We start from the raw sequence: 72,089 nt of genomic DNA on the forward strand, positions 1-72,089 counted from the left end.
TTGCGACCCTTCGGGCTAACTGGGCCGCTTTGGCCTTAGAAGTTAATGGAAAACTACGTGGTTCGTAGGCCGTGTCGCTCGAAGCCAGCTCCATCAATGCTGTGACCAAGAAGCAGAGGTCGATGAGAGCAAGCCACCAAGCCACCCTAGCCGTGGCCACGGAGCGACTGTCAATCATGGAGAAGCAATGGAGTGACATCCAGGGTTCCCTCCCGTGAGACTATTTTGAGTAGGCTTGTGTGCCCTCTTCTTTTGTAATGGCCTGGGAGAATGTTCCCCGCTGCCTTACTTTTTTGACCTGTTTGGTCGTGTACTCTCTTTCTTTTGGGAATGTACTTCGTTTTCTAGACTAGATCCTCCAAATTTGACCTCACTCAGGTCGCTCCATTTACCACCCTGGCGTTCTGCTGAGTCACCCTAGATCCCAGGTCGTAGGGTGGAAGGTTTTGAGGAACCTCCCGTTTATGGGTCTTAGCTGAATGTCCCCATCCAGGTCTCTTAGTCTGTACGCCCCGCCTCGGAGTACCTGCCAGACCGTGAGTGGGCCTTCCCATGTTGGGGACCACTTACCAAACCTAGGGTCTCTCGAGCCAATTGGCAATACGGCCTTCAAAACGAGGTCCCCTTCTTGGAACTACTTAGGGCTAACCCTCCTGTTGTAGAGCATCGCAACCTTTCTCTTCTGCACTTGCATATTATCAAACGCCGCCAGACGTTCCTTATCTAGGTCATCCAACTCGGCCAACATCGCTTCATTATAGGCTACTGGTGTGGGCCCTTACTGGTATGCAACTCGTGCTGACCTTACACTAATCTCCATTGGGAGCACAACGTCGTGCCCATATGTTAGAGCAAAAGGTGTGGTGGTTGTACTGGTCCGTTGTGACGTCTGGAAGGCCCACAAAACCTTGGATAACATGTCTACCCATCTCCTTGGGTTGTCATCCACCACCTTAGCCAGGCAGTTCTTCAATATTTTGTTACTCACCTCGGTCTGCCCATTACCTTAGGCGTAATACGGAGTGGAATGAGTGACCGTTATCCCCAATTCGACTGTGAATGCCACGACCACATCGCCTGTGAAAATGGTCCCATTGTCACAAGTAATGGTCTCTGTGAGTCCAAATCTGTGAATGATGTGACTCTTGAGAAACCGGATGATCTTCATTTGATTAACCGCTTTCATTGGTACCGCCTCGACCCATTTTGTAAAGTAATCGGTTGCCACAATGATGAAGCAGTGCCCTCGCGCGGCTGGGGGGCTGATTTTTTCTATCAAGGCCATGGCCCATCCCCTGAATGACCATGGTTTGACTACTGGATTAAACTCCACCGTTGGCAAGCGCTGCACCGGACCATGGACTTGACATGCCCGACACCCTCTGGTGTACCTGATGCAGTCCGTTATCACCGTCGGCCAGTAATACTCATGGCGTCAAATCAACCATCTCATCTTATGCCCAGCCTGGTGCGCTTTACATATGCCCTCGTGAACTTCGGCCATAATCAATGTGGCCTCATTCAGGCTAACACATTTGAGTAAAAGGTCATCTTTCCCCTTCTTGTAGAGGTCACCTCCAATTAATACGTACCCTATGGCCCTGTCCTTGATCCTTCTATCGAACTCAGGCCTAGGGTTACTCAAGTACTAGACAATTGGAGTCTGCCAATCGAGCTATGTATCTTCTACCTAGTTGACTTCTACTTGGTTAGGTTCGAGGACGGAGGAGCATACCCGCTTTTTTATGACAATGGTCCTTTTCGAGCTGCCTTTTGGGAGTCCGATGCTGGAAGCAGCCTGGGTCAGGCCGTTCGTGGCCTGAATCTTTGATCGTGGAACGTGTCGAACCACCACGTCTTGAAAGCAGTCAATCAGCTTCCTAGCCAACGCATGGTATCTGACCAAGTGTTCGCTCTCACACTGGTATTCGCCGGCCGGCCGTTTGATTACCAATTGTGAGTCTCTGATGATTTCGACAGTGGTTATCTTCATGTCAAGCAGCGAGTTGATCCCAAGTATGAGGACCTCGTATTCGGCCTGGTTGTTGGAACAATGATGAGCACATTTATGTGTGAAATCTTAGGGTATAAATCATACATTTTACCACATTGGACAGAGTTACTTTGGTGCTTTCTTGTGCTTTTCAGGTTTTGGGCTATTTTGGGCTATTCTAGACTATCGGGAGCTGCATGTCTAAGTTACACGTAAAGTTGCCATTTTTCTTTCCATGGCTGTAAAGAGGACTAAATTTGGAGCAAGATGGACATGACGGAATGCAAGTACGCATTCGTTTAGGCCATCATGCAATCGATTATTCTTTTCAGGCCAAGAAAGGATAATGGGTTAGAAAGGAGCTGTAGTGTAAGCCCATAGTCATTTTGCCACTGCCCAAGGACATTTTTGACATTAAAGAAGGTATTTCTAAGTAATGGTGGAGATCTAGTGCAAGTACAGGATTGTTTCGGCCATTTTTCATTCTTGAAGAGAGAGAAGGATTGCTACCCACATGGGGGTGACCCACAGTACCACAGGGTTCCATGATTTTTGAAGGCCTATAGCTGTCCATGATTTTTAGAGGGTACACACACACTCCACGATTTTTCTAGAGAACTTAATGGGCATTTTACTAGTTGGTTGAGTGGAAATCCTAGTCATCACCCTTGCTCTCTCTCTCCTCCAACTTTTCAAGGGCACTTCTGAAAATCTACTTGGGATAGATTTCTTTTGAAAGATATTCTCTCATCTATGGAAGGTTAAAAAGTCAAAGATGCCTTGATCTCATTGCTTGGAGAAGACACCTACAATGAAAAGGAAGTACAAGTTAGAACTAGAAAGTTACTTTTGTAAAAATAGAAGGTTTATGTAGCTAGGATTCTCTTCTCTCCCTCTTTCTATTTTTTCTCTTTTTTCTTGGGAGTCAAGCATTGTAAAGGAAGAAGGAGAAGGGAATATTCCCTATTTTTGGGTTTCCTTCTCCAACTCTCTCTCTCCTCTCCACGATTTTTAGAGGGAGAGAAGCCCCAAATTCGTTGGAAGCCTCCGTCCCTCTCTTCTCTTATCTCTTCTCCTCTCCTTCCCCCTATAAATACCCCCTAGCATTCTCTTGTAAAGTTGTTCAATTTTAGTTCAATTTAATTAGTGAAATTTCTTCTTCTCTTCTTCTAGTTTTTGGCTTTCTAAGTTCTAGTTTGATTTCATGCTTTCAGTTCTATGGTTGTAATGCTTTTGATTCATGCTTTAATTTTATATCTTTAATATGATTGTAATAATTCTAGTTTAGTTTCAAGCTTTCTAGTCTAAGTTCCTAAGTTGATGACAATACTTGGAGATTTAGAAGAGGAAGCCATGCAAGGTTTGTTCAAGTATTCAAGCTCTTCAACTACATTCATGCAAGCAATTTCAGTCCATGTCAAGCACATCCAGGTTTTTACTCTCTAACCTCTTAATCTCATTCTCCCTCTCTTCTATCTCATTCTCTCTTCTTCTTCTTTTTTTTTATGTGGTTATGGTGTGTGGCTGCAATTTATCCCTTCCAATCCGCGTTAGTTTGATAGGTTAGATGGATATGTGTTAGGACGCCAATTTAATTCATGCCAATTTAATTCGTTAGATGCTTGTGAGTTAGGACGCGTTAATTTTTGTTCGTTTAATTAGTTTAATTTAACACTTTGATTTGGTTCACTTTGCATTACTTTAAAGTGAGTAAAATAGGGTGGCGTATATCTCCTTGAGTTTGACCCGTAGCTACGATTGATCCATACGCTTGCGGTTATTATTTTGTGCAAACGAGTTTTTTGCGCCGTTGCCGGGGAGATTATTTTCACTTTATTTTTCTGATTTTTAAGTAGTTCGAAGTGCTTTAGTCTCTTTGCTTTCTCCTCTTCTTTTTCTGAAAAAAAAAATCAGTTTTTGAAAACCTCATCTTGTTTCTCTTCTGTTTCAAAGACTGTGCGCCCAATCTAAAGTCCTTATGCTCAAACCCAACCTCTTTTGGTGTCCCTCAACGGATTAAGTTACCTATGACGCTACATCTTGACTTGGTTGGGTGGAATGGCATATGACTTATCTTTGGAGGTGACCAACTTTGATAACAGGAAAGCGACATAGTGAGTGCCTTGGAAACAGAAACGTATAGTAGTCCTCCATTCTACACTAGAATCCAATTGGAATCGCCCATAGGTGGCTCGTGAAGACTATACGGGTTCCCTTGCTGTCAACCTATATGGCAACCTTACAGCTTTAGAACCACTGTTTCGATTCTTGAGGGACAGATGCACTATCTACCTTGGACTCCCTCTTACTTTTAGTACTTTTTTCTTAAGTCTTTTATTTTTCTTTAATTTTTCTAAAGAAGACCTCATATTTGTTTAGGTGGCTACAGTGTGGACTGGTGATTCATCTAATTGTCTTATTAGAAGACCACCTTCTCCACATCCTTTGACCCCACCTTTGACCATGGGTGACCAACAATCTAAGACTCTTAAGGATAGGTTTTACCCTACTAGGGCTGCACAGCCTTCTTGCATCAACTTACCACCTATTACAGGAAACAATTATGAACTCAAGACCAACTTCATTAGCATGCTACCCCACTTCCATGGGATGGCCAATGAAAATGCATATCTCTTTCTTAGGGAATTTGAGGAGGTCTGTGTTCTAATTAAGGTCCAGAATTTAACTGATGATGCAGCTAGGCTTAGGTTTATACCCTTTGCCCTAAAAGACCAGGCCAAGAAGTGGCTCTATGGACTGCCTACGAATTCCATTACCACATGGGATCAGTTTACCATTGTCTTCTTGAGAAAAATTTTTCCTCTTTACAAGACCAATAAACTTAAGAGTGACGTACTCCAGTTTAGGCAGAAACCACATGAGTCCTTTTCTAAATTCATGGAAAGATTCAAGGACCTCCTCTTAGAATGCCTTCACCATGGTTTTGACTTGTGGCAGCTATGCCAAATTATTTATGAGGGTATTGACTTTCAGACCAAGCAACTTGTAGAGTCCATATGTCTTGCAGGCTTTACTTCTTTATCTGAGGAGAATGATGCATGGACATTCTTAACCAACTTGGCTGATAAGACTAGGGAGTGGGAATCTTTCCAAGAGGCAGAAAGAACCACTAAGGCGTATCTCATTGAGGGTATGCCAGTCAAGGAGGCCAAACTTGACAGTCTCATAAAAAGGTTGGAATCCATAGTTCTTAAAGAGTCTATACCAGGTCAACCATGTGTCTATATGCAGTTGGTGTCATACCCCTGGACATCTTATGGAGGAATGCCCCAACAACTTTTTGGGTAATTCCAACACCGAGAATGTTAGTGCCCTTTACCAAAACAATCCATATAGCAACACTTACAAATCCAAGATGGAGAAATCACCCCAATTTCTCCTGGAATCAAGGGAACCAAGCAGGCCCATCCAACTTTAACCATCAAGGCCAGCTTGGTGTCCGAAGGCCCAACTTTGCATCACAAAACCAAGATATGTCTCCTAACCCCTTTCCCCCTCGTCCTCATCTAGGATCTTCTATGAATTCTGCTAGGCCTCCTATTCTTGCACCTTATCAGCAACCCCCAGGGTTTACCAATACAGGAGAAGCACCAAGAATAGGTGAGATTGAGAAAAGGATGGCCCTTATGGAGATGCAACTCACCCAGCTTGTCACAATCTTGCATGAGAGGGAAACAAGGAAGTTACCTAGCCAACCTGAGCCAAATCCTAGGCATCAGGTTCATATTCAGCAAGGTACCCAAGCTCCTCCACTCAATGTTGTATAAGGCCAACAACTTCAAGGGCCCTCCAGCCAGGTTAATGTTGTATATGCTTTAAGGAGTGGCCGTGAGTATCAACAGGTTGGTACACCTCAGTCTTTACCATCTCATATTCCTGTTAACTCTCCCCCTTCTGAAGAGGCCGTTGTATTACCTTCTATTCCAGGTTTGTCTGATGAACCTGAAGAAATTTCAGATGATTTGGTTGAGGAAACCATAGATGATTCTGTTGAGGAAGTGAAAAAGACCACCCCTGAAAGAATTTATACCCCACCTACCCCTTTCCCAAATAGGTTGGTTAGCAAGAAGTCTCCCTCTGTGGAGAAGATATTGGATGTTTTTAAATAGGTTCAGGTGAATATCCCCTTGCTGGATGCTATTGCCCAGATCCCCGCTTATGCTAAAGTCCTCAAAGACTTATGCACCCAAAAGTGGACCACCAATGTGCCCAAAAAGGCATTCTTGGCTGCTAACATTAGTTCTCTCATCTAACAGCCAGTAGCAGCCAAGCATAAGGATCCTAGAAGTCCCACCATCTCTTGCATTATAGGCAACACTACTATTAATCATGCTCTATTGGACCTTGGTGTAAGTATGAACCTGTTACCCTTTCATGTCTACCAACAACTAGGATTGGGAGAGCTGAGACCCACCAAAATCACTCTTCAGCTTGTAGATCGGTCGGTTAAAATTCCCAAGGGGATGATTGAGGTGTCCTGTTGAAGGTTGGGGAATTTATCTTTCATGTGGACTTTATTATTTTAGATACCCAACCTACTGTCAACTTCAAGGACCAAATCCCCATTATCTCGGGGAGGCCATTCCTAGCTACCAGTAATGCTTTAATTAATTACAGGAATGGCCTCATAAAAATATCTTTTGACAGTACTTCTATTGATTTCAATGTGTTTAGGTTGGGCAAGCAGCCTAATATGGATGAAGTGCATATGCTTCAAGGATTTTTTGATGATGTTGATACTTTCTTTGAGATTGATTTTGATTCGGGATTTCAGGAATGTATGCAGGAATTGGAAGGTGTTGATGTTACCCCCTTATCTGAGGTCTGGAGCATCCAACCACCATTGGAGCCCCTTGGATCCCTATCCACCTCCATTCCCAAGCCCTCTATTATTGAGCCCCCCACATTAGAGTTGAAAGCATTGCCCCCCAACCTCAAGTATGCTTTCCTAGGGCATGATCATACTCTCCCTGTTATTATTTCTTCTGATTTGATTTTCATTCAGGAAGAAGAGTTGATTAAGCTTCTAAAGGACCATAAGGAAGCCATAGGTTGGACCATGTCTGACATCAAAGGTATTAATCCCTCCATTGTTCAACATTGTATCCATCTGATGGAGAGTTCCAATCCTTCTAGGGAACCCCAAAGAAGGGCTAATCCTGTGATGAAAGAGGCAATCAAGAAGAGATCCTAAAGTGCTTGGATCATGGCATTATTGATCATATTTCTGATAGCCAATGGGTAAGTCTTGTGCAGGTTGTGACTAAGAAAGGAGGAGTCACTATAGTTGAGAATGCCAATAATGAATTGATTCCAACCCGTATCCAAACGGGATGGAGAGTGTGCATTGACTACAGAAAATTGAATACGAAAACTTAGAAGGACCACTTCCCCTTGCCTTTTATTGATCAGATGTTAGAGAGACTAGTTGGCCATGAATATTATTGTTTTCTTGATGGATATGCAGGCTATAATCAGATCCCTATTGCTTTGGAGGACCAACATAAGACCACATTCACATGCCCTTATGGAACCTTTGCTTACCGGCGTATGTCTTTTGGGCTTTGCAATGTCCCTGCTACATTCCAAAGGTGCATGATGAGTATCTTTTCTGATATGGTAGAGTATTTCTTAGAGGTGTTTATGGATGATTTTTCTATTCACGGCTCTACCTTTTCTAATTGCTTGCATCACCTTTCTTTGGTTCTCAAAAGATACATAGAAAAGAACTTGGTCTTGAATTGGAAGAAGTGCCACTTCATGGTGAAGCAAGGCATAGTTCTTGATCACATTGTGCCCAAAGAGGGGATTAAGGTTGATAGATCTAAGGTGGACCTTATTGTCAATTTACCACCACCCAAGAGTGTGAAGGACATTAGATCTTTTCTTGGTCATGCAGGTTTTTATAGAAGATTCATTAAGGATTTCAGCCAGATAGCTAGACCTCTCACTTCCCTTTTGGCAAAGGATTGCCCATAAGAGTTTTGAGCAATTAAAAAGAGCATTGACTTCAGCCCCCATTATTCAAGCTCTAAATTGGACAGTTCCATTTGAGCTTATGTGTGATGCCTCTGATTTTGCTATAGGGGCTGTTCTTGGGCAAAGAATCAACAAATTACCCCATGTGATTTATTATGTTAATAGGACTCTAGATGATGTACAGCTTAATTATACCACTACTGAGAAAGAATTTTTAGCTGTTGTATTTTCTTTAGAGAAGTTTAGGCCCTATTTGATTGGATCACATGTGATTGTTTATACTGACCATGCAGCTATCAAATATCTTGTGCAAAAAAAAGATGCTAAGGCTCGCCTCATTAGGTGGGTCCTTTTTTTGTAGGAATTTGATCTTGAAATTAGGGATAAGAAATGGTGTAAAAATTTGGTTGCAGATCATCTATCCCGGCTGCCTAATTCTTTGACTGTTGATTCTATAGTCAATGAGAACTTTCCTGATGAGTATCTGATGGCAGTGTCTAGTGAACCTTGGTTTGCTGGCATTGTCAATTATCTGGTTACAGATGTGACACCTGCACATTGGTCCACCCAAGATAAGAATCGTTTCTTTTCACAGGTGAAATATTTCTTTTGAGATGATCCTTATCTTTTTAAGACTTGTCCGAATCAAGTAATCCAGAGATGTGTTCCTGATCATGAGCAACAATCCATCTTATCTTTTTGCCATGATCAGGCTTATGGAGGCCACTTTGGGCCCAATAAGACAGCGGTCAAGGTTTTACAGTGTGGATTTTATTGGCCTACTCTTTTTAGAGACGCTTTTATTTATTGCAAGGCGTGTCCTTCATGCCAATCTTTAGGGCATCTCACCAGGAGGAATATGATGCCCCTCAACCCAATTCTGGTGGTTGAGGTGTTTGATGTATGGGGTATAGATTTCATGGGGCCTTTCCCTAATTCTTTTGGTAACCTGTACATATTACATGATGTGGACTATGTGTTCAAATGGATTGAGGCAGTTGCTTATAAGACCAATGACCACAAGGTGATTGTGAAATTTCTGAAAGAGAACATCTTCTCTCGTTTTGGTACTCCCCGTGCTATCATTAGCGATCGGGGCAATCATTTTTGTAAACGACTCTTTGAGGCCCTCATGAGAAAATATGGTGTCATTCACAAGTTGGCCACACCATACTATCCCCAAACTAGTGGCCAGGTTGAGGTCTCAAATAGGCAGATAAAGTAAATTCTTGAGAAAACCATCAACCCGAACCGCAAGGATTGGTTTAATAGGTTCGTAGATACGTTGTGGGCCCATCGGACAGCCTTCAAGAATGATCTTGGTCAATCTCTGTACCGTCTGATGTATGAAAAGGCATATCACTTACCTGTTGAGCTTGAGCACAAGGCCTTTAGGGCTATTAAGAAGCTTAACTTTGACCTACCCACTGCAGGTGTCCATAGAAAACTCCAACTATCTGAGTTAGAAGAGCTTAGGAATGAGGCATATGAGAATGCCCGGATTTACAAGGCAAAAAGCAAGGCTTTCCATGATAGGCACATTTTGAGACAATCTTTTGAGGTAGGCCAGAAAGTTTTATTGTACAATTCTCGTTTGCACATATTTCCAGGTAAGTTGCGCTCAAGATAGGATGACCCCTATATTATTCAGACTGTTTATCCTCATGGGGCTGTTGAAGTCCTCAATCCAAGTATAGGTGCTACATTTAAGGTAAATGGCCAACTTTTGAAGCCATACATTGAGAGACCTACTCCAGTTAAGGAAGAGGTCATGGATCTCCATGAGCCTCTTTACCTTGATGACTAACTTCCTAATATGTATCCCCTCCCTTGTCATTATTCCTTCTTTTCTGCATGCATTGAAGACATTGCATGAATTAAGTGTGGGGGGGTGTGTCGGACTTAATTGGTGAAATTTGTGAATTTTGATTGTGGCGGTAGTGTTGGTTGTGTGCATACGTTTCTTTGATTGCAAAGCGAGAGAAAGAGGGAATTAGGTGCCCTAGCATGCGAAATAATAAAAAAAAATCCCTTTTCAAGGACGGTAGTTGGTATGCATCCGATGAGAGGGATTGAATTGGAAAATATGAGCATTATTTCATTTGATGGCTAGATTTCTCTATGTGTTTTATGGACCCCTTGATCTTTTGGCTAGTAGTTGAGGCCAATTTGTTTGTGGCAAGGCAAGGCATGAAAGTGAAAGTGAAAAAAAGAAAAGAAAAAAAAAAAAAAAAGAGAAGAATGTGGAATTCCTTGGGACTAGACAGGGCACTGTGCCTCATGAAGTAGGGTGACTTGATCCAAATTCCTTGGGAGGAAACTCAAAAGAACTCTTGCATCAATGTCTTAATGTCTTATGGATATACGCAAAAAGCGAAGCTACCAAGTATTTGGGTGTCTGATGTATGCTCCACCATGCCATTCAGAGAACAGTAGTGGAGTAGAAATAGAGTTTACTGTTCTGAAAGAAAAGTGTTTTCTGCCTTAATGTCTGAAAAAAAAATATGGTCAAAAAATACTCAAAGCCTAAGTCTTTGGTTCCATCGATGCTATGAGTGGTTTACTTGAAGGTGAGTAGTGTTCAGAAAATATGAGGAGATCCCTTGAACTTGATGCATGCTTGTTACTTGAATTGATGTGGGGTGATAAAATTCAAGTGTGGGGGAACCTTTGGATCCTTGATCTTTAATTGAGCACTTTTTGGGATAATGTGCACTTTCCTACTTATGCCATGATTGAAATTTGTAACATTCTTTCTTATTGAATTTTGGGTGTACATTCACTGCAAACACCCACGAAACAAAACTTGTCAACTAGGGGTAACCTAGGGGTTCATAGTCTTGTTGCACATGCTAAGTGCAACCGTGATTCCTACGAAAGTGAGTTAGGACTTTTTGCATTCTAGGTTAGTTTTTCTTTTTGCTTACTTGAGGACAAGTAACGTTCAAGTGTGGGGGAATCTGATGAGCACATTTATGTGTGAAATCTTAAGGCATAAAGCATACATTTTACCACATTGGACAGAGTTACTTTGGTGCTTTCTTGTGCTTTTCAGGTTTTGGGCTATTTTGGGCTATTCTGGACTATCAGGAGCTGTATGTCCCAAGTTACACGTAAAGTTATCATTTTTCTTTCCATGGCTATAAAGAGAACTAAATTTGGAGCAAGATGGATGTGACGGAACGCAAGTACGCATTCGTTTAGGTCACCATGCAATCGATTATTCTTTTTAGGCCAGGAAAGGATAATGGGTCAGAAAGGAGCTGTAGTGCAAGCCCATAGTCATTTTTCCACTGGCCAAGGATATTTTTGACATTAAAGAAGGTATTTGTAAGCAATGGTGGAGATCTACTACAAGTATAGGATTGTTTCGGTAATTTTTCATTCTTGAAGAGAGAGAAGGATTGCTACCCACATGGGGGGGACCCACACTACCACAGGGTTCCACGATTTTTGAAGGCCCATAGCTGTCCACGATTTTTAGAGGGTGCACTCACACCGTCCATGATTTTTCTAGAGGACTTAATGGGCATTTTACTAGTTGGTTGAGTGGAAATCCTAGTCATCACCCTTGCTCTCTCTCTCCTCCAACTTTTCAAGGGCACTTTTGGAATTCTACTTGGGATAGATTTCTTTTGAAAGATATTCTCTCATCTATGGAAGGTTGAAAAGTCAAAGATGCCTTGATCTCATTGCTTGGAGAAAACACCTACAAAGAAAAGGAAGCACAAGTTAGAACTAGAAAGTTACTTTTGTAAAAATAAAAGGTTTATGTAGCTAGGATTATCTTCTCTCCCTCTTTCTAATTTTTCTCTTTTTTCTTGGGAGAAATGAGGAAGGAGAAAAGAATATTCCCTATTTTTGGGTTTCCTTCTCCAACTCTCTCTCTCTCCTCTCCACGATTTTTAGAGGGAGAGAAGCCCCAAATTCGTTGGAAGCCTCCCTCCCTCTATTCTCTTATCTCTTCTCCTCTCCTACCCCTTAGCATTCTCTTGTAAAGTTGTTCAATTTTAGTTCAATTTAATTAGTGAAATTTCTTCTTCTCTTCTTCTAGTTTTTTGTTTTCTAAGTTCTAGTTTGATTTCATGCTTTCAATTCCATGGTTGTAATGCTTTTGATTCATGCTTTAATTTTATGTCTTCAATATGGTTGTAATAATTCTAGTTTAGTTTCAAGCTTTCTAGTCTAAGTTCCTAAGTTGATGATAAGACTTGGAGATTTAAAAGAGGAAGCCATGCAAGGTTTGTTCAAGTATTCAAGCTCTTCAACTACATTCATGCAAGCAATTTCAGTCCTTGTCAAGCACATCCAGGTTTTTACTCTCTAACCTCTAAATCTCATTCTCCCTCTCTTCTTCTTCTTTTTTTTTTATGTGGTTATGGTGTGTGGTTGTAATTTATCCCTTCCAATCCTCGTTAGTTTGATAGGTTAGATGGATATGTGTTAGGACGCCAATTTAATTCGTTAGATGCTTGTGAGTTAGGACCCGTTAATTTTTGTAAGTTTAGTTAGTTTAATTTAACACTTTGATTTGGTTCACTTTGCATTACTTTAAAGTGAGTAAAATAGGGTAGTCTATATCTCTTTGAGTTCGACCCGTAGCTACGATTGATCCGTACACTTGCGGTTATTATTTTGTGCAAACAAACAACGAAAGCAAAGCCGAAAAGCCACTTGGGTTTTCGTCCCTTCTGGTGACTGTAACACAACTCCTGCCCCTGCAGCCTGCTCTGTCCTGGATCCGTCGAAGAAAAGCTTCCAAGGCGACAGGCCGACGTGCGACACCTCCGTCTCACCCTTCTCTTTCCCTGTCTCGATAGGAGGGTGGTCTGTCAAGAAATTTGCCAAGGCTTTCTCTTTGACCACTTTCTGGGGTACATACTGTAGGGCAAACTCTATTAGGGCCAGAGTCCACTTCCCTATCCGTCCTCTAGAAATAGGCCATGAACATGTACATAATTATGTCGGTCTGACAAATCACGTTTACCGTGGTCGGCAGCAGGTAGTACCGCAGATTGGTGCATGAGAAGAATAATGCCAGGCACAGCTTCTCAATGGCAGTGTATTTTCGCTCCACCTCAGTCAATGCCTAGCTAAGGTAAAAGATGGCTTGCTCATCTCTGGCCTCAATGTCTTGTGCCAGTAGCTTCGTATTGAGCCCTCTACCGTGGATATGTAAAGCTTCAGCGGCATTCCCTTTCTTGGCGGCATCAAGATCGGAGGTCTGGTTAGGTAATCCTTTATTTGGTCAAACACCCTTTGGTGGTTGTCGTCCCACCTAAACCCTTCGCCGGCCTTCAGCTTTATCAAAGGGGAGAAAACCTTAATTTGACCTGTAGAATTGTAGATGAAACGCCTCAGAAAGTTCACTTGTCTAAAGAACCTCTACAGCTCTTTCTTGGTTGTAGGTGGTTTGGCGTCTCTAATGGCCTTGGCCTTGTTTTTTTCCTCCTTGATCCCCTTTTGGTGGACAGGAAGCCAAGGAAGTTGCTGGCTGCCACCCCGAAGGCACACTTCAATGGGTTCACCTTCAGGCCATGTGTCCTCATCCTTGAAAACACCCTCCTGAGGTGGTCGAGGTGTTCCTGTTCCTGCTTCGACTTAACCACCACATCATCGATATAGACCTCCACAAAGGTGCCGATCATGTCGTGGAATCTGGTATTCATTCCCCTCTGGTAGGTCGCACCGACATTTTTCAGTCCAAACGGCATGACCACCCACTCATATGTCCCCAACGCCCCCGGGCAACGGAAGGCCATTTCTGGGACGTCTTCCTCGCTACGAATATCTGGTTGTATCCTGCATGGCCGTCAATGAAGGATATTATCTGATTTTTAGAGGCAGAATCTACCAACATATCGGCCACTGACATCGGGTACTCATCTTTGGAAGTGGCCTTGTTTAGGTCTCTAAAGTTGATACAAACCCTCAGTTTTTTGTTCTTATTTACGACGGGCACTATGCTGGATACCAAGTCCACATACCTGGCGGTTCTCATAAAGCCTACTTTAAGCAGTTGCTCTATTTCTTCCTTGACTTTCAGGACGACATCTAGTGCCATGCGCCTGGGTAATTGCTTCACCGATCTAAAGTTGTCTTTGATAGGCAACTGGTGCTCAACCAATTTCCGATCTAAACTAGGCATCTCGGAGTAGTCCCAAGCAAAACAATCTTTAAATTCCTTCAATAAATTTACAATCTCATCCTGCAACGTAGGCGAAAGTAAACCACTAACATAAATAGGCCATTTATCCTTGACCGTTCCTAAATTAACTTCGACTAATGGATCCTGGACCTCTGCTAAAGTTTCCTCCATCTTGAGTAGCGCGGGCAGTAGGTCCTGCAACCTGACTTCTGAGCCGATCATAATTTCTTCCCTGGCCGAGGCTTTGGCCACCATATTCATCTCCTGAGCCATCTTCTACTCCAGGCCTGCCACAGACAGTCAGTGCAGTATGTCCATAACGGTCTTTTGGTCTGTCTTCATAGATCACCTTGATCAGTCAACCTCCTCCTGTCCCCGATGTTCGACAGAGTTCTTGTTTGGGATCCTTTCACCTGAAAGACTTCCTCCATCACTGTGCCCAAGGTAACCAAGGATGTAGGTCTTCCATGTTCATCTGCCCCGGTGAATTAGATGGGGCTGATGTATCCTTCATACAAGGCAGCCTCGACATGGCTGGCATCGACCATGAATGGTCTGTTGTCGGCCATCACCAACTCGATCTTCCCTCCTTTGCGCCAAAGGACCAAGAACTGGTGTAGGGATGAAGGGACGAAAGAATTTGCATGGATCTAGTCCCGTCCTAGCAAGGTGTTGTAGTTGGCTATGGCCTCCATGACGAAGAAAGCCGTTAAGGACGTTTGATTTTCAATCTTCAGGTCGATTGGTAGGATGCCCCTAGGCTTGGTGGATCCGTCCAGGAAGTTTGTGACTGAAACGTCGATAGGAAACAGGTCAGTCTCATCTTTGCCTAGATGCCTTAACATCCTTGAGGGTAGGATGTTAACTGCTACCCCATTGTTCACCAATACCCTAGCCACTGGTTTGCCATCCATGTGAGGCTGGATATAGAGCGGCTTCAGGTGCTGGGTCATTTCCCTGGTGGACTCTTCAAATATGCTAGCCACCTTTTATTAGGGCACGGGGGTGTCGAATGTGTACTCTATCTCTCTTATGATGACCATCAGGACGTTACCCTTCGGTTTCTTGTGGTCTGGTTCCTTAGAGGCCTGTTCCTTAGTGGGTACAAGCTCCAATCCCAGGGCTTCGGAGGAGGTGTCCCCTTTCATCCACGTCTCTCTCTAGTTCTATTGCCTGGTTGGGCTGGTACTAGAATGTCCTTGGTAGGTTGTATACCATCGACACTTGGACCTGAGTTGGTACGGTTCCAAACATCATTTCCACCAGTTCACCAAAGTCGATCTCTTGAGACTATATTGGGTCGCTTGTGCCCATACTGTCCGTCTTAGGGCTAGTGCATGTCCCTATGTCTCCAAAAATGTCTAGATCGTTGTCTTCTGTCTTGTAATCTGACACATCTGGTTCCAATGTTGCCCCTTCTCCGCTTGCGGCCTCTAGCTTTGGATTATTCAAAGGATTGACGACCACTTGGCTTTGGATGGCTGGTCGGTTATCCTGACGGCCCTGATTTTGGATGACCATGCTGTCGCGGCCAACCTTCGCGGGGGGCCCTTGGTTGTGCCTAAGAGCTACCATCTTTCACTGCCACCTCCTTCTTTGTGTCCTGGTCATACTTGCAGGGTCAAGATTAATAGGGAACTTTGGGTGCCTTGCTATCTTCCAGTCTTCTCCTTCTACCTTGGGGTGGACCGTTCTCGGCCTTCGCCCTTTATAATGCTGAGGGGTCGGTTACTCTAAATATTCCTCCTAGGGGCTTTTCGGCCTGCGTTGTTGCACTGGAACCCTCCCAAGCCAGTCCCTGGCTGACGGCCTGGAGTTATAGGTTGTTTGACAAAAACCGTACACCGTGCCTCATTCGGTCCTCTCGTCTGGTCTCCTTTCGGTCTCAGGCGGTCCGTTTACTTTGGTTGGGCAGGACGCTCCCTGACCACCCCAGGGTTCCTTCCTGATGATCCTCTATTAGTTGCCTGTAATTAGAGCAGACACTCCAATGAAACTTTTGCGCCTCGTCCATTTTGGGCCTGGCAACTCTCCTCTTTCCCAATCCATTCGAGTCTTCCGGGAGATTGGTCTCTTGGTGAATGTATGTCACCGGGTATTTGCTTTGCTTCTTACTCTTATGAACCGCGGGTCGGCTCCTCTCTTGGGTGGACAGGTTACTAGACCGGCCTATAACTGGTGCGCTAGGTCTTTCTGGTGGGGTTATCAACCCTTGGGCTCCGCTTTGGGCCGCTTGGCCCATGGTTGCTCCTTTTCGTGTAGATGTGCTCTCCGTTGGGTGACCGTTATCGACCTTACTCTGGAACAGGGCCGCCAAGGGGTTCAACTGAGATCCTCATGACCTGCCTGATAGATCTGGCCGAGCTTGTTCATTCTCCTACCCAAAGTTCCAGGTTGGTGCAATATTTCCCCTCAATCTAGCCAACTTCAAGAAATCAACACTGACCATGTTCACCGGGAAGGGATCTTTGTCTACCAACATGACATCCTTTTCTTTTCCTGGGAAGTGGAGGCATCCCCCTGTGATTGCTTTCTGCAAGGCATTTCATAAAAACCACATAGTTAGTAGTAGTATGAGTGCGAGTGTTGTGCCACTTACAATACTTTTGGTCCTTCAACTCGTGGTTGGGCGGTATTTAGTGCCCTGACTGCAACTTGATTTGCTTATCCTTGAGCAGCTGATCGAAGATCAATTTTGCCTTAGAAATGTCAAAGGAGTACGTCACCTTTGAGTCGAAGGTCCTTTGGGGTGCATTTTTTGACTGTTCGGCCTGCTTGGCCTGGTCAGTCGACCTGGCTAAAGCCTTACATACGTAGGGTTTACCCTCTGCTATCTCAACGGCGTCTATCTCAAACGCCATGTAATCTACCTACTTTTGGTCGCCGGTCCCTAGGAGTGGGAACCCGTGGCCCACGGTATCTTTATAATAGGTCCCGATGGAGGCCGTTTTTCGTTGGCCCTCCTCTTTTAAGAGCTGTTCGTAGGAAGCGGCCTGTAGTACCAGTTGGCCAAGATCAGAAAAGTGTTGGCCAACGAACCTTTTCCGGAGTTCGAAACTCAAACCCCCCAATGCCATCTTTGCATACTCACCCTCAGGCAGGAATGTAGGGCACTTATACTTGGCCATCTTAAACTAGGAGATGAACCTCTCAACGGTCTCCCCTGGCTCTTGGCTCATTTTTGCCAGGTGCCCTATCGTGACTTCGGGCTTAGTATGGTAGAACTGAGTGTGGAACAACTCTTCCATCTCATGCCAACTTTGTATAGAATTGGCAGGTAGATTGAAATACCATGTAAAGGCCGATCCCGTCAAGGAGTTAGGGAATAACCTAAGCTTGGCCACCTCCACCCCGCCTAGGTTCCCACACTGCACCATGAAAAGGGCTATATGCTCAATGGTAGAAACCTTGTCCTCTCCCGAGAATTTGGTGAACTCTGGGATTTTATGATTTCTCCCAAGGTCTACTGCATCAAAGTACTCTAGATAGGGTTTCCTGTAGGTAGGACGTGAGGTTGTCCTGTAGATGGGATTAATGCTGTCTTGGATGATCCTAGTCAGCTCCTCCCGGTCGATAGTCAATGATGCCCCTTGTACTGCGGCCTATCCCCCCATGTTGGGCCGCCATAAGCCGTTGGGATTGGTCAGGCCTGGCCGGGCCCCCAAATATGCCTCCGGGCTCTATTCAAACCCAAGGCCGTTCTCTCTGATATTTGCCCCCATGGCCCTATACCCTAGGGTGTTAGCATTACCATTACTTTGTCCTGAAGAGGGGTACCCCCTAGAGGGACAACATTTGCCCCTGTAGCGACTGTATTGTTTGGGCAGGGACCAGCTTTGGTGGCCCCTTCCTGCGCGGCACTCGCAGCAGTAGGCCACTGCATTCCCATGGGGGCGATCGTCGTGGGATGCCCACCTGCCCCTAAGGCAGCCGCATAGGTGGTACTGTCAGGGATGCCTGAGGGGAGGCTGTTCGCCACGTAACTTCCTATAGGATTGACGACACTCGTAAACTTGGCCTGATATAGGGGGTTGACATAGGTCATCTGTGACAGAATAACCCTAGGTCAATCTCCGTTCATAGGGTTCTAACTAGAGCTGCCGCTGTATACGGCCCGTAGAGGTGGGATGGTTCGGCCCACATCGAGTCCTCCACCCTTGGCCTGTGCAACGGTACCATCAAGCAAAGCGGCCATTAGACGCGGCCTTGCCCCTGCTGTGGCTTGATGCCTCAAGGCTAGGAGGGTTTTACGAAATTCCTCGAACTAGGCTTGTTGGCTGGCGGCCGATTTATCGACCAAGAAATTGAATCGAGAACATAAACTTGCTCTTATTGCTATTTTAGAGCCCAAGCAACAAAAGTTTAAACTTCCTTCCATTGACGTTTCAGGAGGTGGTTAAGGGCTTGTTCGGTAAGGGAGTCTCTTCAGCTGGGGTCTTCAGTCGGCCATCACATATCGTAGATCATCAGAAATGGGCCTAAAGACGTCCACCAAATGTTGTATACTATCCGTGAGAGGACCCACAACATCGTGCACCACAACTGCCAGTCAGTGCGCTGAGTCACGACTAGTGTTACTACCATGTGAACCAGAAGGTTCGTCCTTGATCTGGTCTGCAAATTTGACCGTCGTAGGGTTTTCCATTTCTTCATTCACCATGATCTCTTTTTGCTCACGAGGGCGTCCAGGTCCCTTCTTCTGTTTGACCATAGCAATCATTGGCTTATAAGGGTCCCACTGGGCGTGCCAAAATGTGTTGGCGAAAAAATCGCAACACTCACACACAGGGGCACATGCATGTGGTGAAAATAGCGCGGGCGTGCCAGAACCTTTGCACAGGTTCAAACGAGGCTGGTACGACTTGTTCTAACTTCTAACCAAGAAGTCGGTCTCCCTCTTGCCTGAGTAGCTCTAAGGTCTTTTGGGTTAAGCAAACAACGTAGGTCGTAAAATAGATAAACTAACAGATTGCAAATGAAAGAGACTAAGCCAATTAACACTAAAAATTTAAACAAGACTGAAAAGTAGGTGTATTTCAATCATACTAGCTGTGAGCATGGGCCCCAAAAGTACATCTGCGTCACTCCTAGTACGTGACCGTACATTCTTTCAATCCAGAGAAACGAAAGAAAACAACAAAAGAATAAAATAAAGCTTCTGGTTTTTGTCAGGTGTCGTCTGTTCGATATCAGTCGTCTTCCTTATATAGGAGAGACTCTCCTGCTTATCAATTTGTGCGGTTGCCCCCCACAAAACCCCGTTTCTATCGGTCCCATACTTCCCAGCCTCAATCAATGCTTGTCATGTGTCCCATTAGGCCCGTATTACTTCCAACCGCCTGTAGCCATGGTGGGGCCCACCTCAAACTGCGTTCTCACATCTCTTAAGCGATTTCCCTCTTCTTCTAGTATTCTCTGAGCACCTGCCATTTGGTTCTGCCTTTGGGTCGATGAGATCGGATCGTGCCCAAGTGGGTCACATCCATACGGCTTGTAGCCTGGCCGTCCATCTTGGATCCCTGATCCGGCCTAATCTGGGCTGACGGTTTTTAGGAACAAACAGTATCATTTGCTTATACAAAATTTTAAATGAATTTGAAACATTCATATTGGACTTTGAAACCATTTTTTTAACGTAGCAATCTGGGAACCGGAACCCTAACAAGACTTCTGATTGTACCAAGCAAAACAGGTTCCTACCAATGGCACAACAAACCTTGGTCCAATTGATAGAGTATGGATATGCTCCACCACAGAGGTGGGTCCCACAGCCCATGGAGGGTTGGGTTCTGTCCCCACTGCTCCCCATGTGGATAGCTGATCCCAACTCGATCCAACTCCACCATGTTTACAAGTTGATTCAGTATTGCAGAAGTTATAGATGGTGAATTTAACACATCACGTGTTACCTTAGTTAGTAAATATGCCTATAATTCACATAATATACACATATGTGTGTATGTTTGAAAAATATGAATTTTTACGTATAAGGCATTGATATATCACGGACACCCCAAACTTTGGCAAAATATTACAGACATCCTTTAATTTATGATTTTATTTCAACTTAGCCCACTCCGTAGGTGTGTGCAATTAAGTGGCTGTTAATTATTTGATATTGGCAAAATTACCCTTCTAAAAGTGTGAACTTACCATACTACCCTTAAGGGTAAAAGTGCAAGTTTACCCAAAATGGTTGCCGTAAGTAATGGTCGCCGGAGAAGTTGAGGCTACAGTACTGTTTCGCAGTTTGCTTCTTCCAAACTCCCGATCGATTCCAACTGTTTCCGAGTTTTAAGCCTTGATCTTTAGTCCCTGACATTGGTCGCTCAGGATCTTGCGACTTGGTAACCTGTGTTATTACAACTTTACAAGTCACAACGTTAGTCTATTACGAGTCACGATTGACGAGTTGGAACTAATCCTCCATGTGTATGACCGAAACCGATAAATAGATATTCCAAACCTATATTCGATCCGCAAACAATTTTGTCTTCCCGTCTCTCTCTTCTCTCTCAAGAAACAGAAGTGGCGGATTCTTCAGATTCCCAGAAATCCGACGCTAAGCGAGAGGAAATGTTGGATCGAATGCTAACTTGCTTGGCTCTTTGTGACGATTCCAAGCTCGAAAACTTGCTTTTCAAGCTTCTCCCATACTGTATCTCTTCACTTTGTTCTCAGTCTGCAGAGTCAGAAAGAAGGTTAGCATTCATTATGTCAATATGCTTCTATATCGATTTTGCTTATTTTAGTCATATATTCATTGAATTTCTAGCCTTGATTGAACTTCGAATAATACAGTGTCGTCTTAATCTTGGGGGGAAAAAAATGTTTAAGAGACGATGCCCACTGCCAACTTTCATGGAATTGAGACACTTGGAATTGGTTGTATGAATCTATTCATACAGAGAGAGAGAGGGTGTAGCACTGGATTCGAGTCATTGTAAGTTGGTGGCACCCTGAAATGGCAGGAGAGGTTGCACTCTGCCTGTGATGCATTGTCATAGGTAATGGTCAGCGGAGAAGAAATTGCCGCACTTGATTATCGTCGAAGCTGGAGTTGGCGCAGGTGATGGTCGCCCAAAATGGTTTGCATCAATTCTCCATCGGTGAAGATGCTCCAACGAGCTCCAATGGTAAGAATGGGAAGATGATGAAATAAGAGTTTTAACTTTATTGCAATTACTAAGGGGGTAAAATGGACATTTTACTAAGGGGGGGGGGGATAAAATGGACATTTTAACTTTGGTTGCTAACTGTGCTTAACGTCAGGGGGAAGGTTGATATTTTGCCAAAGTTTGGGATGTCCGTGGTATATTGTATACTTACAGGGGGTGTCTCCAGAGTTTCACTTGGATTTGTCACACACGAATTGAGATCCTTTTCTACAAGATCGTCAAAGACCGCATTTGCCCCATAGACAAAAACATAAGAACCGTCACCGTCGTCCTTCAAGGGCTCTCTGAGGGGATCATCCACATTCAAGCTGAGGTTGACAGCAACGACTTGATCAAATGGATCAGCAACTCCAACCTACATCCTCCTCTTGAAATCTCCAACATTACCCAGGATATTCACTTTTTAGTTTCCTTATTTGAGACTTGTGATCTCAGCTTTATTCCCAGGGAGATTAACAGCGTGGCTGACTTCCTGGCTAGGAAGACCTTGTCCAGTACGAGTCGGACTGAATGGCCTCATTCCACTCCATGGTTGCCTGAATTATGTAAGTTAGACTGCATGAGCTTTGCTTGTTTCAATAAATGATCTTTTTTTCCACAAAAAAAAAAAAATCGCCACTACGCAATCATGCACATTGCCATTGCACTAGCCACCGACGCATATAATATGCATATTAAATAACATTTGCTTTAAAAAGAACAAAATAAAAAATCAAAACCCAAAATCCCTTTTAGATAAAAAAAGCCAAACAGAAAGAGAGAGAGATATGCATTGTGAGCTTTGGGAATTGTGTTTAATGATTGAAACTTCATCCGTGTATTCTTGGAGCCATGCTTGGAGTTGAGATTGAGCTGTGGAGTGGTTTCTTCAAGTGGCTAGACCACTTTGGTGATCTCTAAACTCCAATCATTTTATTTTGGAACTAGTATAAGATGAATGTGGATGAAAAGCAGTAGTTACCTAACATTGGGGTTGGGATTTGTAATCTTTCATTGATATTTTCCATTGTATAGGATGTTGAGTGAGCGCTCAACAAGTGTTTGATGAATTGCCTAGTCTAGACTTAGGTTACTTAGTAGTGGGTATGTTGAGTTGAGGTTGAAGCCCTATGTTCTTATATCATCAAGGACAGAAGCAAGTAGTGACAACCCCAAGGGGTAGCTCAGTTGGCAAAGACCAACACCTCATAATTAAGAGGTCAAGAGTTCAAATCTTCTTGGGGCCTATCTATCCAAAAAAAAAAAAAAAGTATTGTAGTGACAGTAATTGGAGAGAATAGTGCAAATATGAACCCATTGTCGGTATTGCAGGTGGAAGTACATGCGAACTGCAACTGACCGAAATTGAGGTGCCCTAGCCAACTCCAGGCAACTTTGGTATGTGTAGGATAAGCATTTGAGTGTTGTAGTGTGTTTCAGATTGTCAATGAGTTTTAATTTGTGAAAATTTTTGTAAGTTCTGATTCAACTCCGCTCTCAGTACCGAAGCCTTGTCTATCAGAGATCTAGAGAGCAAGGGTTAGTGAAAAGTTTGGACTTAAAAGGACAATCAGACCCAAATGGCAAATGGCTCAACAGTACAACTTTTTCTGCGAAAAGATCTTTTATGCTAAGCCAAGTATGAGGTTCTGGGATTTGAATTCCTTAGTTCTTTCTGACCAAAAAGTAAAATAAAATCCCTTAGTTCTTCCATGGACAATTTACACAAAAAATCAGAACTCCGAAAAGAAAAATTGATAGGCAAATTTTTGAAGAAACTCTGGGAATTCGTAAGTTGGGAAAGGAGGAATCAAGTGTTTACTGATAATACAAACTTCTGAAATAGTTAATGTTCTCACATTTGCATTATCTTCAGGGGAATTATTTCTTTGATTAAGAACTTCTGCTTTTTCAGAAACAAGGAGAGAAAAGATATTACTGAATAATAACAATGCTTATGGTTTCATGGTATAAACCTTCACTACATAAATTAGCCATTGATTACAAGGGCAGTTGGCCTCTCTGCATCTTGACCAATAATCTCAGTAGAAATTATTTCTGTAACTTCCCTCCTATTTACATTTGGATCTGTACTAAATTGGTTTCCTTGACCTTCCACGGGAGTGACATTTCCATCCATACCAGAGGAACTAGTGTAAGACAATATGAAGAAATCTTGGTACTAATGTCTGGACAATTGTCCTGCCTAAACCATGCTTGCTCAATCCGTGACATTTTTACTGCTTCTGTTACATTTAAGACTGCCCTTGAAACATCAGATACCAGTGGGGAAACTCTTGGAAAAGCCTATGAGAAATACAAATAAAAAGAATTCAGTCACTCAAATACATGCCATGGGAGGGGGGAAGGAAAAAGAGAGAGAGTAGAGAGAGTGCGCTTACAAAGCCAAATCCATCAGTCTTATATGTAGGTCCTACCATGGTGTACTTGTCACAATATTTTGAAAGAAAGAGTTTCATTGAAGGAATCTCATCAAAAGCAGCAGCAATACCACCATTGTTACTCCCTTTAGATAAAGCTTCGTCCAGTTCTTCTACACTTCTATAGGTTCTAAGCTTGGCCTCATTAAATCCCAATTGCTTTAGCATCTCAAACACAAATGAACCTTGTACGTACCCCCCATACTCCCCATTTCTTATGAGCTCTTTTACATCTGTGACTGTGGGTTGAAGCTGTTGAACTGTTAGCATGGAAGTTAGGCTTGCTGTGTAACTTGATGTGAGGATGAGCACAACAAAAACCCATATAGTAACAACAAACCTGGCCAAGTTGCTGAAGACCTCTTCTGTAGTAATCAAAGCAACTTTCATTAATATTAATTAGTCAACTAGTACCAAGTGGGTTTTTGATGGTTAAGAGAATTGCCAAATCAAAACCAGTGCAATTTAACAATTTTGATATTGACTCATAACATGGCTACTCTAGCCAAGCATATCTTAATTTTGAAAGTATATAAAAAATGATAGAAGAGGAAGAGTATTTACTATGTGCAAAAACCATTGTTGAGAAGACAAACCATAAGATCATTCCAAGTTGATTTATAGGTGAACCCCTAAAATCATTGTTTACTCTGTGTTCGAGGATCCAGATCACAAAGCCTGTGAAGATGAAGAAAGCCAGAGTAGTAAACCATAGACCCCAATTTAAAGGCTTCAAGAAAACCCACAGATTCTTCCTCTGATCTTCTTTCATTGGAAGTATCATTGTTACACCAGACTGTGTGAATGGCATTGTAAAATCGACATAGATGGACCGATTGGCTCTGATAGTTATATCACCAACCGCTGCATCATATTTCTGTCATAAAGCAATAATAATGCACCTTATACTGATGAACTGAAAACAACCACAACTAATTGTCAAAATATAAAGCTAAACTTACTTGGGTATATACTTGGTTGATCAAATCATTGTATGTCCCTGAACTTGTGAATGGAATAAACTCATGAGGAAGATCATATGGAAGTTCCCCAATTACAGCATTAAAGACATCAATGCAGTACCCAGTGACAACTGTGGCATTGGTAGTAGGATCCTTTTCTACCTTCACGAATTCAGTAAATCCTTCCTTAATAGGAACTCCAATCTTCAGTTTCTTCCCATTTGTAGGGATTACCCAACCCTTAGGCACAGCCATAGAATTTCCTGGCCATACGATAGCACCGAGATTGGAATTCGAAGGCGAATAGAATTTTGTATCAGCTGCATTCAATTTGCGTAAAATTCCATTTCTTGGGGTCCAGAACCCAATCTCCCTTCCTCCACCACCAATTACATTGAGTAATCGGAATACCGATGATTGTAGCTGTCCATCAGCAAGGCTAAATTCTCCACTTAAGCCTGTAAATTTTGTCTCCAAGATTGTCTGGAGAAGTTTAGGACCTATTGTAGAGATTCCAAGAGTTGAAAGGTCTGATAGTCCATCAACAACTTGTGGGTGCTGGAAGTGGGTATTCTCTGCCCCGACTTTCTCAGCTGCCATTGCAAGTGCCCAAACAATATCATATCCCCACAGTCCAAAAGTGTTGAGGGTAGCTCTTTCCATATCAGGGTTTTCCTTGTGGAACTTCTGGCTCCATTTGATGTCAAAATTCTTCAGTTTATCAGACATGAGCACATAAGGCTCGACACATAGTACACCTTGCATAGAATGAACAACTGGGGCATCCATGGAATTCAATTGAGTAGATAGCCCATTTGTGATAATCCAGGCATATTCTTTATTCATCATTCCAACATCTTTTGCTTTAAGAAAGAAACGAGAAGCAAGGGAGTATGACATGTGAACAACAAATACTCTAGTTTGTATTGTCATCAACTTGTAGAGCTCTGAAAGAATTCGATCATCGGTGGCTAAAGGAGAAAGGACACTTCTATAGGGGTGTTGGTTCCCACTTTCAGCCAAGGGTAGGCCAAGAAACATGGCCACGTGGCTGAAACGTGAGAGGGGCGAATGAGATAAAAGTGCATAGTAGTTGGTTATTGGAAAGGGGTCCACCACACTAGGAAGCAATCTGAAAAGTAGGAGATGCAATAGCTGGAATTACTTCACGAAGGGGACATGTGCAAAATCAGGGACACGTGGCACTGGAACAAGGGGATTGTAGATACATGGGTGCGGCGGTTATGGCAACTACCAAATGGGAGCCTTTATGGGATCTATCTATAAAAGTCAGAAGTCTCTATTGAAGAGGACACCCAATCAACAACACAACACTCTATTATCTTTATTCTTTTTTTATCTTTCAAAATGTAGTCTTTCATCTTTCCCTGTAATTTTTGCTGGAGTTGGCTTCCAGCCACCAATGCCTCATTGGCTTGTGTTTCAAGGGGCATTCATGTAGGTCTTGCTTGGAGAATAACTCCAGCAACCATGTCTTTTGACCCGTGTTTCAGAAGGCAACCATCATCATCAAGTTGCAAACTTCATCAGTCCGTGGCTGGCAGAATTGTGGAAGCTTCATCAGATCCGTTTTTGGGAGATGCTTGGAGAACAACTCCAGCAATCTTGTCTTTTGGCCCGTGTTTCAGGAGACGACCACTAACATAAAGTTGCAAGCTCCATCAATCCATGACTGGCAGAGTTGTGGAAGCTTCATCGAGTCCGTTTTTGGGAGATTATGCAATTTGGTCGTAGAATAGTTGCAGTGTAAATGCCAAGTTGTAAAACTCATCAATGTCGGATTTCACAAGCTGTACCGACTCCAGTCGGACAAAGACTGTAAGTAAGAAACTTTGATTTTCAATCTTCTTCCTTTGCTTCGTCCATCGCAATTTTCTTTCACCCAAAAGACCTTAGAGCTACTCAGGCACGGAAAGATCCCCTTTTTGTCCTGGTTAGAAGTCAGAGCAGGCTGTTTCGGCCTGGCTGGAAATTAGAACAGGTCGTTTCGTCCTGGCTGAGCAAACTGTTTCATCTTAGAACAGGTCGTTCAGTAATTTGGAACAGGCCGTTTTGTCCTGGTCGAAAGTTGGAACAGGCCGTTTCCAGTTCCGTTTGGGCCTGCGTCAAAGGCTCTGGCATGCCCGCGCTACCTCCACCACGTGCGTTGTTCCCCTGTGTGTAGGTGTTGGATTTTTCACCAACACATTTTGGCATGCCCAGTGGGACTCCAGAAAGCGAAATCGCAATCGCAATGGTTCAAGGAAGGGAAAAGTATGAAAACAATGCAGATGCTCAACAAGGGGCAAATTTTGCAAATCGTGCATTGCAGGTGCTCAACAAGGGGCAAATCCCTTTGTAAACAAGCATTGAGAGGCCGTAACTCACCGGATATTGGTCAATATTGACCAACTAGGGGCACGGCTTATTTACTAGTCTTGTCGTTGGTGTTTTGAATGGCCAACAGTTTATTCTTCGGCCATTACTTGACACCAAGCAAGGGGCAAAGGGCGGCAGACAATTGCCGTAAAGCCACCTTCTTCTTGAAGAGAGTGGGTTATATGCCAACTAAAAAAACAGAGAAGAGGAAAAAATGGGAAATCTGAGGTATATACGAAGCAAGAAGCCGATTTACTTGGTTCAGTGGAGTACGAAATGTGGGTAGTTGAGTTTAAATCAGATTCTCTCTCTTTCTTCCATCGTTAGAAAGATTAAGAGACACATGTCTTCCATGAGATTCTTTCTCATCTCCCCATTATCTGTCTCTCTCTCCTCTCACATGCCTTCCACGATTCCCATCTCCCTTCCCTAAAATCTCTCATAAACTCCCTCTTCCCTAAAATCCCTTCCATTATCCTACGTTTCTCTCTCCCATATCTCTCACCATTATCTCTCTTTCTCTCCTCACATGCTTTCCACAATTCCTATCTTTCCTCTAAAAATAAAAAATAAAAAGAGAAAAAAAAGAAAACCTGAAATCTCTCTTTTCTCTCTCACTACCTACAATTTGGGGAAAAAATATGAAATATAGTCAGATTTATTCGACGGAGGAGAATCCTCATCAATTGAAAAATGAGAGCCGTGTTGTTACGGCTCAGTAGAGTATGAAACGTGGGGCAAGTGCGTCAAATGCGTGTGCGTGAACTACGTGAGAGATTGCCTGAATTGGCCAACAGCTACGTAGTAGTTTTGGTAGTTGACATGATCATGGAAGTGGCTCTGCCACGTACCAGTTTTTTCTCAACCGCCTCGATGGGGTTAAGAATGAAACTAAGAAAGAGAAAGCAGAGGGTACAGAGAAGATACATCCAATTTTACCGTGGCAACCAGTCGTCAACGCTGCTGCAGAATGGTGGAGGACAATGATCTAATCAACTTTTAGTATTGCCTGTCATGTGCATAACCATTACAAGATGGAGTGGATGCCACAGGGAATGACTTCGGAAAATTTATCCCTTTTGAGATCCAGTGTTTTGATGAAGGACAGGATGGATCCCACTTTGATGTTGGAAGAGGTGACGGTGGAGGTCAACCTGCTGTCTTCACCATTTTCCATTTTTTGAGGGAGCCATTAGAGCAAGAGCAATTCTTCGAACAACGCATATGACGAGTTGGCCATTGTTAGAAGAAAAAACATTTGTTGAAGATGTCCACCTCCCATGGTACTGTTCTTTGGGCTGAATGGTTTAATTGGGAATTACTCTTTTGGATCGGTCTCATGGTGGATGGCAATTAGTTCATCCTCTTGTGATACTATATGAATATTTTTGAATAGTTCATGCGTAGTGGCCGAGAAATGTCAAAAGAGCTCGGCGGCAGAATTTTGCTGGCAGTTTGCTACGTACATCGGTCAAGAAGTATGTGATCGGTCGTGGTGTGTAAGATCGTTCTTGGGCTTAAATTGAAGACAAAAGGAGACCGAACTTAAGGCTATAAGGGCACATCCACAATCCCACTCGAACTCGTGTGCCCTCGTTCAAATGGGATTGTAAGGGGCATTGTTGGTTCCCACTTTTAGCTAAGGCTAGGCCAAGAAACATGGCCACGTGGCTAAAACGTGAGAGGGGCGGCTGAGATAAAAGTGCATAGTAGTTGGTTATTGGAAAGGGGCCCACCACACTAGGAAGCAATCTCAAAAGTAGGAGAGGCAATAGCTGGAATTACTTCATGAAGGGGTCATGTGCAAAATCAAGGACACGTGGCACTGGAACAAGGGGATTGTAAATACATGGATGCGGCGGTTATGACAACTACCAAATGGGAGCCTTTATGGTATCCATCTATAAAAGGCAAAAGTCTCTATTGAAGAGGACACCCAATCAACAACACAACACTCTATTATCTTTATTCTTTTTTTATCTTTCAAAATGTAGCTAGTTTTTCATCTTTCCTTGTAATTTTTGCTGGAGTTGGCTTCCAGCCACCAATGAGGACCACCAATGCCTCATTGGCTTGTGTTTCAAGGGTCATTCATGTAGGTCTTGCTTGGAGAATAATTCCAGCAACCATGTCTTTTGACCCGTGTTTCAGAAGGCAACCATCATCATCAAGTTTCAAACTTCATCAGTCCGTGGCTGGCAGAATTGTGGAAGCTTCATCAGATCCATTTTTGGGAGATGCTTGGAGAACAACTCCAGCAATCTTGTCTTTTGGCCCGTGTTTCAGAAGACAACCACTAACATAAAGTTGCAAGCTCCTTCAATCCATGGTTGGTAGAGTTGTGGAAGCTTCATCGAGTCCCTTTTGGGAGATTATGCGATTTGGTCGTAGAATAGTTGTAGTGTAAATGCCAAGTTGTAAACCTCATCAATGTCGGATTTCACAAGCTGTACCGACTCCAATCGGACACAGACTGCAAGTAAGCAACTTTGATTTTCAATCTTCTTCCTTTGCTTCGTCCATCACAATTTTCTTTCACCCAAAAGACCTTAGAGCTACTCAAGCACGGAAAGATCCCCTTTCGTCCTGGTTAGAAGTCAGAACAGGCCGTCTCCGACCTCTTAGAACAGGCCGTTTCGCCAGTTAGAACAGGCCGTTTTGGCCTGGCTGGAAGTTAGAACAGGTTGTTTCATCCTGGTTGAGCAGGCCGTTTCATCTTAGAACAGGTCGTTCAGTAATTTAGAACAAGCAGTTTCGTCCTGGTCGAAAGTTGGAACAGGCCGTTTCCAGTTCCGTTTGGGCCTGCGTCAAAGGCTCTGGCACGCCCGTGCTGCCTCCACTACGTGCGTTGTGCCCCTGTGTGTAGGTGTTGGATTTTTCACCAACGAGGGGACACGAGTCTCAATTCCAGTGAAGGCATCAACCAAATAAGATACAATCCCATTACCATAATCAGTATTCTCATATATCACTACAACTTACTTCCATCCGAAGGCTTGCACAATGGAAGGAATTGCTTTTACCTGAGAGGAGTCACTAAGGGAAGCCCAGATAAAATAAGGAGTTTGAGCTGAAGATAGAGAAGGACTTGTTGCAGAGAAAGAAATAATGGGAACCTTAGCTTGGTCTCCAAGATCAATCACAAAGTTGGCCTGAGATGATGTTTCTGGACCAATAATTGCTTGTACTTCTATGTTCTTTAGTAGGTCAAGAGCTACATCAATAAAGAACTTCATTTATATATCCCTTAATTTCCGTTAGAAAAAAAACCAAACAAAACATGAACAAAAACGAAAAAACAGGGCAAGATGACAAGGAGATTTAACGTGGTTCACACACCAGTATGGTGTGCTACGTCCATGGGCAAAGCTGAAGAAGTTTCTGTTATGTATGTCTCGAATTCTTGGACCCATTTCGAAGAATGGCTCGCTTCGATCGGCCCAAGCCCTCCGCTACCATCGCAGATCTCATTGGGAGTGCGGGGGGGTTCGGTTCGACCCAACCCGATGGATCGACCCGGATCCGATGGAGGAGTATTTATGTTCTTTACCCACTTTATTGTAAAGATGAGTAAGATTTGGGGTTTTTCGTTTAGGGTTTCTGAGAGAGAGCAGCAACGCCGTTTTGGGTGTTCTTGAGAGATCTTCATTGTAATTTTTCTCCGATTTGCATAGTGAATCATCTTCGCCTTCGCCCGTGGATATAGCGCACCATACTGGTATGTGAACCACGTTATATCTCTGTGTCCTCTTGCTCTGTTCTTATTTTTTTCGTGTTTTTGGTTGGTGTTTGCTATAACAGTTTCACTATGTAAATCGGAGAAAGTTACAATGGGGATCTCTCAAGAACACGAAAAAACGGCGCTGCTTTTCTCTCCCAGAAACCCTAAATCAAAAACTCCATATCTCATCATTTTACCACAAAGCGGGTAAAGAATATAAATAATCCATCGGATTGGGTCAATCCATCCGATCGCTACCAGAAATGTCAGAGTGGGTCATTCTTCAAAACAGGTACAAGAATTCGAGACATACATAACAATTTCCATTATATCACTCACAGGTTTATGTTTATAGTGTAATGGCATAGCATATGTTGGCAACTCCACAGCATATGATAAACAATCAGAAGGGAAAGACAAAAAATACAAAGGCAGATACTGATGGAGGAAAGAGACAGAGTTGTTAGTTACCCATAGAAGCAGCACGGACCACACTGTTCTTTGAATCCCTGGGGTGGACAACCACTCTTGTTTTGTAGAAACTGTGAGTGGCATAGAAATCAGACAAAGCCATGGAGATGCAGCTCCACCCAATTCTCCCAATCAGTTTATCGAAATTGAGAATTACCCCAACATTGAAGGGTATGGTTGTATTTTGAGCCACACCAAATTTTCCAATGAAGAGATTCAGAGAGAATATCAATATGAAAGGCAAAAGAACTTGGACTGAATTCTTCATTTCTAACTTCAAAAAAGAAGAACCCAATACAAGGAAAGAAAAATCAATTTGATTAGATTGGTAGAGGAAGCTTGTTGGAATATAAACTATGAAGAAATTTGAATTCTAAAGAACCAAAGCACGTGTATGGGCCAATGGAAAACTGATTAAGAAATTTGAATTCTACCGGACCAAAGATTGTTAGTCAATGTTCAAGCTGTTCTTTGTCTTGTTTCCTGACCCAATGAAAATCTGATTAAGAAATATGAAGTCTAACGAACCAAAGATTGTTAGTCAAACTTCATTGACTTGGAAGAGTCGTTAATGACTAATTATTAGTTGTGCATTGTTATTAGAAATTATCTGAACTATGTTGTAATCTTTAAATAGTTTACAAACAATGAATGAATGAGACTTTTAAAATCCCTAAATTATATCGAGTGAGATGAGGTACACTTCTTCAATCAAGTCAGGACGCAAGGCTTTGTCTGCAAAGCCAGAACCCCTTTTCTATCTCTTATCTTTTTATCTCTTCCTTTATTTTATTTTTTTTTCTTATTTTCTCTCCTCCCTCTCTTGGAGCATGTATAACCCTACAATCAATAAGATTGCAACGCTTTTGCATACCAACAAGATCAATTCCTTCCTTCTAGGAAAATGCATGGTCACAACTGATATTGATTTGTAGTCTAGAAAGCTCCAGGTCCCCTCCCTGGTGGATAACTACGTCACCTCATCTCATTTTTCTTTTCTTTTTTTTTTTTTTTTTTTTTTTGGTGGTAGAAGACCTCACCTCATCTCACACCATCCATGGGTGTATGGTCCCAAGGGCTCTTTCAATAATAAATTTCAGTGTCACCACATGTTTATTTATTTATTTTTTGAATGGAAAATAAATTAAAAAGAAATGAAGAGCAAAATACAACACTAAAAGCTGAGAAGACAAGCCTAAAGGGGACTCAAATCGAAAGCCCAAAAACAAAAATATCATTAGAAGCTGATACATCAAAAGACAAGGTGAGAAAAGAAACACCAATAAAATGATGATACATTAAAATCCAAGGGGGGGCGGGAACGCCAACAAAAGGATGATACATCAAGAGTCCGGGTAGGGACGAGAGATGAGAGGAAGATCCCAACTTGTGGTCAAATGTGTATTTCTTAAAGTGTAAGGGCTCGTAGAATGAAGAGGAGAAATCCATCTTCTTTTATTCCTTTCCCACCAGACATGATGAATGGCTACACTAAAGACAAGCTTTACAATATAATCACAAACTTATCACCATGGTTTGAGGGATCATTATTGAATTGGGCGATTCATATCATAATCGGAAGACAACAATACTGCTTCCGAAGCGATCCCGTATCATAGGATCGGTACGGACCAAGGGTAAAAAAGTAAAAATTTGAATTTTTAAAAGAAAATCATGGGTAAATCCGTACGATCTAGCATGATTCAGTGCGATCCAAATCAGCGAGATCAATCTCGATCCTGATACCAATTACGAAAATCATGTTTATCACTGAAAAATTTTAAGATCCAGACATGGTTTTAGTGGAAGTTATCAGAAACGGGTATTGGTCAACTTAAAAACTGATAAGGTATAGGATCGGTATCGACACGAATCGGCCGTATTAGATAAAATTGTGTTTATTTCTCCTTTAAAAATGGGTTTTTGTTCATTTTACCCCTTGTCTATACCGTGTCACCTATACGTATCGCCCGTACTGACAATTTGATACCAATACCGATACCTCAAACCATGGTCATCCACATCAATTCTCTGAAAGGAAAGTATTGTTCTTTGGTTATGGCAATCCATGCTAACTAGGAACATACAGGTTGTAACATACAAAGGTGTTGATTTTCCTTGCTTCATTGATTAATTCAAGTTTTTTTCTGTGAGGATTAGGTCTGTCGTGGTTGCTGATTTAGCCAATTAATAATCTAATGCAAGTATGCAACCTTCCAGTAAAAGGATTCTAGAGTACCCAGTTGTGGCTACTAGCTAGCTGATCCAATCTGACCTCTTGAGCAAAGAACTGATTCTAGGTATCATCAGAAATGTGTGTAGCTCCTTCCCTTGACCATTTTGATCATCAGGGCGAGGGCAGTAACTCAGAAATGCATGTAGTTCCTTCCTTTGAGCTATTGAATTTTTTTTCTTCTTTTTATTTACTTATTTACCAAGAAAATGAACTCTGTCTGAGAGTATGTGCCCTGTGCCAGACCCATGGTGGTAAAATGACGGAAAAAATCCTCTGCAGTGCCCTAATCTGGTGGTGCACTACAGTGCTGCCTAAGAGCTCAACACGTGAAAAATGCGACATCCAATGGTGCCGAGCTCGAGAAGAAAGAAAAGAAAAAAAAAAAACTTCCTTGCATTGAGATCGTACCATTGGAAGAAGCTTCTTCCCGGTGTCGAGTTCTCAGGGCCGCACTGCAGTGCACCGCCAGATGCCCGCACTGCAAAGGATTTTAATCCCAAAATGACCGCCCCTCACGGTCTCACCCCATGAAATGCACAAATGATGCATGCCCCTGCTTGATGCCTCTGTTTGCTTTTCCATTGGTCCCCATGTCCTGCACGCTCTTGGACAGAGAACACTTCCCCTTATTTATTTTTGCTATTTCCCCTTTTGACCATGAAGAAGATTTCAATTGGGCTGAAAGTGTGGAAGTAGATGAATTCCGGAACTTGAGTGCTAAATGAACTATCACATGGCAGTTAAGCACGGGCCAGCATTTATCTTTCCCCTAAACTTCCTCAAATCCATAGAAACATACTAGAGATAGAAATCCTCGGAGAAATAATACTAATAAATAGTTGATTTATTAGGTAACATAACAATAAAGATTAAAGGACCGAGTTTCCCTCCACCCACCCATTCACCGAGGGGTGGGAAAGGGTGGGAATGGATATCGGGAGGGTATTTTAGAACATACAAAAACCTTCCTTCACCGTGCATTTAAGGTTCACCACACTATCTTATAGGGTTCACAAACCCCTATGGGCTTTTAGCATGTTCCCTAAAGTACTCTCTAAACCCTCCCACACACATCTGGCTTAAGGAAAACTCGGTCCAAATAATATTTCCAGATCACAAGAGCAATTGGTCTTTTTGGACTTTGATTAAACTTGTCAAGAAGACAGAAATAATGCAAGCCAAGATGACAACTTCGGTTGTCTAAGTTTATGGAAAGAAACAAAAGAGGCATTACTGTAAGAAAGTGATGGAGATTAGATAGTTGTACGATATTTTAACAAGGCACTGTTGATTGACCAGACTAAGTCCAACTTGGATAGCTGGGAGGGTAAATCGATCTAGGCCGGGTAATTTTTGTGAGGTGTCAAGTCTTTTTTTTTCCCTAAATTCAGAGATGTGAAGAGTTGGGTCAGAATGAATTGGGGTTCATAGGTCTTAGGATGCTCAGTTTGTCACAAGATTTCTTTATTTCTCTTCTAAAGTGGGACCCTTGATCTAATGAGTTCTTGAGGGACTTCATACTTGTGGAAAGTCGTATTCAAGTATTTTCACTTACTTATTCTATTTTAATTTGGCATAATGTAGGCCATTAAAACAGCCTCTTTATTATACATAGTAATTGAGGTGTTTCATATGGTTTTATGCACATAAAATATCAATCTGCCCATCGAGGGTATTTTGGTAAATATGCTATTTCATGCTGGACTGCACTTTTGGTATTTGGAATACCTCCATATATGTTATTAACATGTTTAGTCATGTTTAATATCAGTGGTGATGTTTAAATATGATTTTATTCACATAAAATATCAATGCTGCCCTCAAGGGATGTTTTTGTAATTATTGTCATCTTATGTTGGATTGCACTTCAGGTGTTTGGAATACCTAACATATATGTTATTAATGTATTTTGCCATGTTTAAGATCAGTGGATGTTTAAATATGATTTTTCATGCATTTGATGCATTAAAAGTACACATTCATTTAGGCCATCATGCAAACAATTATTCTTTTTGGGCTAGGAAAGAATAATGTTCCAGAAATGAGCTGGAATGCAAGCCCAAGCCAGTTTGTGACTTTTCAAGGGTATTTTTTACATCAAAGAAGGTGATTTTGATCAAGGGTTGAGATTTCATCAAGCACAAGACCCCTTCTGCATTTTTTATTACTTGAAGAGAGAGAATGGCTGCCAATTGCACATGGGGCCCCACCTTCCACCTTTTTTCTTAAGCACCCCATGCTCCACGTTTTTTGAAAGGTAGAATGGAAAGTTAATTAATTCTCAAAGACAGGAATCCCAGTCATCACACACTTTCTCTCTCTCCACCAAATTTTTAAGGGCATTGTGGGAATTTGACTAGTGATGGATATTTTGTGGGGAATATTCTCTCATCCTTGGAAAGTTGAAAAGTCAAAGATTGGAGATAGCCTTGTTCATATTACTTGGAGAAGACACCTGCAAGAAAAAAGAAACACAAGAGTCAAATTGGAAAACTTTCTTTTTAGAAAATAGCAGGTGTACTAAGCTAGGAGCTTGTATCTTCTACTTTCCATTTTTTTTCTTTTTCTTAGCAATCAAGCTTTGTTGTATAAAGAAGTTAGGATCAAAATCCACCATTGAGAGGGCTTCTCCACACTCCAACGATTTTTGGAGGGGCCCACTCAAAAACGTGGAGGCTATCCTCTCCTCCCCTCTCTTCCTTCTCCTCTCCCTATATATACATAAGGGGGTTGGGGTTATTTTAAGTGTTCATTGCTATTGAAAATTCTAGTCTTCTTCTTATTTTTGGCTTTTAGTTTTTAGTTTATTTTTTTGAATTTTATTTCAATGGTTGTAATTACTTTTTATGCAAGTTTAATTCAAGAATTGTTCTTCAATTGTGGTTGTAATTTCTCAATCTCTAGCTTCTAGTTTTTGTTTTAAGCCTTCTAGTTCTAGGTTTCTAATTCTTGTGAGAGGAATTTAGAGATTTGGAAAAGGAAGGCATGCAAATTAATTCAAGCAAAGTAGACTTCATCAACAACATCCATCCAATGCTCATTCAATACATTTAATTCAAGTTTGGTAGAAGGGAGTATCGATCCTAATTTTTTTTCTTTCTTTTATTTTTATTCTCTCTATTTCTTCCATTCTCTTTATTTTATTCTCACTCTCATCCTCTCTATTTCTTCCATTCTATTGGGATTTTATTTTTTTGTCTACTCTCACCCTCATGTCTTATGTTAGATTCTTAGTTTGATAGTTTTTATTTTATTTTTCAGATTTGGTAGATGTGAATTCAAGTGTGGTAGAGGAAGCTAATCAAGTTCAATCCGGTTCAAGCAATCTTTGGGTTTTATTTCTTTGATCTCTTGGATTTATTTTCTTTGTTTGTGTGTAGATGTGGTGATTTTAATCCGTCAATGTCGTGATCTGCATTAGTTTTTGATAGGTTAGATGATGAATGGTTAGGACGTCAATTCGGTAGATGCATGTGTAGGACCGTTAATTTAGTTTAATCATCTTAATCTGGTTCACTTTCGTGTTACTTTAAATGAGTAAGATAGCGTGGCTTATCTCCTTGTGTTCGACCCGTAGCTATGATTGATCTGTACGCTTGCGGTATTATTTCTGGAGAAACATGGGTTTACAAGATCAAACGACGGGCCAATGGCAGCATTGAATGCTATAAAGCTCGCCTAGTTGCTAAGGGCTACACACAGCAGGAAGGCCTTGATTATACAGATACCTTTGCCCCTGTTGCAAAGCTCACCATTGTTCACAGTCTCTTAGCTGTTGCACTGTTGCAGCAATTCGTGGCTGGCATCTCCGTCAATTGGATGTCAATAATGCCTTTCTGCATGGGGATCTCCATGCGGACGTTTACATGCGTCTTCCTCCTGGTTATGGACAAAAGGGGGAGTCTAGCTTTTGCAAGCTCCAGAAATGCTTCTACGGATTAAAATAGGCTTCCCGTAATTGGTTTGCCACCCATACTCGATCCCTCCTGGCTGCGGGTTTCACCCAATCTCTGGCTGATTATTCTCTCTTTATCTAGCGCATTAAGACTCATTATACTGCTGTCTTAGTTTATGTTGATGATCTGCTCATTGCCAGTGATGACACAGATGCCATTACACAGCTCACTACTTTCTTGCACAATCTGTTTCATCTGAAGGACTTGGGTCATCTAAAATATTTTTTGGGCATCAAAGTCGCTCGTGGTCCTCATGGTATCTTTATCAACCAGCGGAAATATGTGCTTGATATTCTTTCCGAATCAAGCCTTCTGGCTACCAAACCCGCGACATTTCCTATGGAACAGAACTTGCAGTTGGATGTTGATTCTAGTTCTCTTTTGGCAGACCCCTTGGCCATCTCATATTCTTCCTATCGTTGCCTCATTGGCCGTCTCATATATCTCACCATTACAAGGCCAGATATCACGTTCACTGTCACTCTTTGAGTCAACTTATGCATCAGCCATGTCAACCCCATATGGATGCCGCCAATCGGGTCCTTCGTTATCTCAAGAGCTCTCCTGGTACTGGCTTATTTTTCTCTGCCCAGAGTTCTCTCCAGCTCCAAGCCTTTTCGGACTCTGATTGGGTTGCTTGCCCAATTACGCATCTCTCGGTTACCGGTTATATCACCTTCCTTGGCACCAGTCCTCTGTCTTGGAAATCTAAGAAACAGAGCACGGTCTCTTGCTCTTCGATCGAGGCTGAATACCGGTCCATGGCAACCACGACTTGTGAATTGGTTTAGATACGTAGTCTCCTCCAGGATCTTGGTGTTGTGCCCTCACTTCCAATAATGTCTTTTTTGTGATAATTAGGCGGCCCTGCATATTGCCGCCAATCCAGTTTACCATGAGCGCACCAAGCACATCGAGATTGACTGCCACATTGTCCGAGAACGCATTCAATTTGGCTATCTTGCCACAACTCATGTTTCCTCCAAAATGCAGCTTGCTGATATTTTCACAAAAGCCCTGGGTCGTGATACTTTCCACTTCTTACTTTCCAAGTTGGGTGTTCGGGATCTTCACACTCCAACTTGAGGAGGAGTATTAGATGGTCTCAATGGAAGGAGTCCACCTTGCACGCCAAGTCTTCCATTCCTTGTATTTTTCCTCATGCGATATAGAATTCTTCTAGAGTTGGAAGTCTATATCATATGCAATTCTTCTTTCCTTATTGGTTTTATTTCCTCAATCTCTTATAATCTCTCTCAACCTCTTGTATATATATCATTCATAGATATCAATAAAATTTACACTAGTTTTCCGAGCTCATATGTTTTCTATCAAGTGGAGATCTGGACAGATTTTGAGGACATGATTCGATGGCTTACAAAGGACTTGTCGACTTGGACATGGGAACTTTTTACATGTTTGTGGGATATACACTCTTTCCTAAAAAAAATTTCTTGTGTTAACATTGTTAAGAAGAATATGGTATCTAATGACCTTGCTATCTCTGCTAGATGTAATAGGCAGAGTTTAGTTGTAAAAGACAATGTTTCATCTTTTTTGTTTAATTAATCTCTTTTTATTATTATCAAAAAAATTATTGTGATCCATCGCACTTTCCTTTTGGGAGGGTGGGGCGAGAGTTGATTGAAGTAGAGAGCAAATTTTGTTAGGACAATCATGGGTAACTAATATTTAAGTTTGTAATTTCCATCTTTTTATTAAGCATCTATGGTCTCCTTGCTCGCTTCTTAAACTCTTGTTTGTTATATTTAGTGTCTTTATAAACAAAATAAATTTAAAAATACTTCTTTTAAGGTTTACTTGTTTTGTCTCCCACAAGTGTTGAACCCAAGATTTTCTTTAATGTTGCTTCTTTTTACATGTTTGCAATCTTCAGGACATTGGATATCTCCTTGATATCAACAAGTTTTTGATTGCTCCTGAAGCTTACCTATGTTTCAGTAATTTCAAGTTCTTAACCAATATTCAAAGAAGTCATTACAAGAAACGGGGCTTTAGCGGTGGTAAGCTAAACGTTAAAAAAAATCTACTCTATAGCTTTTACCGGCAATATTTTTTTATTATAAAAAATCTGCAGCTAAATGTGCTACATCTTTTGATATGTGATAGTATTAGCAATCGTCTGTGTATATATCTTTTAGCATTGATAATTTTAATGTCATTAAAAAGAATACATGGGGGCCCTTAGTAAATACTCATATAATACATGTATTATATGTGTATCCAAACGCTTAATTGAAAGAAAAAAAACATATTTTAATGTATAAATGTACTTATATTAATGAAAAAAACATGTTTTCTAATGGATTTCGTATTATACATTTTACTAGGTTTATTGCATTTAAAAAAAATCAAAAACCTAGTTTTAGCTTTCTTTGCCTTTAATCTGTCTTAAGGCTTGTTTGTCTCCTTTTTAATCTTCAATAAATTTTTATTTATAAAAAAAAAAAAAAAAAAAAAAAAAAAACAAAACAAAACCTCAAATCTCTCGCCCTTGGGTCTCTTCCCGATTGCAACTCTCAAAATACAAAATCCCTAAAGGCTGGTAGCAGTCTTTTCCCCTTCGCTTTATTATTAAACCAAGAAAAATAAGAACTTTTACAGGTGGTTCATTTACAGACACTAAATGCAGTTTTTTGTTTTTTAATGTAAAATAACCCCTCATAGCCTCCCATCCCATGCCCATGCCCCCGCCCCAAACCCTCACACCACCACCCCTGTTCCTATCCCGTCACCACCCACTCCCATCCTTTCGTGCATCCCTGCTACCACCGAATCCGGATCAGTTACCAATCCTATGGAGGGGTCAGATCTGTCCCCACCCATCCCCATGTGGGTAACAGATCTGAACTTACGACCACCCGCCCAACCCCACCCCTACTCCCAACCCCACTAGGCTTCTAGTTCTTGTAACCACAAAACAATGAAGGCTTGAGGAAATGGAGAAGAGGAAGTGCGGAGTCAATAAAATATGAGAAAGCTAAGGGAGATTTACTTTCTATTGGGACAGCATTGAAGGAGATAAGGTGAGAAAACCCCAATAGAATAACTATAAGACGAAGCATAGAGCCTGCCATGTCTATAAACCACTATGATGCCGATAGTTTTTATTAGTTGGCATTGCTTCTCATAATACTGGTGCTGCTCCTCCCTTTATACCATTCCCCGAAGTCCAAAAGATAAAAAGCACATAACCTCTCTGGCTTTCAGTCGAAAAGCCTTCACCCACCCCCTTCTACTTACCCCTTTGCAACCTCCTTCTCCCATTCCATTCCTATTGCAAATTTTGTAGACAGGTAGATCCCAATGGTCTTGTTCAAATGTAAAATTTCAGCCGAAATAGAATTGTCTGATGAAAAATTTGTGGTTTGAAAATTTAGAACTATAGGTTAGTGCACGGTAGTAGTTGGAGTACCAAAGGTGTGCGAAGATACACATGGGATGTAGATCAATACTTAGAAGGGTATGTGGTTGAATTAGGCCACTTTATTTTATGTCTTCACCCTTCCTCCCTTGGGGAATGATGGTAAATCTGAATTCACTAAAAATAGAACAAGAAATGTAGGTTATAATTGGTCCAGTGAAGTACCTGAGGATGCTGAAACCACATCATTTTTGGAATCCATGGTGTGAAGAACAAGTCTTGTTGTATAATTTGCATGACTAGGGGCAAATTATAAAAATCAGACAGAGCCATAGAGATGCAGCTCTCAGCATTTTCCGTGATTTTTGATGTTAAGTCAAGAACAACTCCCACATCAAAGAAGGCTGTTGAATTGATACTTCCAGTTTGAGAAACTAAGAAGAAGAAGAAAAAGAAGAGGGAAAGCAGATATGTTGATTTTCTCATTAAGAAGTGTATATTTAGTGTTTAGATTTTGAGCATCTACACTTTTATAGAGCATAAAAGAATACCATCAGCTGCAATAAAGAGGCTATATCCTTCCTCATATGACAATTGGATAAGCAAAGGATGATTACTTCCCATGTCAACTCTAGTTTAATTATATGGATCCCAAGATTTTTAAATGGGCCACAGATGAATTAGTCAAAGAAAGGGTACAGTTTTGAGGGTAATCAAATTGTTTACTTAGATGTAATTCTATTTAATTTGTAATGAGTTACTAATTATTGTAGCTTTTTTTTTTTAATTAATTTCTTCATTAAATAAACTGGGTTATCTATCGAACAAGAAAAAAAAAATGAAATATATATAATTATGATTGTAATGCGGCCAGCATGTAATAGCAAACCTTTAATTAATCCTAAGTTGGTTTCAAAGGAATTCCAATTAAGATTGTGATGTGATGGTTTAGCCATAAGATCTGTTTTTTTGGTCAGAATTTAAAATTTTATTATGGATTTCTTTTGTGGGGAAAATCTCGGACTAAAGGATTACAAGATGTTGATGAGGGAGGGAGGGAGGGAGGGAGAAAGCAACCCATAACGGGATAAAAAGAAACGAGAGGCACTTGTAGCTAAAAGGTGGGCCTCATGTACAACAGAACGAGAAACTAAAGCAAAGGAAACATAGGTAAAAGAATGAGACAACTAAAACATCTTCTACAACGGCCATGGTGGCCCAGTTTAAAGGAGACGAGAATTGCCGAAGGGCCAGCACCATAGGACGACAATCCGAGAGAATTATCAGGTGGATAATATCCAAGCTACACCCGAAAAGCAGGACGTAACAGATAGCCTCAACTTCAAACAAAGAAGCCGATGAACCCAAACTACCCTTACACCAGATGCCAAAAAAATGACCCTTAGAATCATGAATCAAAGAACCACGACCATCTTATGACTGGGTTTAAGCAATAAGATCCAATCACTTTGTTCAGCCTCAACTGGAACCCAAATGATCCAACCAAAGTTGGGGGGACTTTCCATATATTGGGTTCAAGAATGGCTAGCATTTGTTTTTATTTGGATATGAAAAATATTTTTTGGCGGGGTTAAAAGAGTTGACAATTATGTGATCTCCACCTTATTGACTTTTCTTTTGGTGTAGATTCCTTGAAACTTCCTTTTCTTTAAACAAAATTTAAAGAAAACAAAGAAAATCTTCGTATCTTCCTCTCAATTAGTCTTTGACTATAAGATTATTTCTTAAATAACTATATCAATCATTATTTTGATGCAATGAAGAAACTTCTAAGAAACATTTCCTTTGGGGCCTACCTATTCAAGTTGTGTCAAATATAAGACTGGTTTGACAATTCTAGCTGGAGGATAGAGAGGATATAATATGGATTTAGCAAAAAAAATTTAAAGCCAAACTTAGTCATACAAGAGTTATGCATTGGTATTTTTTTCTCTACTTTCAAAGGAAAAAGTTTCTTGAAGAAACATAATGAAACAACCTCCCTTCCCCCTTTAATTTTCATCCGTTGATCGTAGGGTCGGGAATCTCTTCATCGTAGGTAAAGAGAAACTGTTCCCAATTTTCAAATTTTTAATTTTGATAAAAAGAAAAAAGAAAAAAAAATTTGTTATACTGTCAAGTGTAATTTTATGGGACCATTATCACCTCCAATTCTGACGCCCTCCAATTCCCCTCCAATCCCTCACATTGGAGTTGAAATGACCACTTACCCATTGCCTGGACACACTTCCCAAGGCAGTGGGTAAGTGGTCATTTCATTCCCATGTGAGGGATTGGAGGGAATTGGAGGGTGTCACAATTGGAGGGGATAAATATTCAATTTTATGGATTTTTTATTATTGTTTTTCATTTTCTATTCTGAATGTGTGGGTCCCATATGAATGATACCCTTTTCAAGACAGCCACTGGAGTGGTTTGCAAATTAGATTCCTTCTCATACTCGCAATATAGCAAACCCTCCTCCAAACAAATAAAAAATCAAAAGTAAAACTTTCTAATGGATTTGCAAGGCTTTATTTTCCATGTGGTCGGCTCTACAACTAAACTAGAAAATTAGGAGACATTTGGGCAATCATGCACCATCCACAATTTTTGGATACCTCAAAAAAATGCTACAAGATAGCTATTTGGGTCATATTGGTAGACCTTTCTAATTGTGTTAAATTGAAAACTATTTCTCTAAAAAATTAATTTTTTTGATTCAAAATATTTTATTTACAACAGACAATTAATTGGATAGAAGTATGCTGGTTATGCAAGTAAGAGAATCTGTGGTTTGGAGCCATAGACCATGTAAATTGAATAATTACTACCGACCTTATTAGTGTCTGAAATACCCTCAAACATCTATTTTTTTCTTTGAAATGCCCAGTCATTGTGGTCTGATAAACCAATGATCCCTTGCCTAAACAGAAAATATTTCATTAAAAAATTGCAATAAATTTTATTCGCATAGCAAAGGGGGAAAAAAGAAGATGATATGTAATAGGAAAAATTACTTAGATCCACTAGATAAGAACGGGAATTACAAGATAAGTAGGTTTCAAATTTGTTTTACATCCACTAGTTTCTACTGTAAAAAGATTTACTTAATCCCCAAAGTTGGTTAGTACTCATGCCACACTAGAATAAAATAAAAGAGAACTTCCAAAATTGCCCCAAACTCATTTAACTGTTTTAAAAACTGTGAAATCCGATGAAAGTGCACCTAAAGTGTAGGAGTAGAAATCAAAGCGGTTATTATCCCCTACAAAAAATAAAAACAAAGTTATAGCATCGAATCCAAGAGAAGTATATCTTAATTGTTGGAATAGAAAACAATAGAAACATATTTAAAAAAAATTAAAATAAAAAAGAGGATGGGTGAGCCACCATCCTAGGGTTCACCAACCCCTCCTAGGGATTTAGTATGTTCCAAAATACCCTCCCAATACTTATTCCTGCCCTCTCCCAGCGGTGAATGGGATCTCATTCACAATTTTTTTTTTGGTAGAAGAATCTCATTCACAGTTGGTGGAAGGGAACCCGATCACAAAAAAAAGTGAGAGAAACAATAAAAAAATATTAAAAAAAAAAAGGTAGAGAAAATTGCGCCCCCCTTCCCTCCTATTTTTCCCATCGTGGTTTAAAAGTTGGGGCAATTACTATCACTACCCTACAAATAGCCTATATTTACTAAAAGTACCCTACCTTAAACTTTTTTTTCTGTTACTACCCTGCTTTTAAACTTTTACATCTCCTTCTACCCTCATATTTTTAAATACCCAAATTACCCTTCCTTTTCACCTAGTAACCTGCTAATCAATTTAAGCTACCATTCTTCTATTTTTTTTACTATTGCTTGTCATTAAAATAGTAAAAACTGAAAGCATCCACCTGCTTCTTCTCTCTCCCATTTTTTACTCCATTTGGTTTTTTTTTTTGTTTTTTCTTCAAATTTTCTATTTAATTAATTTTTTATTGACAAGAAGGCAGAGACAATCCTATGATTGATCTTGTGCCGTTCTATCCCATGACTATGAGGTTGAGGAGAGATGAAGATGGTCGTGTAGAGATCAACTGTAATGGAAAGGGAGGGTTGCCTTTTGCTTTTGCGAATATGAAGAGGGAGAAGAAGAGTGATGACTAGAGAATCGCGTTGTAGGTTATTAAAAAATAAAAAACATGGAAAGGTAAATTGAATAAAAAGAAGAAGAGAGAAAAGAATTGGGGTTCTTTGAAGAGAGTTGATCTATTCCATGGTTTTAGTGCACCGTATCGGAACGGGTTTCGGTAACCTGCAAAACCAATGCAATACCAATACGGTATCAACATGGATTGGCTGTATCGGACAAAATTACCCATGAATCTCCTTAAAAATGAGTTTTCTGACCTAAATAAAAAATTGATCAGCTTGTGAGGTAGATTCTGTTGGCGTATTTGCATAACCCCAAAATGTTTGGATGCATGAAGTGTAGATATAATCGATACTCAAGTCTAGCCATTGTACATTATAGCTCAATAATCGATCTCATTTTTCTTGTCAAACCTGATGGTCTAGGAAAATGTGAAAATGGAAAAGAACTAGCAAAAGCAAAAACACCCTACTCAATAATCGATCTCTATGAATGAACTCAAGAAAACATACGTAAACAATTTCCTTCTCCTTCTCTGCGAAGGGAAAACGAGAAAACTCAAAACTCAAAACAGACTCAAACATTCTCCTTCTCCTCCCTCTCTGCTACAACTGGTTTTCTTGCTTAGGGTTTGTGAAATGGGAGGGAAATAGGGAAAGAGAATCCGATCAAACAAGAAGATGGGAAATCTACTGCAACTAGTTTTCTCGCTTAGGGTTTGTAAAGAGCAGAAGGGTCATCTGGAACACAGAGAGCATGAGGGAGGCGCGAGAGAGTATTTCTAGGGTGAGTGAGAGAGGAGATCGAGATTTAGGTTAGGACGAGTACACCGAAAAGCAGCAGCAGCAGCAGGGTGAGAGAGGGACACTACAAGAAATACGATTTTTCCCGACGATACAAAATATCTTCCGTAGATAAATATTGTTTTCAACGACGGTTATTGTAGTATCGTAGCAAAATATTATTTTTTGCGACGGTCACTTTATAACCGTCGTGAAAAATCTAATTTGGCGACAGATTATCTATTTGCGTCATGAAAAATGGATTTTCAATGACGGTATTCATATGTCTGCTGTTGAAAATATAATTTGGGCGACGGTGACAAAGTTTCGTCGAAGATTAAATATTTATCACGACAGTATATTACTACCGTCGTGGAAAATATAATTTTAACGACAGTATAATTATTACTATCGTGAATAATTGAATATTAACGATACTATAAATATTACCGTCGCCGAACGTATATATTTAACGATGGTTTTTCGGTTGTCGTCGCGGAAAATACATATATTTAATGACAGTACTGCATTTACTGTCGTAGAATATACCATATTATCTTAAAATTTTTGCAGGTTCCCTTTCTTTTCAGCTTCCCGCTGTGTTCTTTGCAATTGAAACGTCTCTCTCTCTCTCTTCTCCTCTCTACCCGACCATCTCTATCCCATTCTCGCCCGACGGAGAAGACGGAGTTCAGTGATCAAATCAATCTCTTCAGACCTCAAACCTGCCAGCAACAATTTCACCTCTGAAATCCTCTCTAATGGTGAAACCTAACCCTCAATCGGACTCACACCTCTCATAAAGCCCCAATCGGACTCACACATCCTTGATTCCCTAACCCCAACCCCCTTCTCTACTAGTACTATCGCCTCCCCCATCTCTGCAACCCTTCTCCCACTCCCTTCTCTACTGTCTGGCTCCCCACTTTGAGCAGTTGCTACGGTCAAAACAGAGGTTTGTCTCTTTCTCTCTCTCTCTCTATTTATGGTTGATTTGAGTTTAATTCTTACTTGTGTCTAAGAATTGGGTAGATTAGCTCTGGTCTATTAGGGTGAATGGCAGAGATGGTTTTGCAGGAATTTGATTTTTATTTTTGTAACTTCCTTCGCAAAGTATAACTTCTGAAAACTTGATGTAGTGCTCGATTTTTTAACATATATCCAAGAAAGGGAGCGATACTTGCTGGATCTGATGCTGATATAATCATTCTCATTCCTAATGCAAGCTTTGAAATAAGTGCAGCAACTCACCACACATGCTCAGACATCAACGTCTTTGAACAAAAGAGAGGAAAGGTAATTTTATCATAAAAAAATATTTCTTATATTGGCAGTGAATTGGTTACAGCAATATGATTCAGGACGGAAACAGTTGTATCATATATTCATCTACTAACAGTTAACTTGTCCCGCTTACGGCTTATCATGCTTTGCTTTAGGCCATCTAAGCTTAGATAGCCTCCCTATTGAATGGACCATACTAATTTCATCTATTAAAGTTATTGTCTTATATACCTGATCTCTATCATGAATGCTTAAGGTTTTTTTAGAACTTATCTGAATACTAAAATTATAGTCTGCTACCAGCATTTGGACAGAAAATTTATGTTTTTTATCCATGCCATCTAATGGAGAGGCCTTACTTTGAATGGACCATATGCCCCAAAATCACAGTGATTGTGTGAGCCTAGTTAAAAAATTAAAGATGTGAAGATAGCTTTTACAAGAGTCACAAATCTTCTTTCATCTCACACTGCAACTACTATTATATACTGTTAAATATCAAACAAATTGGTGAGGAGCTTGCAAGGACCTTAGCAGCTAGAGTTGGATGGAAGGTGTATGGCATAGCTTGTAAAGCTGATGAACTCCAAATTCCAAGTTCTAACTATCAGTTCATCTCATGTGACCTCTTAGACCCAATTCAAACTACAGAGAAGGTCTCTTTGCTTGAAGATGTAACTCATGTGTATTGGATCACTTGGGCAAGCCAATACCCATTGGATTCCCCTGAGTGTTGTGAACAGAACAAAGCTATGATGTTCAATGCTTTGAATGCTATTCTCCCTAAAGCCAAAGCATTGAAACATGTCTCTCTTCAAACTGGAGGTAAGCACTATCTCTCTCTTACTAGCCCTTCTAATAGTAAACCAATTCTTTACTATGAAGATAGCCCAAGAATTGATCAAGGTCACATCTTCTACTACATTCTTGAGGATTTGTTGATGGAGAAACTTTAAGGGAAGGTGGCTTGGTCAGTTCACAGACCAGGATTGCTTGTTGGGATTTCTAATAGACCTTATTATAACTTCATAGGTGGGCTTTGTGTCTATGCTTCAATATGTAAATATCTTAACTTTCCCTTCTTATTTGGAGGTTCAAAAGAGTGTTGGGAAGAAGTTTATATTGATGGTGCAGATGCAAGGCTTGTTGCTGAACAACATATTTGGGCATCAACAAATGAAAATATCTCATCTACTAAAGGTCAAGCATTTAATGTCACGAATGGTCCAAGCTTCACTTGGTTTCACATGACCTCCAGCCCTGATGCGACAGGGCAGCAGCTCCCAGTCTCCATCTCTTCTGCAATGCTTCTTATATTTTGTCTCCTTCAACTTGTTCTGCCCATTCTACTCTTCTTCTTTCATTTTCTTCTTTAAAACATCATCATCAACATCTCTTTACCTTGTGATGGGTGTCAGCTTTATATGGCTGCAACCAGTAAGGCAAGTTGGTTGGACCCTTGACCATGTCTTTGGAATTGCAAGAGCTAAGAAGAGAGGAAGATGGGTTTTGCTGGCCTGATGTGAATATGGCTGCCTCTTTTTCAAAATTGGAGATACAATCAGCACAACAGGTGAGATTGTCTGCTTCTTCCTTAGGAGTGAAAGGTTTTGTTTCTGGCACTGGAGATGTGTTTGGAGAGAGAGAGATACCTTTGAGTCAAGGGCACTACAAGAATAAATAAAAAAAAGAAAAGATTAAATCTAATGCAAAAAAGGAATTTAAAAAAAAAAAAAAAAGAAGAAGAATCTCTAAATTTTCCAGTCAACAAAATATATTTTATTCACATTTGGTGATTATCAAAAGAAAATTTCTTCCAGATCTATTCTAAAGAAGGGAAAGTGCAGACTCAAATGGTAAATAAACTTGTGGTTTAGCCGAAAATAAACAATTAGATCAGTAAGTAAATGAACAAATAGAATGTATAAATAAAAAGATAAAGTAAAGAAACCAGATCGAATTTAATAAGCGGACCCTCTTTGAGAAGGTTGAATTAGAAGATATTTGGAAAAAAATAAAAAAAATCAAAAATCAAAACAATGATTACTTCTGTATTTGTTTCCAAGACTCAATCATGAATATTAGAAACACAAATCCAAGCAAAAATTCAAGGATTTCTCTTGATATTTGGTTAAACATTTCATGGAAAGTTGACTGTAAGAATATCATACATGAATTATGGGTCATAGGAATCATGGCGTCTATAAAACAGAACTAGGAATTTGCTAAAACAGTTCTATTCAAAATTATGCACTAAGATCAAGAGAACAGCTTTAGAAAACTCCAACAACTTGGAATAAGAGATATACAAGTAATATAGGCAGCAAGAATTAGAAAATATGGACATTACAGAACCTCTTGTGTGTCAATCTTGTTATGTTTTTTGGATGGTGAGGTGGACCTTCTTAGATCCCACATTTCTGAGTGGTCAGTTTTCATCTTGGTCTGCATTCGTTTATCAACCATGAGACGGTCACTGGGTTGCTCAATTGAATTCCTAGATCCACATATCTGCTCTGTTCCTTTTACCTCGCTTGGGACCCGACTTCCAATTCAAATTTAAAGCGCCTTCTAACCTGTTTGCTCTTGGTTGCTTTGCTTCCTCCTTGATTTAAGGCCATTGGCTGCACCCTTGGAATGGAGCACAATGGTGAAGGTCGAGCTTTAAAATAGAATGGCAGACAAAGATGTCAATGAGGTATTCAGAATTGATTAAAAAGAAAAAGTAGGAACTTCCTGACTATTCTAGGGCTCTTAACTACTCTCTATTTCTTAAAGGAAAAAAACTTTTAAAAACTGAAACTCCTAAAATGAATAGACTTTTTTAGATCAACATAAGACTCATCTAGAGTAAGACTGCGTACAGAGGAAAAGGGGGTGAGGGGTGGACGTTGGTTACCAATTGCTCAATAGGTGGGGGGCCTGCTGTCGATCCCTTTTGGCATTTGTAAAGATGCGTTTGAGAGAATTAGACAACATTTGGCACCAGCTTTGGCGGAAATTTAATGGGACGTATATAACTGTTCTCTATCAAAATTTATTGCTTCCTACTTGTTTTTATGGTTTTGTCATCCTCCCCAACTCTTTTTTAGCTAAAAGAGGAAGGATTTTATTTGGTTCATGAAGAGAGAGAGAAGGTTCCATGTTGTGGCCTTGTGGGTGTTATGAGAACAGATAGAAATTTCCATAGTCGGCCATTAATGAGAAGTGGGTCCTGACACTCACCTAACCTGAAGACAATCCTCCTATTCTTTTCCCTATTCTCCATTCCTTTTTCTTCTCCTTCCTTTTCTCAGTAACCCTCTTTCCATTGCATCGCCTTTTATCTCCCCCCCCCTTCCTTTTCTCAGTAACCCTCTCTTCCATTTCCCTTTTCTTCATCACCTTATACTTGATTCATAATGTGCTACTACACAATTATAGAAGTTCAGAGGAAAAAGACTAGAACAGCTGAGAAATAAAGATTACAACCATTCAGAACCCTTTTTTACTAAAAGTCCAAAGCAAATAAGATTTTTTTTGCCTGTGATGTTGGCCCTAGAACCTTCCTTTTTTTTATTTGTTGTCTTTGACTTCTTCTTCTTCTTCTTCTTCTTCTTCTTCTGCTTGGTTTATCTTCTAACATGGATCTCTTATTTTGAGCTTGAGCTTGAATTTCTGCCTTTATTTGATGAGAGAATTGCATCAATGGCATCCTTTACTTGAGAAAACCAAACCACACCTGATGACTTTAAAGGGTTAGGTGCCATTGCACAATCCCTTGGTTTCATGGCAAATGCACCAACTACGTACACAACCCACAAAAGGTGTTTCAGGTTTGAAGTGTTTGGGCCTGAATGTGCCTTGGGTCACTAAATGGAATGACAATTAGCTTAAAAGAATGGGGAACTCTGTCATTTGTATGGTTCTCCCACATGCTTCAATGCATGTGGGGCAAAGTATCCTCTAGTCGGTCTGGCTTTTCGATGGCAGAAGAGCTTGCACTCCCATTGGGGTTTTTCCCTCCCCACCCCCACCCCCTATATTGTTATCTTGTTCTTTTAGTCCCAGGTTATAGTCATCATTTGTTTGGGAGGTAATTTCCCATTCTTTTTCTCAGGTTGGCTTAGTCTCGACGGAGTATATTGGTTTAGGAACCCCATATATGGATCTCTTTTTAGGCCGAAGCAGGGAGGGTTTCAGGTATACAGTGTATATGATTTTCCTTTTCATCAGAGAATCAGCATCTGGTGGGAGGAAGGTGCTCGACAATTGTATTGATAATTTTTGGTGGAATGTTGTCAACTTAGTATGTCTTAATTTCTTTGTTCGTAAATGAGGGTTTTGGTTTTTCGCAGGGTCTCTCGTGTGAAGGTCTCTGCTGATGTAAAACAGCAATTTATTCTTTATGTCATCTACACTCATACATTAAGAACTCTGTATTGTCTAACCTCCACTTGAATATTCTATACTATTTCTTTGGGACCGCTTTTAATCATTGTCTCCCAAAATATTTAGCTGGTTGTATATTCTTGCCATTTTTTGGTGCTTGGCTTCCCAGTTTCCAAGAGTAGAGGCTCCTTGGAAAACTGTGGAGAGTTTTTCCATTGGAGATCACATTGACTACTGCAAGTCTTGAGTTGAGTTGGTAGAGTTTGGTCAGAAAGAAGGTTAAATGTTTACTCCTGTATCATCTTAGAACTTTCTTTCAGACCAACAAGTTCTGATGCAACTTGACTAGTATCGCTGATCTGTTCCTGGAATATTTATATATTCATGAATTTATTTATGCTGGCATTTTCTATCACAAAAATCTCATTTTTAGATTCATTCATCAAGGGTTTTGAATAAGTTTCTCTGGTTTGGGGCTCTGTGGTGGCATATGCTTCAACTCATGTCATTAGAATGAGATTATACTTCAAGTTAACTATATATTGTCTCCTATTATCATCAAATCTTGTATAATAATCTGAGGCCTTGCTTATTATATTTTTAATTATCAGAATCTCTGACCTTCATTTCGATCAATGCAGGTTCTATTTGGCCATAAATGTTCTTTGCTCTTTATTTTTGCATTTTTTTTTTCTTCTTTTAGTCGGTAAAGTAGCTGAGAAATGAAACTTACCTCTTGAAGCAAGATGTACAAGTCTTTTGAATAAAAAGCTCCAAAAAGCCACAGATTTGTTGTAATACTTAAGAAGATACAAATTCTATTCTTAATCCCAAATGTAGCTCATAAGTTAGGAATTTATATCAAGTCTGTTCTAGTTCTTTGTGGCAAAACAAACAACTATTTTCAATATGAAATAACTTTGAAAGGTGGAGAGGTGGTTTTCCAGCCTTTGGCTGTCCTTTCTTGTCCATGGTGGCTAGGTGGAGGAGGTAGAGGACTACTTGAAAAAAAAACATATATATTGAAGAAGAGAGAGAGAAATTAAGTGCAAAAATGTTAAAGAAAGGAAGGAAGACATTCTTTTGAGCATTTTTGCAATAGCTATTTACGTGTTTTAGGGAAACAGAACTCTGTTCGAGAGTGTGGCTTACACTAGCACTCCCAGGAGTTTCTCTCTCTCCTCTCCATATGAAAAGATAGCTCTGTCCCCTTGTTTTAAGGGAGAGAGAGATAGACACTAGGTTTTGAATGGGATGCAATAACTGTCTCAGCTGTCGGAGTCTTCCTTGGTAAGTAGGTTTTCGCACTTGTACAGAAGTGTTTGTTTTCCTTTTATTGTTGGAATATATATATATCATGATTCCTTTTTTTTTCATTTTTTTGGTCATGTTGTTTGAAATTTATAGAATTGATGTCGGGATGACAACCTATATTTAATTAAATGTGGTGTTAGTGATTAAAAATGGTAGTTTGGTTTGGCAAGATGATGACTTGGCAGGTTGGATATGGTTTGCCACTTCTTAGTGTCAAGATGATGACTTGTCAACATGATCCCTTTTTGTTTCTTTTTAGTCTTTTAAAGGATTTTAACTTATGTCTAATTTGTTTCCTTCAGGTGCAATGAAGTAAGAAGCTATGAGATTCGAAAGGATGGAAATTGGAAGGAGGACTAGATTATGATGATCCTGATCTACAATTTGGAGAGCAATGGTGATGATGTTTCTTTGGAGAGCAAGGAGGACTAGATTAATTATGACTTTTTCTCTTTGGGTTTTTATTTTTTTGTTGGTGTTTTGGTTAACAACATTGATGGAGAGTTGATTGAAAGTGAATTTTAAAGGAATCCTTTTGAGTTTTTTGTGTTAATGGAAAGCAATGCATTAATCCTTTTGAGTTTATATGGATTTTATAGTTAATATTTTTCTTTTATGGAATGAATATTATATATGGATGTAAATTACAGGTGAAAATTTTCCTTTCTAATTACAAAAAATGAATACCATATAAATGGGAGAAAAAAAAAAAAGACTTTTTGGCGACGGTAAACAGATTACCATCGCTAAAAATCCAATTTCCCCGACGGTTATTTAAATGTTCGTCGTCTAATATGTAAATTTATCGTGACGAATAAAACCATCGTGAAATATATATATTTAGCGACGGAAACAAATACCGTCGCAAAAAATATATTTATACTGACGGAAACACAAAATGTCGCCATAAATGTATTTTTAGCGACGGTAATATAATACGTCGCCATAAAAGTATTTTTAGCGACGAAAAAAAAAATTCGTCGTGAAATATCATTTTGCTAGACGGTAGCAGTTTTACCGTCGTGATTTTCCCCGACGCCAGTTTAGCCGACGGACTAGCGACGGTTAAATTTACCATCGTCAATATTTTTAGCGATGGAAATCTATTTTTAGCGATGGTTTTTTATCGTCCCCAAAAATCAAATTTCTTGTAGTGGGATGTCGCTGTCGCCACTGAGGAGTTGTGAGAGGGATGAGTGAGAGAGGGAGGGATTCGAGAGAGGTTCTGTTGGGAATTTTTGTTCGATTTGAAACCCTAGCAGATGAGTGAAATGGGTTTAGTTTGAGGGAAATAAGTTTGGTTTGGTTTGTTTTGAACCGGTCTGATGGGGTTGGTTTGGGGTTGAAGGTGGTTCAAATAGATCTCATCTGGATTTCAAAATAATTTGAATTCTTTAAATAACAACCGTTGAATGGTTGTCAGGCCAGGTGGCATGGTAGGAGTTCACGGAAGTAGGATGGAAGTACAGCTTTGGAAGTAGAGGATGTGGATCCATCTACTGTTGCCTTTGAAAAAAAAAATCTACCAATCTACTATATTTCTCTATCCCTAAAACTAAAGAAAAAGGAGGATTATAGTAAAAAATAGATAAAGATGTCCAATAACTTGATAAGAAAATCCTTGTCGTTTTTTCCTTTTGGCTAGATATTTTACATTTCTCATTTATTATTTGAGTTCATAAGTTTTATATAATATGTAACAGATATATTTAATATCTATTAGTTTCTATATTATTGTTTTCTTCTTCAACCAAAAAAAAAATTAAATATATTTTATTGAAAAACCGTATCTGTCACGCCCCTATCCCTAGCTTATGCCGTAAGCCCAGTCAAGAGGGTGATTAGGATGATCCACGTCAACCGAATTCCTACCAGGATCAATGACACAGTGTCCCAAAGCATAGTCATCACCCAAGGACCCACCCAAATAAATTACATTTGAGTAAAAAGAAATAGATATTCCATTCATTATCAGAGTTCTCATAAGCATAAGCAATATTTATATAAGCAGTTACAGTATGTTCAGCTGACTAAATGATGACGTAATAATTAGTGTTTACCATCGGCTGACCATGAAATAACTACTTAGAATATTAATAAGTTATTACAAAAGTGTTTATAACGGGCACAAAGCCCCAAAAGAACAAAAGTGGGGACAAACCCCAACAATATCAGTGCCCGTAAGCACAATCATCACAGGGGCAACCATCGCCGTGTTCCTCAGACATGTACTCAGGCTCCTCTGCACCAATACCATCATACTCTACTGACTGTCCCTGTAAACCAGCCAAGTATCCATCACCTGCATCAAATCTACAAAGTTGTGTACACAGGGGGTTAGCTCCACTGAGCCAGTGAGGGGAAAGGGGAGTGCACATACACACAATCACACATAGTTCATGATTCATGAAATGTTAAATATATTTTCCCCCTAACAAACAGTCTAAGTCATGGTATATGCTATTGTGATAACTCGGGAGACACTGAGGGTCACTTATCCTATCGCCCCAGTGAAACCTCAATTATCACGAGGGAGCCTACGCCTGTAGAAGCCATAGACCACCCAGTGGCAGACCCCAATAGCCGTCACTACCCCTGACCTGGCTTCTCCCACCTCTACAGACATTAGGTGCTCAGACTATCCAACACATAAACCCTTGTTGGCAAGGGTCGTAGCATAAGGGATCATAACTCCTACCCACAGATATACTACATGCAAGTCCTATCATCCCGAGAGGTATTTCAAGTGCATTAACGTCCCATTCCATCTAGTACCCAGGTACCAGCACTGTATGGCGCATACAGACCAGGATGGCAAACAATGATTATAATAATACAAATTTTGGGGTTCCGGCACCGGCATACCCGGCACCGTAACTTATTATAACAAAGTATAACAACATATCCATATTTCATCCATTGGTATCCAACATGGTTTTATATGCAAGGATGCAACATAGCAAAAATGAATGCAAGCACATAAACCATCGTATAATCTATATAGTTATACTTCTATATGTATATATCAAGCCCAAACATCACCCAAAGCCCACTCACCATTTGTTTGCTTGTCGTTCAGTGTGTTCAGTAAGGTTTGTTCTAGTACACGCACTCCCGTTTAGATTCTAAGGTCTGAGGATGCATGAGAACAGTGTTAGAAGGGTATAGGTGGATCCCACAAAGGGTCCCAATAGTTTAATTGAACTTTGGGTCAAGATAGTAGGGGCAGATGAAGGAACGGAGTCAGCCAGATGAGTCCGATCGTGGATCCATCCATGCCATACCCAGAAAATACATGGAACGGACTCACAGGCAGATGTGGAACATGAATCCGCTCGTGCATCCATCCAAACTCTGAGACACACCCAAGAGCGACCTGAGCTACGGGCGGATTCACCTAAGTGGGTCCGCTCGTGGCTCCGCCCAGATTAAACAACTAGGTTAGGCTGAACAGACTAACGGGCGGATACACGACAGTGCGTCCGATTGTTCGTTCGTCGCCATACCTTTGAAAGCTGCGAAGATCATCACCTCCAACCCTTCATTCATGGATCCATAAAAGATCCTAGGGTTAAGGAGGTGAGTCCAAACCTTCGTTGGAGGTCCAAAATACATAATACCTATAAGAAATTAGGGGATTCAAGGGATTTGGATCCATCTCCAAGGTTTTCCCCAAACCTAACTAGGTCTACAATGCTTGAACAACATTTGGGTTGTCAAATCCATAAAGGCATTAAGGGAAGGCAAAAAGGTCTCAAAGGGGGAATTCAATGAGGTTTAATAGGTTTCCAAGAGAACCCCCAAGATTGGAATCGATCCCAAGGGATTCTCCAGACTCATAAATGGAAAAGAGAGGGAGGAAGGTGAGGTCACTTACCTCAAGTTTGGATTTATGGATGATTCTCCACCTCCACAGCCCCTCCAAGCTCTCCTCCACCAAAGCCTTCAATGCTCCAAGCCTCCCACATTTTGGGTAGGTGAAGAAAGTAACGAGACTTGAAGACTAAGCTTTAGTCTTAAATCATATCCCACTTAGGGCCTATATGCCATGGGCATTATGAGTCAAAACGCATTTAAGAGGTCTATTAAGCAAATGGGTCTACCTTTATGGCCACCCACAAGCCAAGGAGATCAAGGATGAGGCCAACCTCGTCTAGGTGACTAGGTTGAGTGCCCGGGGCACGGGGTGTGGGTCCCACACAAGGAAAACACACAAAGGCCTGAGACAGCACGGGCGGACTAATGGACGAATACAGTGCTGGTGAGTCCGCTCGTGCGTCCATTGCTGCTATAAGGGCAGAAGCTTAAGGAAAATTGGTCGGGCTTTGGCCCACACTTCAAGGTCAACTAGGGAAGAGTACAATAACATCCACAAGGTAGTATCTTACCCCCTCGACCGTCACGACGTGTCCCTCGTGATCCCAAAGAGTTTCCCGATCGCGATGCTAAGCTCATCACTGAAGGAGGTGTCTAGGTGTGGGGACACAAGAAACGCCTTTCGATGCCCTTCACTCCGAGGACTCGTGCTAGGAGGATGATCGACGAAATCACCATCGATAAATCTTCCCCACTGCCGGTTAAGGAACCTCTCCTCCACAGGCAGGCCCGTGAACTGGTCAACAATCTTGTGATTAGGTTTGATCACAAGTGAAAATAGTTCACTAGCGTACAAGGTAGCAGAATCTAAACGTCATAGGAGAGAGAAATTATTATTTAATAGTAAATTTGGGCGCGGATGTAATAGTATTTGTTGGAGAAAAAATCGTAACACTCACACATAGGGGCACATGCACGTGGTGAAAATAGCGTGGGCATGCGAAAACCTTTGCGCAGGTTCAAACGAGGCTGGTACGGTCTGTTCTAACTTCTAACCAGGAAGTTGGTCCCTCTTGCCTGAGTACCTCTAAGGTCTTTTGGGTTAAGCCAACAACGTAGGTCGCAAAATAGATAAGCTAACAAATTGCAAACGAAAGAGACTAAGCTAATTAACACTAAAAATTTTAAACAAGACTGAAAACTAGGTGTATTTCGATCATACCAGCTGTGAGCATGACCCCCAAAAGTACATCTGTGTCACTCCTAGTACATGACCGTACATTCTTTCAATCCAGAGAAATGAAGAACACAACAAAAGAATAAAATAAAGCTTCTGGTTTTTGTCAAGTGTCCTCTGTTCGATATCAGTCGTCTTCCTTATGTAGGAGAGACTCTCGTGCTTATCAGTTTGTGTGGTTGCCCCCCACAAAACCCCATTTCTCTTGGTCCCATACTTCCCAGCCTCAATCAGCGCTTGCCATGTCTCCCATCAGGCCTGTATTACTACCAACCGCCTGTGGCCGTGGTGGGGCCCACCTCAACCTACATTCTCACATCTCTTGAGCGATTTCCCTCTTCTTCCAGTCTTCTTTGAGCACCTGCCACGTGGTTCTGCCTTTGGGTCGATGAGATCGGATCGTGCCCAAGTGGGTCACATCCATACGGCTTGTAGCCTGGCCGTCCATCTTGGATCCCTGATCCGGCCTAATCTGGGCCGATGGTTTTTAGGAGCAAACAATGCCCCTCACAACCTCTTTGAGTGGTGCCACGTGACTTAAACTCATTAAGAGGTTGTGCCATGGGAGGAGACCGAGACGGCTATCCTTTTTGGCTATCTCCATGCGCCATGCTACCTCTGCCTCTTCATCTTCTCAAGCAGTTCACATTGATTAAACACGTCCAGCGACCCCTATTTTTCTTTCTTTTTGAATTTCAAAACTCCAACCGTTCGACTTCTGGTGCTTCAAGTCCCTATCTTCTTCTTATTTAAAGGTTTCGCCCCTTGAGGAGTTCCTCATCTCTTGCTTTTCTTCTCCTTCAAGCTCTTCTCCTTCTTGCTCTTGAAAACCCTTTTCCGCCTGTGTCGCCATGGCTGAAAACTCCAATGCTTCCTCGATGGCTCAAGAAATGGAAGCTGTCCTAGCGCAAAAGTGCTCCCTTCTTCCTTCTTCCATCAAAGCGCAAATCCCCTTCCCTGAGCCTCCTTTTTTCAAGCTCGGTTCTATTTTTTCTTCTCTCCCTGCTGGCATCTCGAACTTCCCTAAGCACAAGGCGGAGGAACTCCTCTTCCGACGGGGTCCCCCTCGAACTCAGGGAGAAATCCTTCGGGCGTCTTTAGCTTCACTACCTCCCCGATTGGAAGACCTGGGTGGATCGTGTGGTCTATAATTGCTTTGAGCTCCTATCCAACCTTGGTGTTTTGCACATTGTCCAACTTTTGAGTATCTCTATCCCCCTTGATTATCCTCTACTTCAAGCCGCCCGTCGCTTCTGGTCACTGTCCACGAACTCCTTCCACTTCCACTTTGGCATGGTGACCCCAATCCTTTTGGATGTGGGAGCTCTGACTGGCCTCAAGGCTGATGGAGAGGAGTTCAATGGTTCCTCTTCGAACTTTACAGACACTCAGGGAACCAAGATTGATCACGGTCTCGAGCTTACAAAATCTGCGAGTTTCAGCTTCTACTTGTAGCATTACCAGAAATCCCATGGTTCAGTCTTGGATTTAGAGCTTACGACCTTCTTCCTCTTCTAGATTTGTCGCTACTTAGCCTGTGTCCACTCGAACAAAATCTCCAAGACCTATCTGCGCCTGGCCAATGCCTTGGTCCAAGGCCGTTCACTTGACTTGGCTTCCTTCGTCCTGGCTGCCCTTTACAAGGGCTGCAACGACATCGTTGAGTCTGACTTCACCTATGGTGGCGGTCCTTTCTAGCTCCTATAAATGTGGCTCCATGCCTATTTTTGAGACTTGTACACCATCCCATCACCGCTTCCATCGCAGACCGTAGCGGGCTTCCTCTTTACCTCTTCTCCCCCATCATAATCTAAAAACCCTAGAGGAGTATCACAGTTTCGTCTCCTCCGTCGAGCCAGATTAAGAGGGAGAATTCTTTGTGCCTTTCTGATCCATGGAAGCAATCCCCCAATGGATTTCCTTTGCCATCGATCATCCTATGTCTATCCCTGTCGTGTGGGGGCGGTTCCTGATCTGTCGGGATCTCCACATCGGCGTCAACCTAGAGCTGTCTGGCAACAATGCGTGCGGCTTTGAGATGTATAATCCTCACTACTATACATGCCAATTTGGCTTTTGCCAGGCCGTTTCCTACCCCAATTATTATTCAACCACCAATTACGAGTTGGAGTGATTAGTTTATTCAGATGTGGCGGAGATTGTTCGTGCCTCAATCATGAATGCTCTGGTTCTGTCCCAGTTCGAGCTCCAGTTCTTCATGTCCCAACCTGCTGCATCTAAAGAATTCATGGCCTAGTGGGGCTCATACTTTTCCTCACTTCTCCAACCTCTGGAGCGTCGAGAAGGTAGTCAGTCTCTCCCCATGTCCTCAGCCACTGGTGTCATGGGTACACCTGTCCGGGCTACACTAAAGTCTACTGTTCCCAAGCGGTAAAGGGAGCATCCCTCACACCGTCTTTTGTTGTGCCGTCCTCAAGGGTTGATTGATCGGCTTCCTTTGTTACTGTAGCCAACCCTCCTGCGTAGCCTATCCTCGTAGTTTAAATGGCCCAGAGCGACCGTGGGTCACCATCAGACAATGTTGAGTCTAAGAAAATGCCTTCCCAAAAGGCAAGAAACGCAGGGGCACTAGCCCTCCGAAAACTAGCACGGCTAAGGCCCTTGCTCCAAGTATGGCTAAAAAGGGCAAGACCAAAAGCGCCCGGCCTAGTACTTCTGTTGCTACTCCTTTGGCCTTCTCTTGTCCACACCAAGTGTTGGCCGTCTCATCCTCTCTAAAGGCTCCTCCTCCTGCGGTCATGAAGGACCATACCCGGTCAAGCATACGACTGAAGTAGGTGGCCCGCTCCAGATCTTCAAAAGTAGTGATCACCAGCTCCAACGAGTCCGAGTCCTCTTCCAAATCCCCGGGAGGTGGGGATTCTAGTGGTGAGACTGCGACGGATGAGGGTTCTGGTGATGATGTGTCAGAGGGTGAAAACGTGCCTGACTCCCCTAGGTCTAGGACTCCTTCTCCTTTTGCGCAGGAGCCAGACACCATCCTGCGCCAGATTGTCCCTACGGAAATCCCCTCAGTATGCTTCTTAGACTGAATGCTCTTTTCTGGTGCCTTCGTATTACGCTAGCTGACACATTACTGTTTCTTAGGTTGTCAGCCTGGAGGCCATCTTGGCTGATCTTGGCTCCTCTGACGACGAAAAGGTTCCTGATGATCCTTCAAGCTCTAGGGCGGCACCTAACCTAGCCTAGATAGCGAATGCCGAGTCCCTCCTATCTTCCTTTTTACAAACCCCCTTTCGTGATGTTGTTGGTGCCGAGAAGCTAACTGCTATTGTAGAAGCATTGTGGATGTTGTTGTCCTCTCCCAATCTTCCTGTCCACGTTAAGGAGTGACGAGATCGGGCCATCGCGTTCATATTTGACGTGATAACCTCAGCCCCCCTTGCACTTAAGAACGTCAAGACTTTGGAGGATGCCCTCAGGGAAGGGGACGCCCTAGACGAGAAAGTCAAAAACTTCCTGGCTGGAGTGAGAAAAGGAGAGGAAAAATTAGCCCAAATTGACAATGACATCCAGCATCTGGAAACTGAGCTTAGGACCCTTCGGGCTGACCGGGCCGCTCTGGCCTTAGAAGTTAATGGAAAACTGCGTGGTTCGCAGGCCGTGTCGCTTAAAGCCAACTCCGTCAATGCTGCAGCCAAGAAGTAGAGGTCGCTGAGAGCAAGCCGCCAAGCCACCCTAGCCGTGGCCACGGAGCGGCTGTCAATCATGGAGAAGCAATGGAGTGACATCCAGGGTTCCCTCCAGTGAGACTATTTTGAGTAGGCTTACGTGCCCTCTTCTTTTGTAACGGCCTGGGAGCATGTTCCCCGCTGCCTTACTTTTTTTGGCATGTTTGGTCATGTACTCTCTTTCTTTTGGGAATGCACTTTGTTTTCTAGACTAGATCCTCCAAATTCGACCTCACTCAGGCCACTCCATTTGCCGACCTGGAGTTCTGCTGAGTCACCCTAGATCCCAGATCGTAGGGTGGAAGGTTTTAAGGAACCTCCCGTTTATGGGTCTTAGCTGAATGTCCCCATCCAGGTCTCTCAGTCTGTACGCCCAGCCTCAGAGTACCTGGCAAACCGTGAGTGGGCCTTCCCATGTTGGGGACCACTTACCAAACCTAGGGTCTCTTGAGCCAATTGGCAATGCGTAGCCTTCAAAATGAGGTCCCCTTCCTGGAACTACTTAGGGCTAACCCTCCTATTGTAGACCGTCACAACCTTTCTCTTCTGCACTTGCATCCTATCAAAAGCTGCCAGACATTCCTCGTCCAGGTCATCCAACTCAGCCAACATCGCTTCGCTGTAGGCTACTAGTGTGGGCCCTTACTGGTACGCTACTCGTGCTGACCCGACACTAATCTCCATAGGAAGCACGACGTCGTGCCCGTATGTCAGAGCAAAAGGTGTGGTGGTTGTACTTGTCCGTTGTGACGTTCGAAAGGCCCACAAAACCTCGTATAACATGTATGCCCATCTCCTTGGGTTATCATCCACCACCTTAGCCAGGCAGTTCTTCAATATTTTGTTACTCGCCTGGGCCTGCCCATTGCCTTGGGCGTAATACGGAGTGGAATGAGTAACCATTATCCCCAATTCGGCTGCGAATGCCACGACCTCATCGCCTGTGAAAACGGTCCCATTATCCCAAGTAATGGTCTCTGGGAGTCCAAATCTATGAATGATGTGACTCTTGAGAAACTGGATGATGTTCGTTTGATGAACCACTTTCATCGATACCGCCTACACCCATTTTGTAAAGTAATCGGTAGCCACAATGATGAAGCAGTGCCCTCGTGTGGTTGAGGGGCTGATTTTTTCTATCAAGTCCATGGCCCATCCCCTGAATGACCATGGTTTGACTACTGGAGTAAATTCCACTATTGGCAAGCGTTGCATCGGACCGTGGACTTAACATGCCCGACACCTTGTGGCATACCTGATGCAGTCCGTTACCGCCATCGGCCAGTAATACCCATGGCGTCAAATCAACCATCTCATCTTAAGCCCAGCCTGGTGCGCTCTACATATGCCCTTGTGAACTTTGGCCATAATCAATGTGGCCTCATTCAGGCTGACTCATTTGATTAAAAGGTCATCTTTCCCCTTCATGTAGAGGTCGCCTCCAATTAATACATACCCCATGGCCCTGTCCTTGATCCTTCTGTCGAACTCGGGCCTGGGGTTACTTAAGTACTGGATAATTGGAGTCCACCAATCGGGCTGCGTATCTTCTACCTGGTTGACCTCTACTTGGTTAGGTTTGAGGATGGAGGACCATACCCATTTTTTATGAAAATGGTCCTTTCTGAGCTGCCTTCTGGGAGTGCAATGCTAGAAGCAGCCTGGGTTAGGCCATTTGTGGCCTGATTCTTATTGGGGAATTCTACCCTATGTCCCTAAGTGTTTTGATGATAACAAACATAGTGGTCAAGGTCTTATATGTGTCTATATGTCAACAGGGCAAATAAGTCAAAGCAGTAGAAAACACATAATACGAAGCAAGGACATTCAAGACAAAGCCTTGAAGATCAAGATCTCGAAGGCGTATGAAGCTTGTCAAATAAAGAAGATCTTAAAAGATCTTTTGAAGATTGAAGAACGTCACTTGAAGAAAGAAAGTCAAGATGCTCGTGTGCACATACTTAGACACACACTACATACTTGTAATTGCATTTGCATGAAATAAATAAAAAAGCATATGCATCAAATAGAGACCTTAGGAGGTTATAATTGAACCTCCTATGACCTTAGAATATGTTAAAATTGGTTGGAGAAAGTTCCGGACCAATCCCCACAATTAATCTGTCAGAATCATGCCTTGACTATGATCCGGTCTGAGCATCCGGTCTACCGGATTTCAGTATATGTATCAATCGGATTAGGCAGTGGCTTCATGGGTACGTTCCCAGAAATGATCCAGTCGACCGGATCAAGTGGGACGATGATCCGATTGACCGAACATTAACCGGATGGCCCTATTACCCTCCAACGGCTAGTTTTTAACGGCTAGTTTCTCCAATGGCTATGATCCGGTCGACCGGATCAATCTTTAGGTCGATCGGAATGGTAAAAAATAGATTCGTTAGAGTCTTTTTGCACATGTTCTAAAGGCCATTAATGAGCCTATAAATAGAGAACATGTCAGACCTTTTCACCGATCAACTACAATCCAAAATACAACTTTTGAGAAAGGTGAAAAGTGATTGATTGCTCTCATCATTGGAGTTTACTTATCTACATCTACATCAATCAAGATTGACTTCAAAGCTTAAAAGATCTTCACTTCTACTTACTCTAAGCAACAAGTCTTAAAGAAGGTCTGCATTGTGCTAGCATTTCATTTACATCATTTGGCACTTGCAAGGAGTATACATCACACTCCTTTCCTAGGTAACTCTTATCTTTATTCTCTTTGTATTAGTTTATGCTTTTAAGTTTATAAAGCATTGTTGCTTAGCCTAGACTGTACTTAGGTTTTGCAAGGATCCTCTTATCCTTAAAAGATTGGGATCCTCTTATCTAGTGAAAAAAGATTGTAAAGGGGTTCTTCCCACTTACTGTACTAAAAGGAAGTGACTAGTAAAATTCTCTCAAGGTTGAGAGGAGTGGACGTAGGCTGGTTTAGCCGAACCACTATAAATTATGTGTCCTCCACTTGCGCATCTTATTTCTATCTATCTTGTTTTAAGGATAAGAGAATCCTTGCAAAACCTAAGTACAGTCTAGGCTAAGAAACAATGCTTTATAAACTTAAAAGCATAAACTAATACAAAGAGAATAAAGGTAAGAGTTACCTAGGAAAGGAGAGTGATGTATACTCCTTGCAAGTGCCAAATGATGTAAATGAAATGCTAGCACAATGCAGACCTTCTTTAAGACTTGTTGCTTAGAGTAAGTAGAAGTGAAGATCTTTTAAGCTTTGGAGTCAATCTTGATTGATGTAGATGTAGATAAGTAAACTCCACTGATGAGAGCAATTAATCACTTTTCACCTTTCTCAAAAGTTGTATTTTGGACTGTAGTTGATCAGTGAAAAGGTCTGACATACTCTCTATTTATAGGCTCATTAATGGCCTTTAGAACATGTGGGATTTATAGTGGTTCGGCTAAACCAGCCTATATAATAAGATAGATAGAAATAAGATGCGTAAGTGGAGGACACACAAGATTTTTAGTGCCATGGGTGCTCTGTTATTGGGCGTGCATTTGGGGGGGGGGGGGATTGTTGGGAGTGACCCAAAATGCCTTGCTTAGATCCTGGCTCGGGTGAGGGAGCGATGCACATTGGCTAGTGTGCAATAAGAAATTAAAGTTGCACCTTTCTTCATAAGGCGTCTTTTGGGGGATTGGCAAGCGCTTAATCCTACAATTAGTATCAGAGCAGGTGGTCGCGAGTTCGAGTCTCCCCGGTGCCATGGGTGTTCTGTTATTGGGCGTGCATTAGTGCTATGGGTGCTCTATTATTGGGCGTGCATTAGTGTCATGGGTGCTCTGTTATTGGGTGTACATTTGGGGGGGGGATTGTTGGGAGTGACCCAAAAGGCCCTGCCCAGATCCTGGCATGGGCGAGGGAGCGATGCGCGCTGACTAATGTGTAATAAGAAATTAAAGTTGCACCTTCCCTCATAAGGCGTCTTTTGGGAGATTGGCAAGCACTTAATCCTACAATTCTTTGATCGTGGGATGTGTCAAACCACCACGTCTTGAAAGCCGTCAATCAGCTTCCTATCCAATGCATGGTATCTGACCAAGTGTTCGCTCTCACACCGGTATTCTCCAGCCAGCCGTTTGATTACATATTGTGAGTCTCCAATGATTTCGATATTGGTTATCTTCATGTCAAGCAGCGAGTTGATCCCAAGTATGAGGACCGCGTATTCGGTATGGTTGTTGGAACAATGAAAGCAAAGCCGAAATGCCACTTGGGTTTTTATCCCCTTTGGTGACTGTAACACAACTCTTACCCCTGCGGCCTGCTCTGTCCTGGATCCGTCAAAGAAGAGCTTCCAAGATGACAGGTCGATGTGCGATACCTTTGTCTCGCCCTTCCCTTTCCCTGTCTCGATAGGAGGGCGGTCTGTCAGGAAATTCGCCAAGGCCTACCCTTTGACCGCTTTTTGGGGTACATACTACAGGGCAAACTCTGTTAGGACCAGAGTCCACTTCCCTATCCGTCCTCTAGAAATAGGGCGTGAGCATGTACTTAATTATGTTGGTCTGACAAATCACCTTTACCCTGGTCAGCAATAGGTAGTACCGCAGATTGGTGCATGAGAAGAATGATGCCAGGTACAGCTTCTCAATGGTAGTGTATTTTTGCTCTACCTCAATCAATGCCCGACTAAGGTAAAAGACAGCTTGCTCATCTCCGGCCTCATTATCTTGTGCCAGTATCTTCCTATTGAGCCCTCTGTCACGGATATGTAAAGCTTCAACGGCATTCCCTTTCTTGGCGGCATCAAGACCGGAGGTCTGGTTAGGTAATCCTTTATTTGGTCAAATGCCCTTTGGTGGTTGTCGTCCCATCTAAACCCTTCGCTGGCCTTTAGCTTTATCAAAGGGGAGAAAACCTTAATTGGACCTGCTGAATTGTAGATGAAACGCCTAAGAAAGTTCACTTGTCCCAAGAACCTCTACAGCTCTTTCTTGGTTGTTGGTGGTTTGCCATCTCTGATGGCCTTGGCCTTGTTTTTATCCACCTCGATCCCCTTTTGGTGGATAGGAAGCCAAGGAAGTTGTTGGCTGCCACCCCGAAGGCACACTTCAATGGGTTCATCTTCAGGCCATGTGTCATCATCCTTGAAAACACCCTCCTGAGGTGGTCCAGGTGTTCCTGTTCCTGCTTCGACTTGACCACCACATCATCGATATAGACTTCCACAAAGGTGCCGATCATGTCATGGAATATGGTATTCATTCCCCTCTGGTAGGTAGCACCGGCATTTTTCAGTCCAAACGGCATGACCACCCACTCATATGTCCCTAATGCCCCAGGGCAACGGAAGGCCATTTTCAGGACGTCTTCCTCCGCTACGAATATCTGGTTGTATCCTGCGTGGCCGTCCATGAAGGACATTATCTGATTTTTAGAGGCAGAATCTACCAATATATCGGCCACCGACATCGGGTACTCGTCCTTGGGAGTGGCCTTGTTTAGGTCTCTAAAGTCGATACAAACCCTCAGTTTCCCATTCTTTTTTACGACGGGCACTATGTTCGATACAAACCTCTACTAAAGTTTCCTCCATTTTGAGCGGCGCGGGCGGTAGGTCTTATAACCTGACTTCTGAGCCGATCATAATTTCTTCCCTGGCCGAGGCTTCGGCCACCATATTCATCTCCTGAGACATCTTCTGCTCCAGGCCTGCCATAGATAGTCGATGCAGTATGTTCGCAACGGTCTTTTGGTCTATCTTTATTGGTCACCTTGATCAATCAACCTCCACCTATCCCCGATGTTCGGCAAAGTTCTTATTTGGGGTCGTTTCACCTAAAAGACTTCCTCTATCAATGTAGCCGAGGTAACCAAGGATGTAGGTCTTCCATGTTCGTCCGCCCCTGGGAATCAGATGGGGCCGATGTACCCTTCATACAGGGTGGCCTTGACATGGCAAGCATCGACCATGAATGGTCTGTTGTCGGCCATCACCAACTCGATCTTCCCTCCTTTGCGCCAAAGGACCGAGAACTGGTGTATGGATGAAGGGACTCAAGAATTCTCATGGATCCAATCCCGTCCTAGCAAGGTGTTGTAGTTGGCTATGGCATCCATGATGAAGAAAGCCGTTAAGGACATTTGATTTCCGATCTTCAGGTCGATTGGCAAGATGCCCCTAGACTTGGAGGATCCGTCCAGGAAGTTTGTGATTGAAACATCAGCATCCTTGAGAGCAGGATGTTAACTACTACCCCATTGTTGACCAATTCCCTAGCCACTAGTTTGCCATCCATGTGAGGCTAGATATAGAGTGGCTTTAGGTGCCGGGTCATTTCCCTGGTGGACACTTCAAATATGCTAGCCACCTTTTCTTGGGGCACGGGGGTGTCAAATGTGTACTCTATCTCTCTTGTGACGATCATCCAAACGTTGTCCTTCGATTTCTTGTTGTCTGGTTCCTCGGTGGCCTGTTCCTTGTGGGTACAAGCTCCAATCCCAGGACTCCGGAGGAGGTGTCCCCTTCGTCCACATCTCCCTCCAGTGTTGTTGCCTGGCCATGCTGGTACTGGAATGTCCTTAGTAGGATGTACACCATCGACACCTGGACCTAAGTTGGTACGGTTCCAAACGTCATTTCCACCAGTTCACCAAAGCTGATCTCTTGAGACTGTACTGGGTCGCTTGCGCCCATACTGTCCGTCTTAGGGCTAGTACATGTCCCTATGTCTCCGAAAATGTCTGGATCGTTTTCTTCAGCCTTATAATCTGACACATCTGGTTCCAATATTGCCCCTTCTCCGCTTGCGGCCTCTGGCTTTGGATCCTTCAAAGGACTGACGACCACTTGCCTTCGGATGGCTGGTCAGTTATCCTGACCGCCCTGATTTTGGGTGACCATGTCATCGCGGCCGACCTTCATGGGGGGCCCTTGGTTGCGCCTAAGAGCTGCCATCTTCTGCTGCCACCTCCTTCTTTGTGTCCTGGTCATACTTGTAGGGTCAAGATTAACAGGGAACTTTGGGTGCCTTGCTACCTTCCAGTCTTCTCCTTCTACCTTGGGGTGGACTGTTCTTGGCCTTCGCCCTTCATAATGCTGAGTGGTCGGCTACTCTAAATATTCCTCCAGGGGCTGTCCAGCCTGGATTGATCATATGACAAACGTCGCCGCATTGGAACCCTCCCAAGCCGGTCCCTGGCTGACGGCCTGGAGTTATTGGTTGTTTGAGAGAAACTATACATTGTACCTCGTTCGGTCCTCCCGTCAGGTCTCCTTTCGGTCTCAGGCAGACCGTTTGCTCTGGCTGAGTAGGAAACCGCCCCAGGGTTCCTTCCTGATGATCCTCTATTAGTTGCCTGGAATTAGAGCAGACACTCCAATGAAACTTCTGCGCCTCGTTCATTTTGGGCCTGGTAACTCTCCTCTTTCCCAATCCATTCGAGTCTTCCTGGAGATTGGTCTCTTGGTGAGTATATGCCACCGGCTGTTTGCTTTGCCTCTTACTCTTGTGAACAGTGGGTCGGCTCCTCTCTTGGGTAGACGGGTTACTAGACCAGCCCATAACGGGTGGGCTAGGTCTTTCTAGTGGGGTTATCAACCCTTGGGCTCCTCTTTGGGCCGCTTGGCCCATGGTTACTCCTTTTTGTGCAGATGAGCTCTCCGTTGGGCGACCATTATTGGCCTTACTCTGGAACGGAGCAGTCAAGGGGTTCAACTGAGATCCTCGCGGTCGGCCTGACAGATTTGGCCGAGCTTGTTCATTCTCCTGCCCGAAGTTCCAAGCTGGTGCAATATTTCCCCTCGGCCTGGCCAACTTCGAGAAATCAACACTGACCATGTTCACCAGGAAGGGATCTTCGTCTACCAACATGACGTCCTTTTCTTTTCCTCGGAACTGGAGGCGTCCCCCTGTGATTGCTTTCTGCAAGGCATTTCGTAAAACCACATAGTTAGTAGTAGTATGAGTGCGAGTATTGTACCACTTACAATACTTTTGGTCCTTCAACTCGTGGTTGGGAGGTATTTGGTGCCCTGACGGCAACTTGATTTGCTTATCCTTGAGCAGCTGATCGAAGATCAATTCTGCCTTAGAAATGTCAAAGGAGTATGTCACCTTTGAGTCGAAGGTCCTTTGGGGTATGTTTTTTGACTATTCGGCCTACTTGGCCTGGTCGGTCGGCCTGGCTAAGGCCTTACATACGTAGGGTTTACCCTCCGCTATCTCAACGACATCTATCTCAAACTCCACGTAATCTACTTGCTTTTGGTCATCGATCCCTAGGAGTGGGAACCCATGGCCCACGGTATCTTTATAATAGGTCTGATGGAGGTCTTTTTCCGCTGGCCCGCCTCTTTTAAGAGCTGTTCGTAGGGAGAGGCTTGTAGTACCAGTTGGCCAAGATCAGAAAAGTGTTGGCCAGCGAACCTTTTCCAGAGTTCGAAACTCAAACCCCCCAATGCCATCTTTGCATGCTCGCCCTCAGGCAGGAATGTAGGGCACTTATACTAAGCCATCTTAAACCGGGAGATGAACATCTCAACGGTCTGCCCTGGCTCTTGGCTCATTTTTTCCAGGTCCCCTATTGTGACTTCGGGCTCAGTATGGTAGAACTGAGTGTGGAACAGCTCTTCCATCTCATGCCAACTCTGTATAGAATTGGTAGGTAGATTGAAATACCATGTAAAGGCTGATCCCGTCAAGGAGTTAGGGAACAACCTAAGCTTGGCCACCTCTACCCCGGCTAGGTTCCCGCACTGCGCCGTGAAATGGGCTATATGCTCAATGGTAGAAACCTTATCCTCTCTCAAGAATTTGGTGAACTCTGGGATTTTATGATTTCTCCCAAGGTCTACCGCATCAAAGTACTCTAGATAGGGTTTCCTGTAGGTAGGACGTGAGGTCATCCTGTAGATGGGATTAATGCTGTCCTAGATGATCGTAGTCCGCTCCTCTCGGTCGATAGTCACTGATGCCCCTTGTACTACGGCCTGTCCCCCTATGTTAGGCGGCCATAAGCCGTTGGGATTGGTCAGGTCTGGCCGGGCCCCCAAATATGCCTCCGGCCTCTGTTCAAACCCAAGGCCGTTCTCTCTGATATTTGCCCCCATGGCCCTATACCCTAGGGCGTTGGCATTACCATTACTTTGCCCTAAAGAGGGGTACCCCCTAGAGGGATAGCATTTGCCCCTGTAGCGACTCTATTGTTTGGGTAGGGACCAGCTTTGGTGGCCTCTACCTGCGCGGCACTTGCGGCAGTAGGCCACTGCATTCCTATGGGGGCGGTCGTCATGGGATGCCCACCTGCCCCTAAGGCAGCCGCATAGGTGGTGCCACCGGGAATGCCCGAGGTGAGGCTGTTCACCACGTAACTTCCTATAGGATTGACAGCACTCGCAGACGTGGCCTGATAAAAGGGGTTGACATAGGTCGTCTGCGACAGAATAACCCTAGGTCGATCTCCGTTGACAGGGTTCTAGCTAGAGCTGCCGTTGTATACGGCCTATAGAGGTGGGCTGGTTCAACCCACATCAAGTCCTCCACTCTTGGCCTGTGCAGCGGTACCATCAAGCGGAGTGGCTGTTTGAGTTAAAATAAAACCACAAGCGTACGGGTCAATTGTAACTACGGGTCGAACACGAGGAGATATACGTCATTCTATTTAACTAACTTAAAAGTAATGCAAAGTGAACCAAATTAAAGTGTTAAATTAAACTAATTAAACTAACGAAAATCAATGCATCCTAACTCATAAGCATCTAACAAAATTAAGGGATTAAATCGGCGTCCTAACACATGAGCATTTAACCTATCAAACTAAAGCGAATTGAAAGGAATAAAAATGCAGCCACATATACTAACAACATAAAAAGACATAAGGGAATAAAAATGCATCCATAAACCACAACCATATAAAATTAAAATAAAAGAAATAGAGGGGGAAGAAGAAGAAGATAGAGAGAGATAGAGGAGATGGAGAATGAGGTTGAGAGTTTAGATAGTAAAACCTGGATGTGCTTGTATGAATGTAATTGAAAAGCTTGAATACTTGCATAAACTTACCATGGCCTCCTCTTATAAATCTTCAAGTCTCGTCATCAACTTAAGAACTTAGACTAGAAGGCTTAAAACCTAAACTAGAATTAAGAAATTACAACCCAATTAAAGACTTAAATTGAAATTAAAGCATAAACTAAACCTATTATAACCATTAAATGAAAATAAAAAAAATCAAACTAGAACTTAGAAAAGCCAAAAATCACAAATTAGAAGGAGAAGAAGAGAAGAAATTTCACTAAGTGAATGAGCAATTTTTACAAGAGAGGTAGGGGGTATTTATAGGTGGAAGAGAGGAGAAGAGAGAAGATGGAAGTGTAGGAGAAATATTCCATAAGAAAAAAGAATATTCTCTTCTCTTTCCTCTTTTACAATGCCTTGAATCCTAAGAAAAAAGAAAAAAAAAATAGAAAGAAGAAGAAGAGCATTGTTTACATAGACCTTCTATTTCTAGAAAAGTAAACTTCCAATTCTAACAACTGCTTCATTTTCTTTGTAGATATCTTCTCCAAGCAGTAAAATCAAAGCATCTTTGATTTTTCAACTTTCCATAGATGAGAAAATATAAATCTATCCCAA

The 72,089-nt window shown here is 42.1% G+C and overlaps 2 pseudogenes; one reads left to right on the forward strand and one right to left on the reverse strand.

Moving 5' to 3' along the window:
* Window positions 1-16,518: 16,518 nt before the first annotated feature.
* Window positions 16,519-31,540, reverse strand: LOC122659175 (annotated as a pseudogene).
* A 15,283-nt stretch (window positions 31,541-46,823) lies between these two features.
* LOC122659177 lies at window positions 46,824-53,096 on the forward strand (annotated as a pseudogene).
* The last annotated feature ends 18,993 nt before the right edge of the window (window positions 53,097-72,089 follow it).

The sequence above is a fragment of the Telopea speciosissima genome, chromosome 4 (genome assembly GCF_018873765.1).
Source record: "Telopea speciosissima isolate NSW1024214 ecotype Mountain lineage chromosome 4, Tspe_v1, whole genome shotgun sequence".
Classification (NCBI taxonomy): Eukaryota; Viridiplantae; Streptophyta; class Magnoliopsida; order Proteales; family Proteaceae; genus Telopea; species Telopea speciosissima.